At 34.2% G+C, this 60,744-nt stretch overlaps 9 protein-coding genes, 1 long non-coding RNA gene and 1 pseudogene across 16 annotated transcripts; 7 read left to right on the plus strand and 4 right to left on the minus strand.

Moving 5' to 3' along the window:
- Nucleotides 1–4: 4 nt before the first annotated feature.
- On the plus strand, nucleotides 5–2,718 carry LOC7462242 (nuclear speckle RNA-binding protein A). Of its 3 annotated transcripts, XM_024602868.2 has the most exons (6): nucleotides 50–390; nucleotides 684–805; nucleotides 902–1,310; nucleotides 1,567–1,628; nucleotides 1,957–2,038; nucleotides 2,276–2,718. In XM_024602868.2, exons 1-6 carry the CDS (start codon nucleotides 348–350, stop codon nucleotides 2,395–2,397), a joined length of 840 nt encoding a protein of 279 aa, XP_024458636.1. In that variant the 5' UTR covers nucleotides 50–347; the 3' UTR covers nucleotides 2,398–2,718. The 3 variants fall into 3 exon arrangements, with proteins under 3 accessions (XP_052310029.1, XP_052310027.1, XP_024458636.1); XM_052454069.1 differs by lacking the exon at nucleotides 2,276–2,718 and having other exon boundaries at nucleotides 5–390; nucleotides 917–1,310; nucleotides 1,567–2,034; XM_052454067.1 differs by lacking the exon at nucleotides 2,276–2,718 and having other exon boundaries at nucleotides 25–390; nucleotides 1,567–2,038.
- A 6,066-nt stretch (nucleotides 2,719–8,784) lies between these two features.
- Nucleotides 8,785–14,154, minus strand: LOC7462243 (geranylgeranyl transferase type-2 subunit alpha 1). Its single transcript, XM_002309451.4, has 9 exons — nucleotides 13,923–14,154; nucleotides 12,424–12,548; nucleotides 12,168–12,330; nucleotides 11,923–12,083; nucleotides 11,738–11,842; nucleotides 10,522–11,316; nucleotides 10,261–10,435; nucleotides 9,687–9,873; nucleotides 8,785–9,358 (listed from the first exon to the last, which is right to left on the minus strand). Exons 2-9 carry the CDS (start codon nucleotides 12,537–12,539, stop codon nucleotides 8,970–8,972), a joined length of 2,091 nt encoding a protein of 696 aa, XP_002309487.1. The 5' UTR covers nucleotides 12,540–12,548; nucleotides 13,923–14,154; the 3' UTR covers nucleotides 8,785–8,969.
- Nucleotides 14,155–15,760: 1,606 nt separating this feature from the next.
- On the minus strand, nucleotides 15,761–17,908 carry LOC7462244 (protein ALP1-like). The gene has a single exon (XM_002309452.4). The coding sequence runs from the start codon at nucleotides 17,638–17,640 to the stop codon at nucleotides 16,060–16,062; it is 1,581 nt and encodes a 526-aa protein (XP_002309488.2). The 5' UTR covers nucleotides 17,641–17,908; the 3' UTR covers nucleotides 15,761–16,059.
- Nucleotides 17,909–20,684: 2,776 nt separating this feature from the next.
- Nucleotides 20,685–21,863, minus strand: LOC112328056 (uncharacterized). The gene is made up of 2 exons (XR_008059540.1): nucleotides 21,644–21,863; nucleotides 20,685–21,260 (listed from the first exon to the last, which is right to left on the minus strand). It is a non-coding gene; the product is annotated as an uncharacterized LOC112328056 (long non-coding RNA).
- Nucleotides 21,864–22,429: 566 nt separating this feature from the next.
- Nucleotides 22,430–25,630, minus strand: LOC7462245 (peptidyl-prolyl cis-trans isomerase CYP57-like; annotated as a pseudogene).
- Nucleotides 25,631–26,266: 636 nt separating this feature from the next.
- Nucleotides 26,267–26,984, plus strand: LOC112327952 (uncharacterized). Its single transcript, XM_024603596.2, has 2 exons — nucleotides 26,267–26,471; nucleotides 26,611–26,984. Exons 1-2 carry the CDS (start codon nucleotides 26,421–26,423, stop codon nucleotides 26,740–26,742), a joined length of 183 nt encoding a protein of 60 aa, XP_024459364.1. The 5' UTR covers nucleotides 26,267–26,420; the 3' UTR covers nucleotides 26,743–26,984.
- Nucleotides 26,985–29,103: 2,119 nt separating this feature from the next.
- LOC112327999 (uncharacterized) lies at nucleotides 29,104–29,805 on the plus strand. The gene is made up of 4 exons (XM_024603767.1): nucleotides 29,104–29,278; nucleotides 29,368–29,450; nucleotides 29,557–29,678; nucleotides 29,745–29,805. Exons 1-4 carry the CDS (start codon nucleotides 29,104–29,106, stop codon nucleotides 29,803–29,805), a joined length of 441 nt encoding a protein of 146 aa, XP_024459535.1.
- On the plus strand, nucleotides 29,332–33,230 carry LOC7470681 (U-box domain-containing protein 52). Its single transcript, XM_052454070.1, has 8 exons — nucleotides 29,332–29,450; nucleotides 29,557–29,678; nucleotides 29,776–29,985; nucleotides 30,212–30,506; nucleotides 30,649–30,750; nucleotides 30,993–31,421; nucleotides 31,607–32,398; nucleotides 32,715–33,230. The coding sequence occupies exons 3-8, from the start codon at nucleotides 29,810–29,812 to the stop codon at nucleotides 32,790–32,792; spliced, it is 1,872 nt and encodes a 623-aa protein (XP_052310030.1). The 5' UTR covers nucleotides 29,332–29,450; nucleotides 29,557–29,678; nucleotides 29,776–29,809; the 3' UTR covers nucleotides 32,793–33,230.
- A 1,251-nt stretch (nucleotides 33,231–34,481) lies between these two features.
- LOC18100646 (pollen-specific leucine-rich repeat extensin-like protein 3) lies at nucleotides 34,482–35,027 on the plus strand. The gene has a single exon (XM_006381944.2). The coding sequence runs from the start codon at nucleotides 34,482–34,484 to the stop codon at nucleotides 35,025–35,027; it is 546 nt and encodes a 181-aa protein (XP_006382006.1).
- Nucleotides 35,028–40,262: 5,235 nt separating this feature from the next.
- LOC7470682 (conserved oligomeric Golgi complex subunit 8) lies at nucleotides 40,263–45,518 on the plus strand. Of its 2 annotated transcripts, none has more exons than XM_024604529.2 (12): nucleotides 40,263–40,777; nucleotides 40,857–41,009; nucleotides 41,599–41,769; nucleotides 42,439–42,516; nucleotides 42,614–42,707; nucleotides 42,840–42,914; nucleotides 43,098–43,394; nucleotides 43,726–43,793; nucleotides 43,880–43,934; nucleotides 44,102–44,240; nucleotides 44,632–44,816; nucleotides 44,899–45,518. In XM_024604529.2, exons 2-12 carry the CDS (start codon nucleotides 40,951–40,953, stop codon nucleotides 45,205–45,207), a joined length of 1,530 nt encoding a protein of 509 aa, XP_024460297.1. In that variant the 5' UTR covers nucleotides 40,263–40,777; nucleotides 40,857–40,950; the 3' UTR covers nucleotides 45,208–45,518. The 2 variants fall into 2 exon arrangements, with proteins under 2 accessions (XP_024460297.1, XP_024460296.1); XM_024604528.2 differs by having other exon boundaries at nucleotides 40,264–40,777; nucleotides 41,621–41,769.
- A 4,167-nt stretch (nucleotides 45,519–49,685) lies between these two features.
- On the plus strand, nucleotides 49,686–54,241 carry LOC7470683 (uncharacterized). Of its 4 annotated transcripts, XM_002308508.4 has the most exons (13): nucleotides 49,686–49,812; nucleotides 49,930–50,026; nucleotides 50,124–50,185; nucleotides 50,400–50,450; nucleotides 50,548–50,574; nucleotides 50,658–50,762; nucleotides 51,636–51,743; nucleotides 51,919–51,990; nucleotides 52,079–52,129; nucleotides 52,440–52,502; nucleotides 52,597–52,721; nucleotides 52,877–53,087; nucleotides 53,303–54,241. In XM_002308508.4, the coding sequence occupies exons 2-13, from the start codon at nucleotides 49,939–49,941 to the stop codon at nucleotides 54,011–54,013; spliced, it is 1,674 nt and encodes a 557-aa protein (XP_002308544.4). In that variant the 5' UTR covers nucleotides 49,686–49,812; nucleotides 49,930–49,938; the 3' UTR covers nucleotides 54,014–54,241. The 4 variants fall into 4 exon arrangements, with proteins under 4 accessions (XP_002308544.4, XP_052310031.1, XP_024458366.2 ...); XM_052454071.1 differs by lacking the exon at nucleotides 52,079–52,129; XM_024602598.2 differs by lacking the exon at nucleotides 51,636–51,743.
- Nucleotides 54,242–60,744: the final 6,503 nt, after the last annotated feature.

The raw sequence follows: 60,744 nt of genomic DNA on the forward strand, positions 1-60,744 counted from the left end.
AGGCCCGAGCAGGAAACTAATTTATTTGTCATACTCATAGTATTGTGTTGGGATTCTATTTGCTTTCGCATAATTTAAAATATAAATACTTTACTTTTACTCTATAAAAACTGAATATTATTTTGATGACAATCAAAGAAAAAATTATTAGTAAACTTGTTTGCAGATAAATCAATCAATTTTTCTGGCTTTATCAAATTCCTATTCCATAAAAATATAAAAGCAGTATTTATTTGATTATGTAATTACATATTCAACCCGGGAGGTCCATGGATGTTTTTCAGGAGCTGGTCTAAGCTAGAGCAGAAAGGATCACCATTATAACAGAAACCTCGAATCCATTAGTAATGGCGGAACCGTACAACATGTACGATGCTCTTCAAGACAGAGGTGCTTAATTTCCTTCTTTCTCTTAACTCCTAGCCCTAAATTTAATTTCCTGCTATAAAATCCTAAAGTGCCCCAAACCCTAAAGTATTAATGTATTGCTTAGAATCATAAATTTGAGCAATGAATATGGATTTTTGCAACCTTAATTGAACTAATCAGTGCTTGTGTTCTTTTTAGGATACTATCACTTTGTTAAAGCTCTTGTGTTTCTTAGTGGGTACTTATGTTTTGTTGTTAGCAATTGTTTTTTTTAACAAGACATATGCTTGTGGTTTTGGTCTGTGCTATTTCAGGGTCTGTTTCAAGGCTTTCTTTTCCAGGTTATGTATCAACTGAAGCACCACCATTGGCATCTCATAGTTTTCCGGTTTCTACTGAATTTCCGGGTGCTTCTTCGGATTTTCTACAAAGAGATGTAAGATTTACTTGATGGTGACTTTATTCTGAGAAAGAAATCTTTATTACTTAATATTTATTTTCGATGCTGTAAGTTTATAGTTTTTGGCTGTAGATAAATCCATTGCAGCTGGGATCATATGGTTTGAATGGTTATTCTGGTGTTGGGTTTCGTCCTGAACCTGTTATTGGTGGAGTAATGCCAGGAGCTAGTGGGAAGGGGTATTCCTCTCCTCTAGAAGATCCGAGTTTATTAGCCCAAAGAGGGGATGCTTCAATGCATGCTATTGGTGGAGCAATTCCAGGATCTACCGGAAAGGGGTACCCATCTCCACTAGAAGATCCAAGTTTATTAAGCCAAAGAGGGGATGCTTCAGTCCGTGTTACTGCAGCGATTCCTGACATGATAAATGACAGGCCTGGTTCATTGAGAAGTGCAGATGGTCCTCCAGTGCCAAAAGGGGAATCAAACATTCTTTTTGTTGATGGACTCCCTACTGATTGTACCAGAAGAGAAGTTGGCCGTATCCTTATTGGATATTATCCAGGTGCATGTAGCACATTTTTCATAGGAAATATCTATAACATATGAATGCATAACATAATTTCTGGTTTACCTGTTTGCTGTCATCTTTGAGCAACGGTTTCAAATTTTCTCCAGAGGAAGGACAGCTACTGGCTAACGTTATGCAGAAGTAGCAGGAAATGTGTCTGCAAATCTATTGGTTACACTGCTATGTTATGTGATTTCAATGTTTTGTCCTTGATTTATATTCAAAGATCTCTTTCGTCCATTTATCGGCTACAAGGAAATCAGAGTTGTTCACAAGGAGGCCAGGAAAGTAAGCTTGTTGCTGCAATACTTGTGTGTTAAAGATTTATCATTGCCGAGCTTAAAGTACGAGCTGTCTTGTGTGGTGCCATTTTCCTTTAATCCCAGTTTCAATGTATTTAAAGTTTACAAACAGAAAGATGCTTACAAATTTCCATCAGTGTTGGAGACTGGTATAATCAAGCAATTTAGTCTATACGTTTCATGCTGGTGGTCCTGTCTAGGAAGCATTTAGTCCCCCACCTTATATAATGCTATTGCCTTTGAATGGCTTATCCTTTTCTTTGGTTTATGTTTCTATATTTGGTGATCTTTTTTCTACTTTAAGTAAATTGCAGAGTGGAGATAGGGCTACTGTCTTGTGCTTTGTGGAATTCACTGATGCAAATTGTGCTGCGACTGCCATGGAAGCTCTTCAAGGTAAAGTGCACAAAGAATAAACATTACTTGGTTTTATCAGTTTACTTTATGATTCGGTTTTCAATTGAAACATTAAAGCAACCTTTTATACAAATTTATGTCATGTATCGTTTAACATAATACTTTATCGCAATAAACTGATTGGAAACTATGAAAAGCATGAAATGTTCAATCAATTAAAAGTTAAGCAGGGAAACTTTCATTTAATCAGGCAGTGTAATGTGGATGTTCCTGCAGGTTACAAGTTTGATGATAAGAAACCTGACTCTCCAACCTTGAAAATCCAATTTGCTCGCTTTCCTTTCCGACCTCCATCTGATCGTGATGGGAAACGGATTGGGACCCACGCTAGCTGTTAGCTCATGGCTGGAATGAAGTTAAACTATTGCCTTGGATTTGTTAGGGTTCAGAGAGACACGTCTCTGCATTCTGGATTACATGGGTGAACCGCTAGCACTGCCAATTCACTTCTATAGATCAGAGGAGTCTAGGAAATGGCTTGTTTCTCACATTGGCGCTGTGGGTCGTTTACATGTTATTAATGTTTGAAGCCCCACCCTTGTGATGTTATGGAAATTTTATTGTGTATTTTTGCGCAACGAGTTTCTTGACCGATACAATTATTTGACGTAAAAGTCATATTCAAGTATAATACTATAATCTGATGTTCTAATTATAAAGGGCAAGCTACCTTCTTGATCCAAGGATTTAACCATGAAAATTATAATCTTGATTACATTTTACATTATTTTGGTGATCTGTGGTCAGATGTTTTGCGAAGCAATGGTAATCAAGCAAACCTCAACCTCTTGCTGTCCGGTTGGAGTAAGTTCAAGCTAGAGTTAGTCTAACCCCTCACTGGGAATACGCTGCCAGAAAATCCTCCTCTGGTACCCTAGACCATGGGCCATGTTCAATGCTGGCATGAGCCCATTGCATGTTCTCTACTCTGGAGTTGTTTTATTATTATTAACAATTAACAAAAAAAAAAAAAAACTAATAGGCAGGGTGATTTTACTGGGGAACACTGTGCACACATACACTGTAATCACTGTGGAGTGGATTACAACAGTATTCCTTTGATTCTCTTCTAGGCGTTTCTGTGTGTGTTGGTTGGGGTGGCTTAGGGTGTTTGGTTTTGGCTTGGGTTCTGCTGTTGCTGTCCATTGGAGTGGTTTCCTGGCTTGTGGATGTGGATGTGGCGCGCCTGGGAGATAACTTTCACTGGTTTTTTGTTTTCGAGTGTCATGTATTTCATGTTGACCGGGCTCTTGCAAAGTTTGTTGATTGGCTTTTGTGGGGCTGCTGGCCTGCATATTGCCATCATTGTGCATTAAATGCAGACAGCTTGGCACGGTGTTTAGTCATTCCTGGGCATTGGGAGAGCTGCTCTTCTTTGGGTGGGATTGACATTCCTTTTGCAAGTTGTACCTGGATCCTTCCTGGTTGGTGCTTTTCTCTCTATTTTATTGTTGCTCAGTTTCAGTGGAACTAGATTGCCTTTTGTTTCTTTTCATGTTTTGTTCCCGTGTTTTTATTCACCCGACAGCCTTTTTTTTTCCACTCCTGTCATTCGGCCTCCTGATTTATTTTCTTTTTAGCCAGCGTTTTCATATTTCTGCCCCAGGACTTTATTGTGCACGTTAAATTTGGCTATATAAACTATTTTTCCTTGGATTTTTTTCTCGGGTGAACCTCTATCTTTGTCTCAGGTTTTCGTTCTTCTTTTCGTTTTCTATTTTTCTTATTTTGATTGCCTTAGTTGTTGGTGTGGGTTTTGATTATGTTGTTTGCGTTTTCTGGTCACCTTTTCTCTACTTTGTGCCTCTAATCATTCTCATCTTTTCTTCTATTTGCTGGACTGTGCAGGCTTTTCTGGGGTTCTTGGTTTGTTTCTGTGGTGTCTGTGAGAGAGTTCTCCAGCTGTGGTTTGCTCTCAGCTTGATTGGTTTCTTCACCAGGTTTGTTTTCTTTCTTTCTTTGGTTGCCATCTTGTGTTTGCTTTTTTTCCTCTTTGAATCTGTATTCTTGCTGAAATGCTAAATTGCTTAACTGTGTAAAATGGAGGTACAAAACAGATTACCGGAACTGCTAAACTGCAGGGAAGAAAAGCCTGCTCTTTTTGAGTTGGAATTAACAAAAGGCTCACTGGATATGTGTGTGCTGAATCAGTGTGTTCTGGATTCTATATTCTGCGTAACAATCAAAGCTGCCAGGTTATATGAAATATTGTGCTGTGTGCATTCAAATATAAAGTTGATTCTTTAGCAAAGTTAGACCACCAAAGATTAAGGAAATGATCTTTTTATGTTTAGGCTTTACATTAACTATGTGATGTTGAAATTTGTGGTTCGACGGAAGATGCTTATTTTCTTTGGAATATTTAATGGATCAGGTCTTTTTTAGTTGTTCTTTTTAATCTGTCTAAGTTTGGATGGAGCAATTGATGATCCGCATGCATCCATCCATGATGAAAAACTATAGTTTATCCTTTTTCCCTTCTCCTTTTGCAGATGTTACTTTCCTTTTATCCCTTTTTCCTATTTGGAATGAACAAAGTGCTATTGATTAGTTACAGCAAGCAATGATAACCTGTTCCTTTGATTTCCATTCAAAGAAATAAAAAAAAAAGTGGTGTGGAGGAGTATAGTGAAGCTGGTCTGCAGAAGTTTGGCAGTAACATCACAGTAGAGGATATAATGAACATGCTGTGTTTTTTCAGCCTGAGTTGGTTCAGTGGTTAATGGTTTTGCATCTGGTTTTGTGGCTTTCATGGGTGCAAGTCCAGTAATTCTGGAATCCAATTTTCTTTTCCTTTCATTATAAGAGCCAGTTCTTCTTCTTATTTCATTATCTTTGCTCTTGAACACCCATCAGCCCATTTCTTTGCTCACTGTGCTTCATTATCAGTTATCAGCTTCAATGACATATTAACATTTAAACAGTGGCATACACTTTCTAATTGGGTGCTGGATGAGCTTCTTAGTCATTTAAATTTCTAACTAACAATTTAACAATCTACGTTTTCAGCAATTGCTGCTGTTTTCCATCTGTGCTTGGGAGCCTTCAGATCAGTGGTAAATCGATGTGGCATCGTTGTCACAAACGTATCTGATGATGACTCGAATGAGGGGCTGGACAGCACCCCTGTTGATGCATAGACACGTCTCACAGTGGCTTCAACAAGCATAACAGCTGATGCATCGAGCTCTAGCGCTCCCCCTCCATTGAGCCAATAACCCCAGCAATCCTCGGTCCACCTCATGCTAATCCAGAATCTTCTTTGCAGAAGCAGCAAAAGTCCTCACAGCTCCAGGGCAACCTCCAACTCATCTGCCTGCCACAAACAAGAAGGCTTCAGTTTGACGATACAGTGGTAGAAGACCTCGCGTCAGTTACTCAATATTAAGTTAGAATATCAGTAAGTTTTGTTATTACCTGCTTTTCACTGAGTAAGGAGACAACATACACAGCGATATACATCTTCCTAACAATCGTTAAACAATGCCTTGTATCCTCTTTAATCTTCACAATATTTTTTTTGTGCTTGGACCACAGAAACTAACAGTATCTTTATCAATCTCTGAGTTTTTTAAAACAGTCTTACCAAAATTGAAGGAGCCATCTCTGCAGAACATGTTGAAGTAGAGGGAAGCCCTCCTCTGTTAACCCATGATGACTTAGAAACACCACCCAAGAAAATGTGATCCTCAAAGGTACCTTCACTCACCAAAATAAAATGTTTCCCTTTCATTGGTTTTTGACAAATGCAATTGTTTGCTTCAACACTAAACATCTTTGTCATTCCTGCCCTTTATACCAAAATCAAACATTCAATGCCTATGTAGTTTCTTTTCGACAACTTTGTCTTTTTTTCATCGCACTTTTCTGCATCAACCTTTACTGCACCTTTTGAATCATTTAATAACAGAAGAACATCTACTTTACACTGTCACAAACAATCAAATGAATTAATAATACCGTTGCAACCTATGCAGTCACTCTCCATGCACACTGACATATCATTTTTTTGACAATCATTGCAACCTCAATTGCTTGCTTGCACGTGCTTCATCTGATCTTTCTTTTACACATATGCAGGCTTGTTCTTTTACAATGTCCAAAAAATCTTTTCTTTATGTTCAATCATCATCATGCAAAGTTTTTTCACTTTCTTCGTCTGCTTCCATTTATGGCAACAGTTTTTGAATGAATCCAACATTGTCACTTCCTTTTCCATGCATTTTAGTCTACTTGCTTTCACGCCCTTCTTAGTGGATGATAATTGCAAACAAAACTGCGGGAAAAATAAAATAAAATTAAGAACACTGTCGTAAGCCTTCCCAACTTTGTTGCCAAAAAAATTCCAAGACAATTTTGCAATTTTCTAGGATTTGGACAGTAAACCCCCCAAAACATTCCCTCCATTTGAGGCTTAAAATTGCAATGTGTTCGTTTGGGTTTTTCAAGTACATCATGCCTATTGATCATAGGCATACTTTTAGTAAAGTGGCACAAGGCGAATAAAAGACAGATACTTTTAGTTGAAGAATAAGGGTGTGATCCCTTCAAAACTATGAGATTGGGGATGGAGAAGAAAAGTGTTACATTCATGCTTTGCAGCAACAAGGTGGAAAGAGAAACCCAGGTGTGGTTGTTGGTGTCAAATCCAATTTAGTTAAACTAGAGAGACATGGAAAGCAGGGAAGTGAAGGAAAGGCTGCTCCAAATCAACAATAATGGTTTTGTTTTGGTAGCAATAGACTGATAGAAACCTTCACAGATTACTGCAGGTACAATAAACGCATTGATTAATATGTGAAACGGTTTTGATCACTCTTTCGCTGTCAAAGCAGAGGATGGCCATTTCCAGCAATTAATATTTCAGTTTACGGGTTCCAAGATTGTGCACCTGCTTCTTTGCATCCCTTTACGTTTCATCTGCCTTCCCTACAATTAATATTGTCGTTGAAGAAAGAATTTTTCCTAGAACTGCAATGATTTGTGACTGCATGAAATTAGCTCTGCACATGCTGGTGTTAACTCTATTGGATCATTCTTTCTATTTCGGTTCGTTTTGCTCTCTCTTTGCATGATTCTGCATCCAATTACCACCCATTTGTTTCTAACGACTCTAATCTTCTTCATTGTATTTAACTTGATTGCTAACATCTCCATTTGACTGCAACAGGACTCGCTGTGAGGATGCTCCACCACCTTTTTGCGAGGGCTCAAGTCAGCTTATAATTTTTTTGACGTTGCTTCCACATGGTAGCTGCTTAACAGCATCAACATTTCCATCTCCAATCAACAACTGAGTCTTCAGAGCACACAACTCCCTAGTTCGGCATATGCCTTCGTGCTTTTTGTTAGCAGAGAAAATGCTTACTCAAACTAACACTCTTTTCATGTAAATTTTGGAACTGCAATCTGTTCGTTTCCATAAAACTAACGTTTCGCTTGCCATTCCACCGGTTTTATATTTGATCTTCGTTGCTTTGTTTTCCCTTGACAATTCCTCTCCGAAAACAAACTCGGTTAACAAGTGAAAAGACTGCTCGCAGCAACTTGCCTAGTAGCTGTTCTAATAATTGTGATCATTCATTAGGGTAAGCTATAGCAATATTCTAGTTTGAGCTGCAAATGAATGAAATCTTTCAATTACAAGGACCTTGTTTGAAAATTCTCAAAAAAAAAAAAAAAAAAAAAAAACAGAGAGATAGAGAGAACCATGGGTGGTGTGGCATGAAAAGCTCCTGCGAACTAAAATACTTAAAATTTAAAAAGTTATTAGTCACAAGTTGACTTGAACTAGAGAAGGGTGAGCATTTCCAAGCTAGTAATTACAATATTCATTCATTAAAAAAAAGGGTAAACTTGGCTACCTCGGACCCCTCTACTTACAACTGCCTGCCAATGGAAAGTTCATTGCTATTCTTGCAACCTAAGAGGTTGAATCCCACCTGTCACTACGTCATTAATCTTAAAATAAATTGTAGTCATCGCTTGTAAATACATGGTGTCATGTAATCTCATAACATTTCTTCCCTAATCCCTGCGGCCAATCCAAGCAAGGAGGAGGATTTTGGCTCACATTAAAGGAATGATAAAATGGAGCGCAAAAATAAGATTAATTAGCCCCCAAAGTCTGTCCATTTCCACTCTATTGGATTCTTCAAGGATATGTCAATCAGGTTATCAAATCAGAAAACTAGAATAATGCTGCTGTTACCAATTTCTTAGGTGATCACCGGAATATTTACATAACGTAGTTGTTCCTGCCTGCTATAAAACCAGGGGGTAGATCTTTTTGATGTCCCATGTGTATGATAGACAATTGCCGAGACGTGATTTTTGCAAATACACACGGAGCAGTGAAGAAAATCTCAGAAGGAATCCAATCATTATCGCAAGAAAAAAGTAGAATCCACCCACCCACTTACACGAACATTTTTTTCAATATTTTACATTAATACTAGCAACTAGTTAAAATACAAAACAAGGCTATTCTCTTCCTCCAAATCCAAATATATTTCATGATCTTCCTCTAATTGGAAAGATAATTATAGTCTATTGGTGCAATATGTTATTTTGGGTTGCATTTACTCGAGCAATCTCATCTATATCTGACAATTCATTGTAACGTTGTATAGTAGATTTCAGCTACATTTGACTTGCCATCACAAGTTTCTGATCACACTTTTTTTGCTGCATGCCATATCTCGAGTTCTCCAAAAAGATGAATGTTTGAAGCAAAAATAGAATTTTTTTCCTGAGATTAAGCTAGTCATTACACACACCATATGCCAAATTCAAATCAGCCAAAGCACGACTTGGATATTTAATACATGAACAAGGAGCTTAAATACTCAGCACCACGAGTATGGCATACCTCATGATTTGGAGCAGTGAAAATCACTATAAATCAAAATCAGTTCAATTGTACACCATCCAGCCACTTGAGTGCAGGCAGGACCTTAGCCAGAAATGCCGTAAATTTCTCATCAGCAATTGCATTCCCTGCTATGTCTATTTGAGTCAACTTCAAGCCTCTCAAAATAAAAAAGGCTTCCCAATAGCTCACCAAACTCACACCATCAGTCACAGTTTCACTGCCATCCCATTCACTCCCGACTGAGTGACACAAAGGAGAAGAGCACAGATATCTTGTTGTATCAATAGAGTGTGAGCCTATCTCATTGTATGAAAGATCTAACACTTTCATTGACTTCAAATGTCTCAGAGGCTCAAGAGAAGTAAAACTACCAAATTTATTCTTACTCAAATTCAAGTGTGAGAGAAGTTGCATGGCCTCCAAACCTGCCACAAGTTCCAAAAATCAAAGAATAAATTTATTTTCAATCAAGAAAATGAGGTGGCCTTTTAAGCACTAGAATGAATCAGGCAAACTGAGAAGAGTCAACTGAAACTTCAAACTATTTAATAAATTCACATGTAAAGTGCAAATACCGGTAACTAAGTGCAATAAATTAAATGACAATATATTGGTTGTTTCTTAAGCACCACATAGATAGAAAGATAAAAATTGATAAGAATGCAAGCAGCTCAGATAGGTGAATCAGTTAATGACCTCTCTCATTATAAAAAGTATATATATATATATATATATATATATATATTTTTTTACCTTCAATTGATTGGAGCTCATTGTGGCTGAGGTCTAGCATTTGGACCCACAATAATTTCTCAAAAGACCCCAATCGTGATAATGATAATCCATTGAGCCTTAGGCAAATGGGATTGCTACTGCTTGATGAAGTTAAGTTCCTATAGCGAAAGCAATAACTCAGTAAAGACTCCCTACCAGAAATCACCTGCAGAATCATGGGTAAAATAGAATGATTAATTAAAACTCAAAACTGTTTTATCATAACCAGATCCCTGTGGATTACAATTAAAAAACAAAATTCAATAAACTTAGCTCTTTCATAAATTTTTTAAAAGATAAGCTTGTATCTCTAATAGAACACCAATGACGTTCAGCAAGTAATTTTATCTCACTCTTGTAACTAACCATTCATTCAGCTAATCTAACAGCAAGACCAAATACACAGGGTGACTTAAAAATATCACTTTCTCACACTATGTACATTTAAAATATTTAGTGAAACATTATTTAAAATATTTAGTGATACATTATGTACATTTCAAAACTGAAGCCATGGTTCATGTGCATTACTCCTTCAAAGAGGAAGATTCACCTTTTCTAATAAAACCAAGCTGTGTTCATCCTTGTAGAATCGAGAATGCGGTGGATCCAACTTCATTAATTCACTATAAAGTCTAAGAACTTCTTCAGAATGGACTGGTTTGTCAGAAGACATCAACGCATCACGAGCAGTCAACAGTCTTGCAAGTGTCAGTTTTCCAATTTTACTACAAAAAATAGAAGCTAATAATTAGGCTTAGCAATATAAGCTTTTCCAAGCACAGTAGTTACCCATCGAAAAAAGCAGGCTTACCAGTCCAACAATTCACGAAAGTTGCTTATCTCTTCATCTATAATTTTTGCTTGCCATGAGGAATGTGTTGGCTCACGTTCATTCTTAATACTTAGGTGGTCAAGGGGGAGAACTGAATTTGACTCCAGAGAATCTGATTCATAAATATGAAAATTTTCATCTCTCCATGATATTTTCTCTGAACCTAATCCTTCCACTGGTTCTGTTTTGGCAGGTAGTACATGCACCGTAAATGAAAAATGAGAAGGATGGCTATAGTGAAAACCACTGGAAGAAATGATTCCTTGAGAATGTCCAAGGGTAACCTCCATGGTATAAGCTCCTAAAGAATCAAGCTCCACCTCAGGGAACTTCAATTGTCCAACCCAAACTTGGGTAGTTCTAGAGTTATTTGATAAAATAGGTTTCCAAATTACATCCATATTCACGTTTAACCCAGATGAAACTGTAACTGTTGATGCATTTACACCCTCAACAGCTTGATTGAAGTAAAGAATGAGTGGAAGCGATCCAGAATCAAATTGGTTGGTGTTGAATGGAGAAGAAGAACCTAGATCTAGGTACCTATCTCCGGATAGAGTGATCTCAGAACCATGAGCAGGCCATGAAGAAGCTAGCAGAGGAGACTCAGCTTTAACAGTTTGATCAAGTAGCCAAAGATGATAAAACCAACCACTCTGATCATCTTCATCTGTAAAAACCGCTTCGCGAACCAATTCATACTCCCTGATCAAGACCTCATCTTTCCGTGAAAATGCTTGAACCTTTTTCTTCATCAAGTTAGACACAAGCACACTGCAAAACTCTCCCATTAAGCTAATAACACTTACAAAATTTCCCATATAAAAAAAGACACATCAAATTGTAAGCACACAATCAAACCAACAAGAACAAGGATGTAATGTTGTATATATACCTAGTAAAAAACATCGGCATAGAGCATGGTTTAAGAACAATGGCAAGAAAATTTGAACAATGACATCTCTATATGTTCCACGAACAGTTACTTCAATGGACTAGAAAACAAACTCCTCAAAATACTATTCTTTTTATTTGGCAAGGACTGAATTTCAGTGTTTATTTCATATAAGCAATACAAATAAACATGTTAAAATGCCCTGCATTCATAAATAATTGGTATGCAATTCCAGTTTTAACATCTGATGCAATTTCATAATACTTGCAGCTTTTGAAAAAAAAATACTAATTAGAATACCTTCGATTGTGCCAGGCAGAATAATTACTAAAATTCTTATCAATAAAATCCTGTGTGTGATTCAGTTCATCTTCATCAGATCTATTCAATAATGCCGCTACGAATCTGGGAAAAAAAAGAAAAAAACTTCAAATAGCATATAACTCAATAAAGAAAATTATAAAACCTAAAAGTCAGGTCTTCACCTGCGGTAATTCCAGGCATGAAAATTCCGAGGATCTACATTTTGAAGCTTGTCCAAAAGCCTCAACTCATTTTCTGTAGAAGAATGCCCTTTATTTAGCACCCATTTACGATGATACCATGCACCGTATGACTTGAAATTTTGCCTCAACGCATTCTCTACCTAAAAATATGTAATTATAATCTTTAACTTTAATTGAATAGAAAATGAAAAATCAATCTGAGGTTTAAGAGAGAGAAAAATGACCACTCGAAGTTCTTGATCAAGAATTGAGTTAACAGAGTCAGGATCCAAGTTGGACTCAAAAAGACTGTGTTGAACAGCATGTTTTCTATAGTTCCAAGCAGTGTAACATTCTGGATTGATCTCTAAAAGTTTAGAGCTTAGCTCTAATGCTTCCTTCGTATAACTGTGTACAGAAAAAGAAAAGGAGACAGTAAAAGGGTTACTTAATAGGGTTTTTCAACTTAAGACAAGAGTGAAGAACAAAAAAGGAGAATACATTTTTTGGTGGTGATTTAAAAGGAATTGAGATTGGAGGATTCTTAGTTTCTCGGCTTTGGCAGTGGAGGCAGCTAAATCTTCAGGTTTTGGGGCTTTGCGAGGCCGACCGTGCATTTTCCTTGTCTACATAAGATCACACAAATAGGAATATTGAACATGGGAAAAAAAGTGAAATCAAAATATGATAAGCAAGAAACATACATTGTACAATCTAGGCAAACAACCATAACAAAGAGGTATTCAAAACACAAATTAAAGCATAAGAACACAACTTGATTGTTGAAAAGCAAATAGACAAAGCTTAGCCTTAAACCAGGTCTCCAATGAAGTTGCCATGTTGCGGCTGGGGAAATTTCAATGAACTAAAATGGTAGCCTCAAAACTCGATGACACAAACATCAAAGTTAAACAAATAGAATAAAAATATGACATGAACTCGTCCAAAATGTCACCATCAGCCATCACCCTCAAGGATTTATTTGACTAGGTACTATGCACGCATACAATTTTAGCTAAAGACATAAAAACAAATGCATGCCGACAAAGTAACAAGCGAACCTGGAAAGAAACAAAAAACGAGTAGAGTATGACAAACAAGTGCGAATAAATTTGGAATAATTTTTGAAATTTCAAACCAAGACAAGCAAAGCTCAAACTTAGATTTCTGAAAAGTTTTATGCAAATGAGAAACCATAGCATGAAATCTCAAACAAACACAACGACAAACTAAATATCAAATTGTTTCATACAACAGCACACATCGCACTCAAATGGAATAGGCATATTCATCACAACATTACACCGATAGACCAAACCATTAGACCTCGAATAAGCCATCATATAAATCCACAAATTTGAGGCATCGATCAACAACTTATTTAAGCTCAAGATTCACCCAGAAGCATCATACTCTTAGGTAGCCACTCAATGGCGTGACCCAGCACTTCAATTATTACACAACACACATAAACATGTAGATATCATGTAAATACAACATAGACTTAGGCAAGTAGTCGAAATTGCCAGCGGGAAGCTGCTAGGACATCGGTGGCATGTGGCCTGAAAATGGGTGGATAGGGGACTTCGGAATGTCATCCACCCGTTTATCTAGTATTCATCTATCAGGAGATGCATCCCATATCACAAAAAGATGAACATGGAGAGTCTACTCCGTCATTTCCAACTTTTTTCTTTTAGTCGACGATAAGGGTATTCTCGAATCAGTTTGTGTGTCAATTAAAACTACTTTTTCCCGGCAATCTTAAAAGCACACTCCTCCCATCGACCTAGTTCATTTAAATGAACTCAATAAATTCTTCTAAGTGCTAGCCTCAAAGTATTGATTTAGAAAAATAAAGAAATTGAGCAAACCTCCTTAACCATCAAACTATTATCAATAAATTTGAGATAAATGGAACAAAGTACGGAAAGAGAATAAGAAACATTCAAGACAAAAGACTGTCGGACACAATTCATATCAGAAGTCAAATTACATACCTCCGAATTGAAGATTAACAAGAAAATGAAGGATATGACCCCTGCCTAGCTAGCTAGCTGTGCCTGAGGATTTCGATTGAAGAAAGTGGGTGCTATTGCAACTCCATTGAAGAAGCTTAGATCTTCTCCAAACTGGACAAAAGATAGAAGATTTCGATCTACTGAGCCACTCTCTCTTTCTCAACAACTAAAAGAAAAGGAAAAAAGAGTTTTTAATTTTAGTGAGACGGGGAAAGATTTGTGCTTTTATTTAGGGGAGGGAAAGAAATATAATAATAAATTGCTCGTAAATATTCAATTAAAATAAAAGATTAATTTTACAAATTAAAAAAAACTTTTAACATGTTTTTATTATATTTATTATTTTATTAGCTTTCATCACACATAAAATAAAAATATATTTTTAAAAATATATATAAAATTAAAAAATATATATTTTTTCTGTATTTCAAATCAAATCAAACTGGTTAATTTTTTTAATAAAATTTTATTTTAATCATCATTGTTTTTTATTAGAAAAGTGTAATCCTAATTAAAAACAATATCATTAAAAAATTACTATAATAATATCAGTTCATTTATAATACTATAATATTATCAATTCATTTATAAATAATCATGTATTATCATGATATATGAAATTTTAACAATAATTTACTTATTAATATTTCAATATTAAATGAGAATTTATATATATATATATATATATATATATATATATATATTCTAATTCGTTTTATTTTTTTATAAAATTAAGAATCCATGATAAAAAGAAATATTGTTTTTTTGTTAAAAAAATATATTATTAAAATAAGAAGAAATTATGCTAGAATGGAGTTTAAATTATTTATTTTCTAACAATTATTTTTATTATTGTATAATTAAATAAAAATCAAAGAGCTTCTCAATAAATAAAATCTAACATCTGAATATGCATTTTCATCTCAATATTATAATTAATATTTAATTTTAATAAAAAAATTATTATTATTTATTAATATATATATATATATAATATTATTAATTTATTTTATTTAACACACAAATCAATTGTTTAGTTTATAATTAATTTTTTTTAATGGACCCAGCCAACTAAAAAAATTCATTACCCACTTCTAAATTAGATTTGGGCTTTCTTCAAATTCATCATAAAAGGGCTCTCAATCTCAAATAAAGAAAACGCATCAATGTGCCAGGGTCATAACACAATTTTTGGCCGCTGTCTCCATTCTTCTATTTTTCAAAACATTAATTAATTTTTTTATTATTATTAACGTGGGTATTCAGGTCAGCTTGCGTGCATCTTGACTAATCTCATGAGCCTTGAATTTAACGACTATGTAAACCTCCAGTTACCCTGAGGTTTGTGAAACTTAAACTGGTGACTTCTAGGGAGCAAACCTAGAGCCTGACCAGTTGAGTTGCACTTCTCAGGGTTTAATTAAATTTTATTTTTTAACATTAAAAGTAGAGGTGGGTTTACTTTTTTCATAATCTAATTTTGACTCTTTATTTTTGTGAAAGAATTAGTAAAAAATAAAAAATACATCTTTTTAGTAATTTTATTTTCTAAAAACCGACATCAATTTTTTTTAAATAATTAAAAATAAAAAAAATTAAAATAATAAATTTAAAAGAAAATACATAATAAAGGTAACATTTCATAATTTTTTTTTTGTCGTTCTTCCCTTAAGTAAAATGAACTTTATGCTCGAATTTCTGCTTAAATCTCTTAAACCAATACATATTTTTAGAATTTCTAGTTTTTTTAATTAATAGACGGTGATTTTCAATCTTCAACAGTAAACTTTTGACTCCCGATACAACATCCACCGAGATGCGAAAATGTTAAAAAATTTCATTCATATTTTTAATTTCAATACAAGTATGGAAACTAAGTTACATAATGTCCCTTTGATCTAATCTTTTTTCTGTGTAGAAATTAAACCTACAAAAGGGGTTGGGATCATCGGCTAAATTTGTGAAAGCAAGGCAGTTCCACAACCTGAGATGGATAACAAGCTGCAATGGTGTTGCTGCTGCTGCTGCTGTAGTTGTTCTACAGTACAACTACAACATAACACAGACAAAAAAATAAAATAATTACAGCATGCAGGAGCAAAATGCACCTCTTTGGCTATAAAAATCTGGTGCCCGCATGGCAATGATGTAGAAGATTATGAGCAATAGCATCCCTAGCTTTCATTGAAGTTGCCGATCTCAAAGCAACCTCAGGAACCATCTCATCATCAACAAGTTCCACCCTCAGCTCTGGATCAATTTCCTCATTTTGCATCTCACAAATATTATGCAGCACACAGCATGCCCCAAGCACCACTGGCAAGTCCTGCAGTTTCACCTCTGTTCTTTTCTGCAAGCAACTCCACCTCCCTTTCAACCTCGCAAAGGCATCCTTTGCAACCAATTGAATCTCCCCAATCTTCTCATTGAAGGCATGCTGAGTCCATGTCAAATTCTGCTGTGCATAAGGCACCAAAACCCAATCCATTAATGGGTACCCTGAAGTCCCAACAATCCAAACATCCTTCAAGAGGCCTCCATTAGCCCTTTGAAATAAAGCAGACTTCTCCAACACCTGATCATCAGGCATCGAACCAGGCCAGCCAATACACACATCAGTAAATATCCCTTTTGGATCAACAACACCTTGAACAGTAATTGAATAGGATGTCTTCTGATTCCTCTCTGTATGCCTCTTATTAAAATATGCGGCAACGCTAATCTTTGGAGCTATAATAGGTATATGAGTAGTATACATAGACCCCACAGCATTGGGTATCCCAGAAATGGATTCAAATTCATTTTTTATCTTCCTCAAACCATCCTCATCGGGCCACTGCAAATACTTGGGCATTAAAACACTCCTTATAGCTGAACATACTTCAAGAACTAATTTATGGCAAGTAGAAATACCCAAACCAAACCTCTTGGATACAAGTCTAAGTGGTTCGCCAGTAGCCAATCTCCAAATACAAACAGCAACTCTTTGCCTAACAGGAATAGCATTACGCAAAGTAGTATCTTCTTTAGCTATAACTGAATTTAACTCCTCACAGATCATATCAAAAGTAGACTTACTCATTCGAAAAGCCTTCTTGAATTCTTCCTCTGGATAATCTGGTCTATTACAATCATCCCACCATTCTTTATCTCTATCTTTCACCCATAACCGTCTTTGTTGACCACCGCCACCGTGCTTTGTATCTTTAATTCCTTCCCTGGCAGCCACGCCATTAGAGACGGTTGAAACAGCCAAAGCACCAGCTATTGCCCTTGAATTCTTGCGCTTTCTTCTTTCTGTTTCTTGAACTTCGACGTGGTAATCTTGGAATTTGTCGTAGTATTCAACCATCGTTTTAATCCTTTTATTGTGGTTAGCCTCTAATAATACCTTCTCTTCGTTTGAAGCCTTGCTCTGCTCTTCTTGATCACTCTTTTCTTGTTGTTCTAGCAATATCAATGATGTGATGATACCCTTCAAGTTTTTCTTCTTCTTCTCTCTGCCATCTTGCTCAAAAGAATCGTTGCCATCGCTATCATTTCCTTGCCTGTCCTCCTTTCTTTGCCTTTTCTTGGAGTTGCTGAACATGCTATCGGGTTCATTCATTTGGCGGAGTGAGGATGGAAGAAAGGTGAACATGAGGGGGGAGTTTCGAGCGAGGTTGTTGGTTTGGTAAAGAAGGGAGTTTTCATACATATAAAAAAGGAAAAGAGTTGAAACAAAAGACAGAGAAACTGGACAGTCTTCGACTGCTGGCTTTCAAAAAATGTGTGGACAAAGTGTGAACACACTGACAATACTAGGTTTAGATCCCTTTCACTTGCATGATTATGATTGAAATTTACATGCCCTGACCGGGCAAGGCTATATAGCTGTGTTTAACTGTTAATCATAGCCTCCCACTTTAGATATTTGCAAGACGCCTAATAAATGACTACTGGTTTTCATCAAATGGAACAAGAATTCTTTAAAATTTAATCCTTTTGACCACCCATAAAACTATATTAGGGCTTCTCCTTCTTCCTCGTTTAATATAGTTTTTCGGGCGTTAAAACCCTAATTTTATATATATAAAAAAAGGGATAAAAATAACCAAATGAATCTAGATTAGGTCATTTATAATACAAACCCACTTTGTCTTAGTCTTTAGACCCATATTTTTCTTTTCTTTTAAGGGCTACATGATGATCTCACCAACAGATTATTCAACTTCATAGCAGCACCCATTCATTCCCATTGTTTATTAACGAGTTATTTGTCAAAATAATGATGGTGTTGTGAATAGAAGGAATAAAGCGTGCTTGTGAGACGGTAAAACCCCGGTAAAGCCATGAATTGTGCGCCCTAGATCTTTCAAGAGATTATAATAGCTAACAAAAAAACGTGGGCTAGGTGTGGACACAGCTTTGGGAAGGCGCTACACGTTAGACTTTGTGGCATGTTGGGGGCGGGGGTGGTGCGCGCCTGTGACTTCAGGTTTCACACGGTTTCTTGTGGATTCCGGCTGCTTTACTGGAATGTTGCTGATGTGGCTGGTCCTTATCAATCTGCTTTTACAGAGAGCCATTCTTTAAAAATAAAAAAAAAATAGTAGAGAATAGTTTAATTAATCGGTTTTATATTTACTTATCAAATATTATTAGTTTGAGTGATACAAATCTAATTAATTTCAAGATTTTAAAAAATTAATTAAGGTATGTGTAAATTAATCCAAACATTTGAGATTAAAAAAAAAATTGTATTTCAGACAGTGGTTGGTGGTGGACCAATTAAATTTGAATTTGTGTGCAAGCAGCAGCAACTCCAAATGGATGGGGGCTTTCTTTGAAGAGGGCCAGGGTAGATGAATGACAGGGACATAGGCGAATACAAATTTGTCTAAGTACTTTGGTGAATTCTTGACCACGATGTCTAGATGCCCTTAAAGCCAAGGTGCTTGTGTAGCCCTCGGAGGGATTTTCTTCTCTCCTTTGCCACGGTTAAAACACCTTATTTGTGGAAACAAAACCAGATATCAAAAGCAACGGCAGAAGAAAACATAAAAAGGAAAAGAACTTGGTAGAATCTTGAGTACTTCACCCGGAAGTAAGAAAACAGAGACCACTAGGTAGGTATATATCATACTCCAGAGGAGGAGAAAAAAAAAACCCGTAAAAAATCTATTGTTATTTTATATGAACACTGCTCAACTAATAGTAAAAGCTTATCAAGATAGTTCAAAAAACATTACGAAAGGCTCCATGACGACACCAAAAAAGACTATATGTAACGTTATATCAATGAACCAGAAAACAAACTATACAAAATATCATGAGATAAATATCTCTTACTTATATTTAATCACTTAACTTAATTTAATTGAAAAACTAAAATCCTATTGAAAAAGCTAAATTTAACCTAAAACGATAAATAAAAAGATCCGAGATAACTTGAATCATTACCAAGATTAATGAAAAATCATACAGAAAGCAAATAAAAAAAATAACAGAGTCAAATCTCCAATTAAATAAATGTGGAGAGATGAAACTAAAAAATATTAGCTTAAAAAAGAAAAACAAACAAACAAACCCAAGTGAATTTTCTAAACCCTAGTTAATCTTCCAAACTCACAATCTGTGAAATACTAAACCCAGACTCAATCAAGATGCTCAATCTCCAACAAATTCAATGTTGAAACATGAAATAAAAAAAAATCAATTTAAATAAATTGCTAAGGCAAAAAATAGCAATTAAAATAATGAAGATTAAATTGGTAGGAAAAAAAAAGTTAAGGAGAATGAAATTGTAAAAATAACTTTTTAAAAGCATCTCGAATAAAACAAATAACATTTAAAAGAACTAGTACTAAATTTGAAAGATAAAAAAAATTAAAGAGAAATGAAAGTGAAAAAAAATTAATTTCTTAAATCATCTCAAATAAAACAAATAGTACTTAGGAACCAAATGTAAAGAAATAACAAATTGAAGGGCTTCTTTTACATAAGGTTAGTACAAAAATCAAGGAGAAGAGAAGGGGAAAAAAAAGATTGCACGTGCCAAACTAGAGATCCATTTGGAATACGCACTGCACCAAAACGGAGAGGAAACCGAGATGATTTGAACACCGTATTGAAAGCCACCTTTTAACAACCTCACGACGTCTCACACGACACCCAAAAAGTGTATAGACAACTCACACACCAACAAGTTTTTTTTTAATAATATTTATATTAAGTCAATTGCCAAAAATCCTCTCAACCAACTTGTTAATTATATATATAAAAAAAAAAACAATACGAGAAGACACCAAGGCCCTTGGATATAAGTTATAATTTTTTTGTTTTTTAATATCAAATGAGTTATTTTAAAATGAAATAGATGATAAAGCCCGTAGCTCTGGATTTAGAATTTTCTGCTTATTAAATAATTTCACTGTATCAAAAATATATAAAAACCTCACCCCTTTCAATTCATAAATGACTTTTTGATGACTATTCTATCCAACGGAGGACTCTGTGATTTGTGAAAAAATGACAAAAACACTGAAACACGGATCCAATCTAGTGTTTTGTGTTTTGATCCACCGTGAAAACTTGATATCTTATAGTTTATTTTTAATTTAATAAAAGACAATAAAGAAATCCAAAAATCAAGCATCTGAAAATGGAATGGCTTTGGATCTCTCACCAAGAAGTCATTTCTAGTGAGCTGTAAGAATCATGCTTGGGATGGATGAGACGATGAAATAAAAACAAATAGAATGAGGCTTTGAACAGTCCTATAAGCTACGCGGATTTCATAAATTATTCCAGCCTGTCCATGTGAAGAACGGGAAATAAGTCATCACCCACAACATAATAATCAATTTAGTATTCAAGAGTCTCCTATGTGTTCGATGCTAATTGCTAATTCCTAACAAAATAAAAACGGTGGCAAAGGCGGAGACCAAGTCAGGATTCTTGAGATTTGAAAATGGATATAATATTTTCGTGACCATGGAAGCACTAGATAAAACATGCTTGGCCAATTCTACGTTACACGCTATTTTTGACCAGGCCACTAGCAATGTGCTGACAGTTGGGGGAGGAATACAGAGGACGGTGTCATTTTTTCTTGTAGTAAAGCTGCCATGTTCGAGACGAGAAAGTTAACACCAGCTGATCGCCTTTTGCTGTTTCACCAAAATTACACTAAGTTGAATGGCTATATGAAATTGATTTGAGAGACTTCCTAGAGAGTTACCAGGTCCAACTTCCAACGAGATTCCAGTACATGTTTACGTGGTGGTCGCCAGTTTGAATCTGATGGAATGAGCAATATCGATTTTGGCCGGTCCTCTACAGATGAAAATTTAAACTCGAGGTCAGGTCTAACAAAGTGATATGTTGAACAACAACATGATGTGCATTTCGCTATTCAACAAGTCTAAACTAGAAAGACTTTGCATTCCTGTTCCCAGAGGTAAAACAGATGATGCCTCGTCCACTATCATTCCAACGTCAAACATTTGAAAAGTTCATGGGTTTTATTAGTGGGGTTGGTTCGTATCAAAAAACATTGCATCAATTGACCAAATCACTGATTGTTCATACAAGTAATTGTTTTCAAATCCAATCTAATTATCACATATTTCACAGATGTACAGCAGTTAGTGCTGTTACCTCTAAGGTGTAAGTTAAAAAAAGAGAGGCGAGAAACAGCAATTAAGAAGACTAATTACCGAAGATTATAGCACGAGGTGGCTTCTTTGAAGCATTGTTTCCAGGTAAAGAAGTTGGCCCATCCAGTGAACCTAGACTTCTGAGAACAAATGTAGGTCAACAATGCACCTCCAGCAACCAGCTTCCATAATTTACTGCGACTCTGGTCAGCATCAGTGAATTATCTGTTGTCAACTATAAGCAAAGACGGGAGGCAAGTTAACCAACTCGTTAATCACATCATGCCTGAGAAAACGATAAGCTTGCATATTTCATAGATGAGTCTAAGCAAGGGGTTTGCCAGCCCATTCCCGTTCTCGTCTCTTTTGCTTGGCTCGCATCTGGTTAAATTTCTCTTTCCCCTTCTCCAGAAGAGGGTCATGCACAACAGTCATTTGATCCTCTTTGCGAGACATACCATCCTGTTACAATCATAATAAAGAACTTCCTTACGTGTTGTGAATAAATTGATAAGGTTTTTAAAAAGAAGAGCGGTTCTATTTCAATAATTACTAACATGATCATGGTTTTTGCCTTCGAATATAAACCTACATGTTGCATGTGCTGAGGACTTCAAGGTTCTTGTTTACAGAAGATACAAATATCAACTATTTAATGTTTTTAGGATGATTTGCACTGTTTTGTAACTCAACTAGTAGGTCTAAGAATACATTGACAGGAATTTTGTCATCTTTAATTTCACTCTGGGTATTTTTACCAATTTGAAAACATAAAATAATATCAGGTCATGTGGTTTCCATAACTGTTCAAAGAAATGAATAGAATTCACACTGAAGCTTACCTTGCCACGTTCAGGTGCAAATGTTAGCCGGATAGTGCCCCAGTCAGACAAATCCTCATTATCAGCAACTCCAGATTCGCTGTTTGAGGCATCTGCCTTCGTAGAGAGGGCCTTTCTAAGCTTTTCAAGTTTAGCTTAAACCAAATAAACCAGAAGAAAAGGATTAAAATAAGCAACTACACTGTACATCTAGAAGAAAAAACAGGTCAACTTGTACAAGTACACAAACAGAAGATAAAAGTGAAACAAATAATTGTAGAAAGTTTTTGCTTCATCCTTCAACGCATCCTTGTTTTGACTAATCGGTCATCATCGTTTATTTGATGGCTCCTTTCCCTTTTGAAATCTAGACAAAAGAAATATATTGTTTTGAAACAAAGAAAATAGACATGTTAATGTTGTGAAAATTCATCAAATGAAAATGTACTGTAAAGTGTCACGGTACCATTTTGCTTTAGCTTAGGTGGAAGATCACCAAGCTCCTTTCCCTTTTGAATTATTTGCTGGCGCATTCCTGAATAAAAAAGGGCATCATCTTCATCGTCATCATCACTGTTAGAAAAAACAGCTGCTGAATCTCTCCTTGGTGCTTCTTTCTTTGAGCCTGGAGCTTCTTTCACAGATAAAGTGCCTTTCTTTGAGCTTAGAGCTTCTTTCACAGATAATTGAACATCCCTCGTTGTTTCACCTTCAGAAGAGTTCTGCATTGATTCAAACACATCCCAAATGAAAAATAATAGACCACTCTCACATGTATAGTGCATAAATTTAACTGCTAACTTGTGAGGATATCATTCTAAAGTAGAACTATTAGAATCACAACAGTGTTATTACAAATCAATAAGGGTGAGATGAACTAATGAAAAAAACAGACCATCCTTACATGTATAGTGCATAAATTTAACTGCTAACTTGTGAGGATATCATTCTAAAGTAGAACTATTAGAATCACAACAGTGAACTCAGAACCTACAAATTTTAAAATGTCTGACTTGCAGGAGAGCTTTGCAACTGAAAACTTGGAAAATTTGACACTTGAGGACTAGACAGCTCCACCTTAATCCAACAAAAACCAGAGCATAAATAATGGTTCAAAATCCAAATTATGCAGTATTGCCAACGCACCGCACATTTTTGTAATAAACTTAAACATAACTATAATTTTTGCAAAAAAATGCAGTATTTAAAGATATTTGAACACTAAATCACTGCTACAACACTAAATCACAGCTATATCTAAGTGTTCAATAGCTGAATGCCACTAGCATGTGCTTTTTCCCTATGCCCTTTTGTCTAGATTTTTAGTTGTTGTAGTATTTCTGATTTTCTTCCCTTTAATCAGACTGTAACTTTATTTGATCATAAACAGCATAACAGTAAGAATGACAAAATTACCAATTCTTTACTTGGATTTTCTTCTTTTAGGAGATGAGGATCATTTAGCACATCATGACTACTCTTGGTCTTTTGCTTAGTGGCTGCCAACTGCTTCTCCTCTTCTTCAGCTTCTCTCCAAAAGAAAGCAAGTTCAGCTTTCTGCATTAAGCAAAGCCTTAACATGGTAACAGGGACAACAATAAATGTCTTTGCATTCTCAAATTATGACATTCTGTCAGGTTTGGGGAACTTACTTCTCTGCCTTTTTCTTTGAATCTTTATTTTCAGTTTCAGGTTCGATTGAGGACTTGGAAGGTACCTTTGGAATGATATCTTCAAAAGGGTTCCACAGTACCTAAATAAGGATTTCAATATATATTGTGACCACGGATTATTGAGAGTATGAAGATTCAAAGTTGATACAAATGCAAAAGTATATTATATTGACATGTCATGTACCAGATGCAGTAAGAACAAGATGAATAGGCACAATATACCAGCAATATATCATACACCTAAAAGACCATACTACACACATGTTTTTACATAATCGTCTATCTCAATTGCCAAAACTATTGAACCTTTAACAGCTCCAGAAATTGCTATGCATTTATAATAAAAGATACCCATTTCACAGCACAAACAAGCCTACCTCAACTGATGTCATTCTTGGAGGTGGATCTAATGGCTGATCATCATCCTTACTAGTTTCAGCCTCGCCAAGTGACAGAAGATTAAATACTGAATCCCCAGTAATCTGAAAATGAAAAATATCAGTTCCAAACACTCAATATAGCCCAAAGAATTTCAAATCAAAAAAGCAAAACCTACATTACCTTTCCGGAAATAGTATTCTTCTTATCAAGCCAATCACACCTTTCCAACGTGATAAAAAATTGACTCCCGTTTGAATGTGGCCTACCCGCATTTGCACATGCAACTAAGAACTAACCCTCTATAGTTAAATCTCAGACGTGAAGTACTCATCCGCAAACACAGTTCGATATATACTTTCACCACCTACAAATATCAACAAGCATCAATATTCCAATTAACAATATCACAACAATAAAATCACTTAAAGACAATGATTCCTTCTAATATTACAAAAAAAAAAAAAAACAACATTTAACCAAGGGAAAAAAATCCACTTAAATTGTTAAATGAAGGGACAAACTTTAAACAAAATTTTAATTTCTTATCCAAAAATTAGCCAAAAAAAGTCACCAGCATGTAAATATATCCCAATTTAACCAAATAACTGATAATTACACTTTAGTCGCATTAACAAACACATAAAATCATCAATCTATACTAAACTACAAGAAACCCTGAAAACCCTTTGACAAGCCCTATATTAATAAAAAAATTGCAGCTATCAAATTAAACAGAAGAGAAATTACAGAATCACCTACCTGTGCCAGCGCCAGTAGGGTCACCGCCTTGAACAAGAAAGATTTTAATAATACGATGAAAGATGTTATTATCATAGTAACCTTCGAGGCAGAGCCGAACGAAGTTTCTAACAGCTTTTGGTGCTTCTTTAGGCCAGAGCTTGATGTCTAAAGGACCGTAGGTTGTGTTTAGTATTACTTTGCCTTTTGTTGGTGGCTCCGACACGTAAATTGATGGCATTATTCTGTGCTAACCAGGATCAGGGGCAGTGAGTGTGGGTGAGGTTTAGGAGTTTTTAATGAGCGATAGGTGTTTGTGTTTTTGCCTCCGTGAATTGGTTCCCTTCGAGTGTGTATTAATTTTGAGCTGGCATCAAAGACGTGTTAGTGAAAAACGTTTTCGGAGAAATTTGTCGGCTTAACTATGCTCTTTTGATTAATTTAGTATCCCTACTGTTAAATTTGATGAATTAAGTCCCTTTACAGTTATTCTTATTTACAATCAGACCTGCAATTGAGTTTGATGTGGGGAGGATGATATTAGTTATTTTTTAAAATAGTTTTTTTAAAATATATTAAAATAATATATTTTTTAAAATAATTATTTTAATATTAATATGATCTAAAAATATAAAAAATTAATTTAAAAAAAAAATCAATTTGTTTTTGTTATATTTGGTAAATTAGACAATGAATATCCCTGTCCACTGTCAAGTCAATTTTTCGTGAATTTTGACTTTTACAAACAAAGAATAATAAATGTCCAATATCTATTACTTCTAATTTCAGAAAAAAGAAAAATTGATTATAAAACAATATTTTAAAATAAATTCTGCTAATATTTAATTTATTTACAGTTAGAAATTTTCTTTCCATTTTTTTTATTACACGGAATTTCTTTTAATTTATTTTAAAATGTCAAAAAAAATGATTAAAAAATTAACAAAAAATTGTATAATCATGAGATTTTGTGTTTTATGAATATATTATGGATGGATATTCATTTATTTTTTTTAAATGTGATTTTAAGTGAGTCTAGAGAGAGAGAAAAAAATCAATATCGGGTTGGGGTAACCAGCCTTGACCTGTCCGGGTTGGGAGATAGGGCCGGATGGTGTATATGGATATTCCGGGTCGAGGACAGGTGGAGCAAACTCCGCTCCGACCCGAGCCATTGCTATCATCCCTAGTACTCAGCAATTTGGTGGCTTTTTGCAGCTAAGGATGGGAGGCCGAGGAGTTATTGGTGATAAATGGTCCTCAAGGATTCTTTGGGCTTATGCTAGCTATAGGAAGAGCAATCAGTGTATTTTCTTGATCCAACTCCTGATTTATTGCTAAGTTTTTTCTTTACTGGCTCGAATGGTTGCATCGCAAGCTTTGTTTTTCCTCAAGGTTATCTTCTTTCTGATAGCCTCTGGTTATTTCTTTTCTAGGCCTGTATATGGTTGTTGTTGAAAGACAATTACAAAACAGGGAACGAATGATGGCTGAAGGTTTGAAGAATACTGTTGCAGAAGTAGGCACCGGTACTGACAATGTTTAAATGCGTGACAATAATTAAATGCCGATAAAAGCAGTATTTTCTTTTGAAGAGCTCTCTCGATATGCTAACTTGAGTCAACTGTTCATGTAAGAGATTAGAGATCTCCTCTTGTTTTGTTTTGGCATTTGGAGCTTGAGGGTTTTTCTCTCATGACAATTCATCTACTTCTGATAGATGTTAGTGTTTCATCTATCGGAGTGAACAGTTCATACTGAGGAATATAAAAGAATAGCCTTCAAATTTTGCTGTAATCTAAAATCTTTTGATTTGCCTCGTCAATTTGGAAATGCTACGCTGTTGATGTATAACCATTCAGGTGATATGTCTTCTGTTTTGCTTACACAGCCGAAGTAAAGAGTCAAATATTGTCCTGGCAATCTTGCCCGAGGCATCTCGCTAGATCTTCTGGCAAACGGTATCTATCTTCAGAAAAGGATTGCCAGCATCCTTTCCTTTCTGCCCTTTTGCTTCGGAAATGGTTCTTTTCTGAAGGACAGAAGACTTCGATGTCTAATCAAAATGCTGACCAGGGATTTATACGAGTCGAACTCCCAGTTTCTGAATATGATCAGTGTTTTACTATAACTGTATGCCTTGTTAGGCATGTCTCATCTGAATCTGCCCCCGTCGTTCTAAACCGAAGCCTGCCATTTACGTCTCTGTATGTTTCATCTCGTAATAACACCACTATAAATGCTTAGCTTTGAAACTCTTTGTCAAAGGCACAAGTTTTTCCAACTTTATTAAGATCCAGGAGATAAAGTCGAAATCAGTTAAGACTAGAGAAGAAGATTTGGAAAAACAAGATCAAACATCTTATATGAACCACTACAGTACTGTTACTATATGGAACCCTAGGTTTCAATGCTATTGCAGCCGTAATGACCTATCATGTCTGTTGGGTTATATAGGTTTGGTGTTGCTGCTACAATAAGTAAATTATCGCACAGGCATCATCCGGATAGCAAGAACAAACCAATGCAGACATTTTCTTCATTTATCACACCACCAATGCCAATTTAATTTCTCTCTTAAGCTTTCAGTGTATAAAGCCATGCCTTGATTTGCTGCTAATGCATAACGAGATAAAACAAAACAAATGGTGGCTATGCTTGAGCTTCAGTTTTGCTTAGTACTCACAGGTTCCTTTTGCCCACTGATCATGACCACAAACATGAAGGCCAACGCCAATAAAGTGCTGGTGTTACTGGGACTGGAATCGGAAAAGGTTTGAGTTTGGCAGTGGTTTGCGGATCAAGTAGGTGTCGTCGGTATTGGATTTGGGTAAAGTTCTAGTGGACATGCATGGCAATGGACTCGGGTCAGAATCTGGTGGGTATGGAGTCAGGCGAGACTTGAGTCATCTTTGTGGTTTATGATCTACTTTTAACCCTATAAACTTTTTGATGTTCAATTTTTTGATTTTTTTTTTTAACTATTATATTCTATTATTTTCCTTCGTCATACTATTTTTTATATTTTTATATTAATTTAATGTGAGAATATCAAAAATAAATTTTAAAAAATATAAAAAATATTATTTTAATATATTTTTAAATAAAAAATACTTTAAAAAACAATCGTTATCTTAATATCGATATCTATATATATTTTGATCTTTTTAAAATAAAAAATATATTATTTTGATATATTTCTGAGTGAAAAATATTTTAAAAAATAATTATTACCACACTCTCAAACACTTTCAGAGTAAAGCGAGACTCACGAGTCCATCTTTGTGGTTTGTTCTACTTTTAACCATATAAAATTTTGTAAGTTCAATTTTTTGAAATTATCTTTTCTTTTTTACTATTATATTCTATTATTTTTCTTTATTTTATTATTTTTTATTTAAAAAATATTTTAAAAAACAACCATTATCTTCAAAATTATATCTATATATATATATACTTTTCTTAATTAAGTATTATCTAGCCAGCAAAAAAAAATAAATAAGAGAAGGGTTGTTTGTCCCTGTAGGTTTGGTTTGACTAGTAAGTCAAATTTCCAAGATATCCAAACAAAGTATTTACTATTCAAAGCATAAAGAGGATTATCACAAGCAAAGTCTCAACATATATCGTTGTATAAACAAGTACAGAGAGAATGTCCTGGCCAAATTTGCCTAAAATAAGCGATGGAGGGAGGGAGGGAGACGCACAAGAGTTGGAAAGGAATGAAAAGAAGTCAAGCATTAGTTTCTTTCTACCTTTTTTTCTCTCTCTGTCTTTTTTTTCCCCTATAGCCAGACTTAACCTGTGGTGGTTTTGGAGATCCTGACGCCAATTTTTGTAGCATCGAAAACTTGAATTTAATTATCCATATATCTTATTCGAGGGGCATCATCAGCAATATTCCTAAATGCCTTCCAATGCCACAGCTGATGACAATGGTGATTCACTCTTCAATGCCACTGCTGTAGCAATTGACAAAGACAAGAACAGCCAGCATGCTTTTCGTTGGGCTGTTGATAATTTCGCAAGAAATAACCCGGTTATTGTCCTAATTCATGTCAAGCACAAAAACCATCAATATAGTAGGTACCCTCTTCTCTTTTCTCATTCTATAAATGAGTTGAGGTAATTTTGTCTGATTGTTTTGTTTTATCTGTTGAGATTCATTCAGAAGTTGCTGATGGTCAGGCTGACGAGGCTGAGGAGGTGCAGCAGCTTTTCACTTCCTCCCGTGGATATTGTGCCCGTAAAGGGGTAAGCAAAGCTGATGCCATGCATGTAGAATCTGGCCTTATAACGTTATATTATTATAGCTGCATTAAAATTAATGGGATTCGTATATATATATTGCCAAATTCAGGTTCGTTTAAAGCAGGTAGCACTAGATCACATTGATGTTGCCCAGGCGGTTGCGGACTACATCAACAGCAGTTTAATTGGAAATATTGTTCTGGGTGCATCAGGAAGAAATGTTCTTACAAGGTCTCTCTCTCAAAAAATAGTACTGAACTAGGAAAATCTTTGGTTTACAGAAATTACAATGTACAGTTCTAAGCTATCTCATGTTATGGGTGCACAGGAAATTCAAAAACCAAGATGTGCCAACTAGCTTAATGAAAATTGCCCCGGATTTTTGTTCTGTTTATGTAATCACTAAAGGAAAGATCCTCTCTTCCAAAAAAGCACAACGAATGCCTCCTTCTAGTGCACCGCAAAAGACACCATCTATGCCAGCAGTTTCATCTCGAAGTCAGCAGGATAATGCTGAACTAGATTCAGATGGAGTTAGGTAGGAGTTTTTTTCTGCACATTTCACTCCTTATTAATGGAAAAGATCCACTGATAGATAAGCAGAGGCTTAACCATCAAAATCTAATACTGCATTGTGTGTGAAGATGCGTTCCTTAGTATACATGATTGAAAAGGAAGCATGCATGTTTATTTTGATAGTCTATCTAGAATGCTCTCTTAATCATATGCCTTGTTTAATGTTACTTTTTTTCTTCTTAAACCAGAGCACAGACAAGGAAGAGAGAGTGTAGAAGTACAGAACCAGGTGGATTTCCTTCGGACAAGGTCCATGATCTCATTAGAGAACCACAACATGAGGGAGGAAGAAAGCCCATTTCTAATTTCTCAATGGAAAGCACTGACCCTCCCTTCTCTGCCGGAAGACTCTCAACTTTCCGTTATTCTACATCTGATGCATCTCAAAATACAGGGACATTCGCGTTGGCAATCATGGACAGCTCGGCCCAAGGTTTAGATAAGTCTATTGCTTCAGCCTCCTCTCTGAACGAGTCAAACGCAGTAAGTGCAAAGTGTTCTTCAGTCAACACCAGTAGGTTTCTTTAGGTTGAACGTTTTGTAAATTGTATTCATACAATAAGAATTACTGCATTGTAAAAAATGGATATTGATAACCGTAGCATTTTTGGATTATGCTTTGCAGGACTTCTTAGAAGCTGAGATGAGAAGACTGAGGCTTGAGCTGAAGCAGACCATGGCAATGTACAGCACAGCTTGCAAAGAAGCACTTTCAGCCAAAAAAAAGGTAGTTTTATACCATCATCGAATGCATCAAAAATTTGAAAGAACATTGCTGTCATTGAACTCAATCCTGCATTTGAACGCATTGCAGTTTCCATACTCAGTTGGCTGCTGATACCCAGAAGAAACTTAATTGATAGGTTATAAAGAAAATGTTATGAGACGCCACAGCTTAAAGCACCATTAACAAATGTTATGTTTTTTAAATTGGTTAAAAAGGTTTAAAGCTAAATGTTCTTGATCCAGGCTACTGAACTTAATCAATGGAAGGTTGACGAGGTTCGTAAGTTTGAGGAAACCAAGCTCGCAGGAGAGGCAGCTCTTGCCATGGCAGAGCTGGAGAAGGCCAAGTGCAGAGTTGCCATTGAAGCAGCTGAGAAATCACAGAAACTAGCAGAGATGGAAGCTCGGAAAAGAAAGCAGGCGGAGATGAAAGCTGAGCGAGAGACAGGGGAGAAGAATCGTGCTTTGAATGCTTTGGCACACAATGATGTACGGTACAGAAGATACACTATTGAAGAGATTGAAGAAGCCACGGATAAATTCTCACCATCAAATAAAATTGGTGAAGGAGGATATGGACCTGTGTATAAAGGCAAACTTGATCATACCCCGGTTGCCATCAAGGCTTTAAGACCTGGAGCTGCTCAAGGGAAGAAGCAGTTCCAACAGGAGGTAAGGTAGCAAAATAATCTTCTCAGGATTACAAGTGTGATTGTCTGCACAATCTAATTGAGTCATTCATCTTTAAATAGTGCGCATGTTTTTCCTCTAAATCATTAAATATTGGTCAGAAGCCTAATTATTTTTGGAGTTGTTTAAATTCATGACTGATTTAGCATTCTCGGTAATGTGAGTAGGTTGAGGTTCTCAGCACCATTAGACACCCACACATGGTCCTTCTTCTTGGTGCCTGCCCTGAGTATGGAGTCTTGATATATGAATGCATGGACAACGGAAGCTTGGAAGACAGGCTGCTTCAAAAAGACAACACCCCTCCAATTCCATGGAGCACACGATTCAAAATAGCTGCTGAGATTGCCACAGCCCTTCTTTTCCTCCACCAAACAAAGCCAGAGCCCCTTGTCCACCGGGACCTTAAGCCAGCAAATATTCTTTTAGACCGTAACTATGTGAGCAAAATTAGTGATGTTGGCCTTGCTCGTTTAGTCCCTCCTTCTATAGCTGATAGTGTCACACAATACCACATGACCTCAGCTGCAGGTACATTTTGTTATATAGATCCCGAGTATCAACAAACAGGAATGTTAACTACAAGATCAGACATTTACTCAATGGGAATAATGTTACTCCAAATCATCACGGCCAAGCCTCCGATGGGTCTTGCACATCAGGTGGGGAGGGCCATTGAAAGAGGAGGATTTTCGGACATGCTTGACCACACAGTATCGGACTGGCCTGTGGAAGAGGCGTTAAGATTTGCTATACTGGCATTGAAGTGTGCTGAACTAAGGAAGAGAGACAGGCCAAGTCTTGCCACAGTTATAGTGCCAGAACTTAACCGGTTGAGAGACTTTGGAATGAACTCAGAACAGCAGCAGAGCCGTGGAGTAAGCAGCAGAGGTCGTAGTTGCAGTCCTCTTCCACAACCTACGTCACCTTTACAGGCAAGGATGTCGAATGCAACTCAGGTTGGTCAATATTGACTCATCATATAGACACCAAGATTCAACTTGTTTAAACTCGGTTGTTTGGTATTAAGGTGCTGGGATGGAAGATATAGAGCTGCAAAATTTGTAGGAATCAGGAGGACAAAATAAGGGACCTTTTGATGCTAAACAAAACTACAGGTCATGACACTTGAGAAGTTCGATTTGATCACCCCAAAATTACCTAATCAACTACAAGGATTCTTTTCACTGTTCATTCTCCATATTGGGCCATAGCATGCGTTGGTTTCTGAATGCATCTATTTTCTAATGTGCTGTTTTGATGCTAATTAACCAGGAGAAAGCACGTACGTCCTGTAGAGGGAGAACTGAACAAGGTTCTAATCAGGGAGAGGCCGACGGCCAAGAAAGTTAAGGCCCAACCTACAAGAACCAACACCAGAAAACTACTTGCTGATAGAAAAGAACGAAGTGTTCATAAACCAAAGAGACATGGAAATTCAAGGATGTTTGTAATGTGAGTTCTGATATTTTTGTAAGAAAACAAGATGAAACAAAGAGGCATCTATCAGAAATGATGGGAAACAAGAACCGTGAATCTTCACTCTCTTGCGAATGTGGCTTCTGTATTCCATTACTTCTGTTCTTCCAGCACAATAGACAGTTATTTTGTTATCTTCTAATACTAGGCGGAGGTTGAAAGCACCTTTGAGACAGTGAATAGAGAAACAAAAAGGCTAAAAGGTCAAAGGAAATTTTATCTTTCCTCTAACTTGGATATCAGTTTTCTGTAATCACTGCCGATAATTTTTCTTTGTTTTTTCTTTTTTTTTTTCAAAACTACGACTGAGACATTAACTGGAAAATAGGGTTCCTTTTAGTAATATTGAACACAAGCACAAAGGAGTATGATTACCGCATCCTCATCTGAACTTTGTAAGATCAAGAAGACTGAACAAAGCCACAAAAGAACATAAAGAACCATCTCATAATTAATAGAGCAAAAGGTTGTTAATTAGCATAGAAAATATGTCCATGATGGTGGGGATGGTCCACATAATCAATTTTGTCCCTAGGACGGAAGTATTCAAGATGGGACAGCACCAATTAATTCATAATTAACGTTGGTGCTACATGGGAGATGGAAGTCACTAGAACATGGAGTGGGAGAGAAGATTCAGAAGCCCTATCCTGAAAGAAAAGAACAAATAAAGAAGAAAGGCATAAAAAGTGATAAAGTGAAGAGAGAATTAGTGCCCTCAAAACTGGATTATGATCAGAGAAAGGTATAGGAGAAAGTACGAATGGGATTGTCAAACAAGTTTTGCTTAGGATTCCTTCTCCCACGAGAATGAAAGAATACAAAAATACAAGCTCCAAGCTCCAAAGAGATGATAAAGTAATGATCACAGTGCTTTAGCTTGATACTTAATTATCATGCCAAAATACTGCATTATAAAATAATGCAGGAACAGTTATGCTCAGCTAAATCTTTGAATTAAGAGCTTTTAGCTAAGTGGGAAACAATGTTGCAATGTCAAATGAAAAGTCTTGATGATTTCATCATGTCTGAGCCATGTAGGTCCAACAATGCGTGTTCTGTCTATTCGCATATGCATCCATTTCAGACCAAAAGAAGAAAAATTTGTACCTTCAATGATCTTGAAACTAGTTAAAGCTCTCTGTACAGCACTCTGATATATTCTGAAGGCATCAAATTCGGGCACTTGACTTTAAGGTCCCTTCAATTAAGGGCAAGTTTGGCTCCATTTACTCCATTCTGGTTTATTAAATTATTACCCCATTCATTGGTGAATCCAGCCCTCTGCAGACCGAAGATTAATAAAGGTGTAGAAGTGAGGGCGTCTCCTTTACAGCAATACACCCCTCGACCAATAAAGAATCATCTAAAAAAAATGTTTTTTAAAGGAGCCATAGACACGCTTGTAGAGCTAAAAAGGAGCTTATGTTGGCTGCATTTTGGTTCTTTATTAGGTCACAAGGTAGATAAGAACAACAAGTTCGTGAGTCAGGATTGACAAAGCCACTAACATCATAACCTGCAGGTTCCTTGATTCAAGGTTGTCCAATGCAACTACAAGAGATGGGCTATCTCAATGGTCCGCTAACATCTCCAAGAGGAAGATGGTTTACCTTGTTTTTCAAGATAGTGATTGTGTTGGAGATGGTCATGTTTGCTAGAGCAAACTCTGATGCTGATCCAATGGGAGAACCTGCGGCGGGTTTACTTTGCATAAGTGATTGTGTTACATGTCCAGTCATATGTTCACCACCTCCTCCACCACTCCTCGACTATCCATCACCACCATCCCGCCACTCTCCATCTCCTCAACATTCCTACCACTCCCCACCACCGCAGCCGCCGCCACCTACATCACCACCCCCATCACCACCAGCTTATCATTCACCACCGCGGTCCCCACAAGCACCGTCATGGTATCCTATATGGGGCACTCCTCCACCCCCTGTTTATCATTTCAACACTCCTAACGGCCAAGCACCCCCTGCAAAGGGACTGTACCCCTATCCTTACTACTACTACTATTCCTCAAAGGCCTCTTCTTTTTCTCTCCATGCTTCCCATTTCTTTTTATTGGGAGTCATCCATGTTGTCTACTTCCTGTTCTAGTTGCAAAAGGGATGGTGAGAAGTTTGCTAGTAAATTATTTTATAAGGGGAAATTTGAGGGATCCCATGGTGGTAGAATTGTGAAAAACTAATTACTACTAATTATGCTGTTTATTAATTAAATATTTATTTTAAAGTTTGAAGTAATGCTGTTGATTTTGTCAAGAATGATGTTACTCTTTCCTTTCGTTTCTGCATTGCTCAATTCTAATTTTATGATGCAAGAGAAAGCATATATTGCAAGCTAGCATCAATGAAATTTCTTTACCATCAATGAAGCCCTTTTTTCGGTCCAATCCGATAATCCGATAGGTCGATTTAATAATTTAAAATCTAATTTTAATTATATTTTATTTTAAATTAATTTAGATCGAGTCTAATAATTATACTCTAAAATATGAAAAATAAATTTGTTTGATCTAATATATTGCTCCCTTCTTTTTCCCTCCCAACCTCACCAAGCACTTTTATGATTTTGGGCCAACCTTATTAGGTACATCCTTCAATATATTTTTAGTTTTGGTATGCTAGAATCGCTCATCACCGAGGTGTCTATATAATTCTATGCAAAGTAAAGGTGCCTCCTTCCTTGCAAAAAGTTTTTTTTTTTTTGTTAACATGTCATCTCAAAGGGCACGAACAATCATCAACCCATTCACTAGCAAATGACACAATAAGTACTACAATTAATTATGAGCATCAAATTTTTTTTTATCATTATTATTGTTGGGTTCCTAAAATTTATATATACATAATAAAAATAATATTTTTTTAAAAAAATAGAAGTCTCAAAATCTCATAAGATAGATCTAGAGTTATTTAAGAGTTTATACAAAGATTACCTAGATATCAAATGTTATTTTTAGCTCTGAATAATTACTTTAAAGATTGAGTTGTTGCAAACCATAAGTCGTCCCAAGTATCGGGTCTCTAATGGTAATTTACACGAACAACTAATGAGAAATCTCTTAAACCCTTTTAAGAGAGAGGAATTGTTTTGTCTTTGAGTAATATCTTTTTTTTTTCAAGTCTTATGTATAGAACTATACATACAAAATAAGAGGTATAACCATTCTATTTATAAAGAAACCTAAAAATCCTATAAATAAATAAAAAATACCAATTGACCCCCTGAATGATATCACATATATTATTTCATAATAATTTTAAAAATTTATTCATTCTTACTTGATTTTTCTAGGTCTAGAATTGTAATTCTTTATATAAATTATATTATATTCTTCAATTTCTAAAACTTATTTACAATCAAGATATACTTGATTAACCATCCCATTTTAATTTCTAACAAATAGTTTATATGTATATGACACATTAGGTTTTCTAATAAGTTAGTCCAAATATAAATTAAAAATTCTAAATAAAATAGGATTAAATTAATTAAATTAATTAATTTATTATCTGAATTGATTGATTTATATTTGAAAATCAAGTACAATACCTAGCAATTTGTCATGATTCTCAAATATTAGAAAAGTCATAAGTTGTTTGATTTAACATTTCAATTAATGATTAATTTCTCAGTGTAATTATTATCTCTTCATCAATAATATTCTGATTTAAACATTATAGCATGAAGTATGTTTACTCTATCAAATCATGTTTGTTTTCAACATCATAGTCATTGATTCTTTAAATAAAATTTGAAACTATTTTCATATCTCATTCTACCTTGCGCAAAGATTTACAATAAATACTATTTGAGAACATATGAAATATTTTTTTCTAATTCACCTGGGATGATGAATCCTCTCTTGATCACTTATATACTTTCATGTAATTCATGTTATACTCAATATCTACTTGTTTGTTGCTCTTAGTTAGGATAACGTATAACATGATCGGGATATAATATTTTTTTTATATAAGATAACTTAGTGATCTCAAGTATAAAGATTACTTACATAACTGTCATGTGAACCTTTCTATAGACACAAGTGATTTCTCCATATGAAATTCTTATACAGGTCAATTTAGTGTGTATGTCATCTGATAATCATCTATATATTAGTTCTAGATATTCCTTATACATCAATTTATGAGAACTATTGCTTCTTTTTATTAAAGAAAAAAAATAATATGTACCAGTCTCAACAACTCTAATTAATATCCAGTCTTAATAAATAATTAACCAGGAACAATGCTTTAATGCAATAAAAATCTCATAATTATAACAACTTTATAATTTTCTTTGCAAAGTATTTTTGTCCCTAGAACTTTATCTTTACTATAGATTCATATGCCTTTATTAATAATTAAATATGTTTTAATAAATAAAATTAATGTCACGTGTAACCAACTAATTAACTACATAACATATATATTGATAGTTACAACAACCATCAACTCACCATGAGAACTTCACGCACCACAAGACACTTACAACACCACTTTCCATGAAATAAGTTGGTGTGATTGAGATTTATAAATATTTTAGGTCACCATATAAGTTAATAGAAGTGACAACATGACATAAAAAAAAAGTCTTCACAATAGGACTCTATACACAAATCATAGCATACAACACAAAGCCATATTATTACTCTTATGCTCTTGCTCATCTATTATACTTTTTATATTTTTGAAACCTATTTTTTGCAAAAAAGCTATGAAAATTCACTCATCAACCTATAAGATAAAAAATCAAGCCTAACCGGTTCGAGCCCTGTGGTTGCTAATATGATAACCACTGGAAGCTTTAACTTCAGGGCTTGTGGGATTAGTCGAGGTGCGCGCAAACTGGCCTGAACACCCACATTAATTTTTTTTTAAAAAAAACAAGCCTAACCACTCCACCAACCTAAAATTATAATCATGAAAAGCTAATTCTAACCCTAAGTTTTCACAAAATTTAATGTAATATATTTCTGTGATACCTCAAGATTTGCCTTGATGGTAAGGCTGTGGCCTCTTCTGCCTTCGGGAAATTATTCTCCACTTTCCAAAGTCTCCATTTGCGGATGATCTCTATAACAAAAAAAAAAAAAAAAAAAAACCCAAAGACAGAGCATTCTTGGATATAGATGGTCTTTTCATTTAAGATATTAACAACTAATTAATCGAAATTTGGACTTTAGAAATTCACTCTAGGGTAAATTTCAATTTGTATTTAAGGTTTATATGTTATCTTAACCCCACTTAAAACTTTTTATTTAAATTAATTAGCTTTCAAACAATTTGTTTCAATTACGTCCATATCTTCACTGCTAATGTCTGGAATATTAATGTATACGAGCTTTGGCCTGAAAATTGTTCGGTCTAGTTGTCAAAAATCCCTGGAGGATCGAGGTTGATCTTGGATTGCATGCTCTCAAAGATGGATTGGTGAAGCAGAATCTCTATAGGGTTTTTTTCGTTTTTTTTGCCATGATTTTTTTTTTTTGTATATAATAATTAATACGCATGGACCAGACGTTATAATGCTGTTATTTTATTTTGTTAAACTATATCACATGAAATTAAAATTAAAAATCTTGTATTTTAAACTAAATAAACTGAAATTCTTTTAATAATCTAATTCAAGTAATTAAATTGTAAATATAAATTAATGTTATTATATAGTTATATAAGGAAAGAAAACAGGGAAATGTCTAAATTAGTGCTTATTGTCAACTAGTTTGATTCCTCACACTATTCTATGAGATAAAACATTTTTTTCTCAATGCAAAAAGGATGTTGGCATTGTTTATGTTTTTTTAGCATTAATTTTTTTTAAAAACTAAAAAGTTTATATGTACATTCAATAAAATAAATTAAAAATTATATGTACCGATAAATAATAACAATTGTATTAATTACAATAAAAAATTGAGTCGGAAAGTTGATATAAAAATGTTATTTTCTAGGAAAAAAATTGAATATTTGTTTTGGTTTGAAATTGAATCCCATGAATTTTAATCGCTTTGAATAGATAAAATTAAAATTTATTTTGTCAAATTGAACATTAACTCGATGGTCGAAACTTATTATTAACATTGCAAGAATATCATATAAAGTAAACTAAAATAAAATATCAAATTCAGTTTTAAGTCAATTTAATTTAAAATGATTAAATTGAAAGTGAAAAAAGTCAAGTGATAAAAAATATTAAAGAAAAAAAAATTATGGATAACAATTACAACCCATCTTAGATTGTGTTTTTCTCTTATATTGAATTTTATTTTTTAAAAAAATATTTTTTTCATCTTGCATTGCCTTATATGTTCATAATTTTAAATATTATTTTATGGTTTATTGAACATCAATTTTGCAAAATCACCCTCAACTGTTAAAGAGGATTAAAATAATACAATAAAAAAAAGAACAAAAATAAAAAAAGGTTTGAGATATGTTAAATGAAAACAAAATGACCCAATATTTATAAAAAAAAACTTGAATGGAAAAAAATACAATAAAAAAGGACTTGAAAATAAAAAAAGGACTTGAATAAAAAAAAAGTTAAGGTAATTCATGTTCATATAACCAACATTTTTTTTACCTTAACTGTTTTATTGATTTTTTTCTAATTATAATATTATAAAAAAAGTTAAATAACACGGGGATTTCACTATAGCTCTAGACATAGATTACTGTGGATTGCGACAGTGAAATTGCATGGATATGTTGTGTAATTAAGAGGATCATGAGGGCATTTTAGTATTTTTCATGTTATATTTTTTTTATTTTTAATTGAAAAGTTGTTGCCTCGTGTTTCACATGTCCTAGTGAGTGGGCGGCGCCTGCGCCATTAAAAAGGGACGTGAGACACTTCACAGAGGCCAAATCTAATCATTCATCGTATATCATTAGATACGCAGCCATACCCTTTTCCACATGGTGCAGCGTGTATAAACATATCATAATTGGATTACTGTCGATAATCGATTGTTTGTATTTTTTCTTACTTTTCTCTTTCCTAACAACTAAAATACATAATTGTCATTTTTTTATTTGTTATTTGCTTGGGTCTAGCAATCACCAGACCTAGACGCCATGGATCTGACACCCACCAGACTCAAGTGTCATGAATCTAGCATGACTGCGAGATCTAAGGTGTCTGGGTCTGGCATGATTATTGACTGCCATACTCCAGATTTAAAGTGCTTGAATTTGATATAATTGTTAGAATGAAATCGCTTAAAATATTTTTTATATTTTTAATATTTTTTTATATTTTAAAAATTAATTAATATTAACCCACTCTGAAATGCTTTATAATATACTAGTAATGTAGCTTATGTCTGAGAAGACAAAAGAGAAAAAAACTTAAATTTAGCCTTCATAATCTTTTCTAACAAGAAATTTCTTTTCTTTTCCTTCTGTTTTTTAATGTTTGAATGACAAGACGAGGATAGGTGCTTGCTGATTCCAACGGACAGAATACAATCACAACGACCCAGTGCCGAGACGTTGCCCAGCAAAATTAGCCAGCCCCGTCACCGGTCACCGGAACCCACAAAACAAAACCATCTCCCTTCCTTTCCTTCCTTCCAGATCCAGACAAACGAACTCAATTAAACAAATTAACATTTCGATATGCTCTTCTCCGGTCAATTTTAATTCAACAGATCTACAATCTCCTCTATAACGAAGTCCAAAACCCTAAGTAATCCATCTTCATCCAAAATTATGGAGATAACAGAAAACGGACAAGACATGTCATCGGCGGTTACGAGTCTCCTCCCTCTCGCCTCCGTTTCTCAACAACCTTACGTATCTGAGCTTCTCTCATTCACTCTCGATCGCCTCCACAAAGTACGTTACACTTATTTTTTTTGAAATTATTATTATTATAGAGAAAGCTAACTGAATCTGTTATTGGTGGTTGAAAAAGGAGCCGGAGTTACTTCGGGTAGATGCGGAGAGAATACAGAGGCAAATGCAGGAGGTAGCGGTGGTGAATTACCGTGCCTTTATTGCAGCGGCTGATGCTTTGCTTGCTATTCGACAACAAGTTTCTTCTATTGATAACCACCTTGAATCTCTGGTACTTCTCTTGATTTTAGTTAATTGATTGATGCATTGCAATTGTAAAATCCGAAGTGATCAGCGATTAATTTGTGATTTGGAAGGAATTAAACATTATAAATACATGATTTGATTAGTACTACTTCACGGATCAATAAATAATTTGCTGGTTCTAAATGCATGTGTGATAATGAGAAGAGAGAGGTGTTAAGAGTATTTTCGTTGCCAGTCAATAGTGAAGCATTTTTTACTCGGCACGAGAACGCTAGCTTATTCTGAATTTATTTTGAGAAAGTTCTAAAATTTGATTGCAATGCCAAGGAGGATTCATTCGGTATCAGGAAGGTTGGACAGTTTCTTTTAAACTGTGAAAGAGTTAACTGGATGTGTTTCTTTTAAACTGTGAAAGAGTTAACTGGATGTGGTACCTTGGTATTACTGGAGTTTTTTACAAATTAAGAGTAAGGTTTATGTATGATTCTAGAAAATTCTTTTTTCGTTATAGGTATTTAATATGAAGTAATTACTGAATATTGTCACAGTAACCTTTATATATGTATTTTTCAAGTGCTTTTAAGAATATGGATTCTTTATAAATCGATGTTTAGTTTGTTTGTTTTTTCATGGCAGATAACTGAGATCCCAAAGCTGACATCTGGTTGCACCGAGTTCATTGAATCTGCAGAAGAGATTTTGGAGAAGAGGAAGATGAACCAAACATTGCTAGCAAACCATAGTACATTGCTTGATTTGCTTGAAATCCCTCAACTTATGGACACGTATGTGTTTTACACATTCAATAAGGTCACGCGTTATAGTTTAATCAATGTCTAACATGGTAGATATGTTGTTTCTCAAGCTTCTACTGTAGACTAACCCTTCATGCATTTCTTGATTGGTAGTGTTGATTGGCCATCATATTCATTTTAAACTATGTGCAGTGATCCAAGTGTACAAATTAAGTTGGGAACTAAGAAACTGTTCTAACTTACCCGATTTACCATTTAATTAAACAATGTAATTGATGATCATGGTAAGTTTAGACACTTCTTAGAAGGTGAATTTTGCTTGCCCTTTGGAAGACTGAGATAGGAAGAAGAATTTGTTTCACGAATTTGTTTCACCTAGATGGAGAGGAACTTGGAGGATATGGTCCTCATTTTTATTTTTATTTTTGTTATTCTTTGGGTGTTTTCAATGGAATATGTTACTATTGCTTTCTAAGAATTTTGTGCAGTTGTGTGCTTGTGTGGTATGGATACTTTTCTTTGGAAGGAAAATTTAAAGAATTCTTAACAAATTGATATTTTATCCTGAAAAGTGTATTAAAGATTATTAAAAACTAGATAGGACCTGGCAGTTGATTGGGGACCTGATATGAAAATGGCTGATGATTTTCTAATTGTAGTATGGCACTGAAAACTTCAACAATTCTCGTTATTTTGCAGGTGTGTAAGGAATGGAAATTATGATGAAGCCCTTGACTTGGAAGCATTTGTTTGCAAACTGTCAACCATGCACCCCAAGTGAGTGATGTCCATGTCATTTCCTTGCCAAATGATATTATTTTTTCCATTTCTTTTGTGAAAGAAAGCTTACTTGGAATCTGTTTATCTCTGAAAGATTGCCTGTTATTCAAGCACTGGCTGCAGAAGTTAGGCAGACCACCCAATCTCTTCTTTCTCAGCTTCTTCAGAAACTTCGCTCTAATATTCAGGTATTATGCAGCAGTCAAATAAAATGCAAATATTCAGGCTTATGAGATGTTGAACAAAATGCAACTTCATTGTTATATGCTAAGGATTGGATTTTAATTACACAATTTTTTGGTTGTGCCATAAAACTGCAGCTGCCTGAATGCCTCCGAATTATTGGATATTTACGTCGCATAGGGGTATTTAGTGAGTACGAAATGCGTTTGCAGGTAAACTCACAAATTTCTTTTGTGTACAGTACTGATTTGGTATTCTAGGGTTATGCTAAATACAATTCTTTTTAACATTTCCAGTTTAATAGGCTACTGGATTAGATACCATGTAAGTTGATTGTGTGCTTTCTTTAGTATAGATAATATGCTTGCACCTGACAAGATTATTTTTTTTCCCAGTTTCTGAGATGTCGCGAGGCATGGCTTACTGGTATTCTTGAGGATCTGGACCAACGGAATGCTTATGAGTACTTGAAAGGGATGATAAATTGCCATAGAACACATCTTTTCGATGTTGTTAACCAATATCGAGCAATATTTGCTGATGATACCTCAGGGAGTGAAGAAAATTATGATGGTGGACTTCTTTTTAGTTGGGCTATGCATCAGATTACCTCACACCTTAAAACACTTAAAATCATGCTCCCAAAGATAACCGAGGGTGGGTCTCTGTCAAATATTCTCGACTCATGCATGGTAAGAATCTTGCATTGATATTGGATAAGTGCATTTGTTGTAGAATTCCTTCGAGCCTTTGCTGCAAAAATTTATGTGTGCGTGTCTCTTTGATAATTTAAACTTTCTGGTAGACTGTCATCATTCTCCTAGCTTTTTTTGGGTCACGTATACAAGTCTCCTTTTCTATTTTTTCTTACGAAAGATTGAATGAAAACATGTGTTTCCCTATTTTCTAGCTCACAAGAGCGCATTATCAGCCCTTGTTATAGAAGCAAATTGTATTTAGTTGGGGTCTTGACACTTTCTGCATGCAGAATTTGATAATGTATTACTTTTTTTTTGTTGACAGTATTGTGCAGTGGGACTTAATTGGGTTGGGCTGGATTTTAGGGGCTTGCTTCCACCTCTTTTTGAGGAGTAAGGATACATCTTTTGTTTTATGTTATTTATTTATTTTCTCTCATGTTTTCCCTTTGCAAAAGTTGATTTTGGTTATGTTGCAGGGCAGTTCTTAATTTATTCTCTAAGAATATGAATACAGCAGTTGAGAATTTTCAGGTACATGGCAAGTGTGCTGAAGTTTGGGTGTTCTTTCTTACAGTGGCTTGAGTTTTTTTCCTCATGTTTCTTCTGAATTGGTTATTAAGAACTTCATAGTCTGGTAGTTTTATTTTCCTTCAAGCTTCTTATTGCCTGGTATTCGTAACTTGATGTCTTTACTCCAGCTAGTTTTGGATTCACATCGCTGGGTTCCATTACCAGCAGTTGGTTTTCCATCATATAGCATTGGTGAAGAACAACAAGAGGATGTGACCCCACCATCTTATCTTATGGAACATCCACCTCTTGCAGTGTTCATTAATGGTAAGTTTGAGATGCACTCCTAAACATACATTCTCCTCTTTTGTGAATTTCAGTTTTGTAGCTGATTACCTTTATAGTGCAATACAGTTATTTTATAAAAGCTGAATTATTCAGAATTCATATTAGATATTTGAGTTTCAAATACAATCTTGTTGATAAATGATACATGATATTCTGAAAGATAGATGGACCTGCACAATGACAACAATGATGCATTCAGAGACTAAATCATTGACTTTTGTCTGTGTTAACTGAGATTGAGTGTGTTCTCAGGGAAGAGTAGACTGAATTCCAGGAATACATGTATAGTTGCTGAAAAAAATAGAGCTTTGGTGTTTCAGAGCATTGCTTGTTCTTTGGCACTGACTGCTGTGTCTTTCTGATGGGTTAGGTGTATCTGCTGCAATGAATGAGCTACGTCCTTGTGCCCCAGTAAGTTTGAAGCATGTGCTTGCTCAAGAACTGATTAAGGGATTGCAGGCTGTTTCCGATTCTCTATTGAGATATAATGCAACTCGGATGCTCAGAGACAATGAATCTGGACTTTTTCTCTCACTTTGCCGGTCATTCATAGAGGTGTCATTGAGTTAAACTGGGTTGATTTGATGCTCATTGAATGGAATTTACAACCTCGCATTCTTACAAACCCCTTTTGCAGGTTGCTTACCCACATTGTGCCACATGCTTTGGTCGCTGTTACCCAGGTGGAGCTGCTCTTATTATGGATGCGAAGAACTTGTATGATGGAGTTGGCCGTTTGCTGGCAACTTCTTCTAGAGAGCTGCAAAGACCTGCCAATAACACAGAGGGAAAGAAGATAACAGAAAATGGGGACCAGCTTGTGGTGGAAAATGGGGTTACTCCAGAGGTAGAACCATCAGGGGTTGCTATTGCCGATGAAAAGGATCAGATAAGCCCAACTGTACAAATTGATGAAAAGCAAGGTGATTCTGTAGCATCTGTGTGAGAAATCCAACCCTGTCATACATGCAGGAAAAGAAGAACAAACAGCCGGTAAACGCCCATCACTAGTATGCGTTTCTTCATTCGTTTTATCTTCTGAATTGTATCTTGCCATTTGTTATATCATGTCAAGTGATGATTATTATGATTTTTGAAATATTAGTTGTATGATTACGAGAGGAAGGATTGTTTCATGAAGGTGGGCACAATAAAGCAAAATGTTTATAGGCCTAAATGTTGTAACATTTATAGCAAGGCACATTTTATGCCCCCTCTTTTTAGGCGAAAACCAGTAAAAAGGGACAAGTTTTGATACTTTTTTTTTTTAAGGAAATATTTTGATTCATGGTGTGCAGATTTTAGCCACCTTTCACAATCAAGGTGGCGTAACCCTTAATCAGATTGATTAAATGGCCTGAATGTTAGCAAAGTATCTGCCCAGATTATAGCCCTCACACAGCCTTCTTTGCCTCTCCATGGCCTGCTGCTTGCCTTTTCTCATCTGCAGGTTAGGAAGCTGTAATAAATAATGTACGTCCGTAAAACAGAACAAGTGCTGCACATGAAGATGCAAAGGAAAATTGAAACTATTGCATTGAAAAAAAGAGTACTGGAGAGTCAGATATGATGGGGTGGGTGGGTGTTAGATGGGTCACAATATAATAAACCATCCAACTTTGCAAAAATGGTTGTTCTCTAATTAACTGGAATAAACATACTAGGGATAACTGAAAGCACAGAGTGTAGAGAAACCTCTTGAATTCTCTATCGCGATATTTTAATCTCATAGCTGATTAATTAGCGGTGGCAAGATATGTTTTTTATGAAGTTTATTAATTAATCCTACCAGCTTTACTTCATCTGCTCTCTATTTTATTTTTCTCCCACGAGTCTATTCACGTTTGACTGATCCAAAAAAACAGCCGATGTCCTGTTCTTTCTATGATCGATGTTGGATTTTTTTTTAATATAAAAAAACATTCAGATATTGATAATTTGTTTTTTTTTTATAAAAAAATATAAATTTTAAATAATTGATTTGATATAACTCAGTTAATTTAGCGGTGTTGCAGGAAACAGGTTTTTTAAAATGGTGAAATTAGAGGGGGGAAAGAAATTGCCATAACCAAAAATCCTAATTAGTTTTTTAAATGTATTAATAATATGAAAGTAATTAACTTTACTATATATGACATTTTTTTTGCTCTTGTTTGTGTTCACTGGAATAATACCTTATCGATTCTTAATGGTTTTGGTTGGAGGTTGTAGAGCACTTATGTTAAAATTTAACTATTTTTGATGGTTAGTTGTTGGGTATTATTAAATAATTATGGCTGAATAAAATCATAGAACAAGATGTGCCCGTCATAGGTGGGTGCGATTAAGTTTTTATTTTAAATGCAAGTAATACAAGAAGACGAATATCTTATAGTCAAAGATATTTTAGTATTTAAGAATAAAATAGTAAACTTACTCATTACTCATTTTTCTTGTGAATTCTTAATAATAGACCAAACAAAACACATTGTTAATAATTTTCACTTTTAATCAAGCACAAATATTATACTTTTAGCAATTACATTTAATCACATTGTTATGTTGTGTTTAATATTGTGGTATAGGGTGTTTTTTAAAATGTTTTTTTGCATGAAAATATATTAAAAAAAATTTAATTTTTTTTTATATCAACACATCAAAACCGTAAAAAAAAAAACACTAAAAAGCATAAACTCAATGTCTTTTCAAGTAAAATGCACTTTAAAATTCACCAAAAAAAAAATATCACACTCTGAAATTCTAGATAATTAGCCCTTTGTTATGTTGTGGGTTGGACCAAAAACATTTTAAACGTAATAAAGAATTTTCAAGCAATGAAAACTTTTTGATAATGTCATTAAATCTTACAAAGTGGGTCGGGTCAGCCTTGAATCCTTATGACTCTTGTCATTGCCTAACATGAGCTTTAAATCAAACTATCTGGGAGTTACCTTAAATGAATCATTTGACTTGGCATGTTCAAAAATAACTCAGATAAGTGGTAAAAACATGGTTTAACTTCTTTAAATTTTTTTTCAAAATGATATCTTTTTAAAAAAAAATATTGGGATAATAATATATTGAATCGACTTGAGTCAACTAGTTGAACCCGAAACCTAGGTCATACACTCTATTGGGTTTAATAATTTTTTTATGTAAAACTTTTTTTATTTAATTATATGATAAAAAAACAAATGTTCAAAAAAATCAAGCATCAACCCAAAAACCTATACATTTATTTGAGACTGCGATAACATTATAGAAAGCAACTCAAAACAAATTATAAAACTTAATTCTCAACATATTTTTTTTAATTGAGAAACAAAAAGATGCTATTTATACTTTATAAAAAAAAATATATGGACTGATAAATAAAAAAATAGTTGTTAACAATAATTAAATATTAAAACGTGAAGTTAATCTTTATAGTATAAATAAAAGATAAATATACATGCAAATATTTTACACTGACTGTCCTTTTTATTTTAAATGTTTTCATTCATTTTATCTCATCAACTAATTGTTGTTGCTAATAACAAATAATTTTTGTTTTTATATAAAAGCTTTATACAAATACAACTAATTCATATAAAATATAAAAGGAATAAAATTTAAGACAAATCAATTCAATCTTTTTGAAATATCATGCAACTAAAAAATATAAAAAATAAACCACTATTTAAAAAGTAACGCCAATTCAATTAAAACAATCAATGGAAAGAAATAAAAAAAAAAGTCCAAACACATTTTTTTCTCCTGTGTCAAAAAGGGATGATATGTTGTTCATTCATGTTTTTTTTATGAAGCATACAACTTGTAGCCTACTAGGTTGCCACCTAGAATCTGGGCATCATTGTTGTGGCAAAGAAACAAAGAAATCAAGAATGGTTGGTCTAAAATTTATTTTTAAATTAGTTTCCTCTAAAACTCCTCAAAATCACTATAAAAATCTTTATAAACCCTCTACAAACCCCTTAAAATCAAAATCACTAAAAAAATCAACTAAGTTTTCTTTAGGTAATTTTTCTCTCTCCTTCAGCTATGGGCTTATTTTTTTGCTGAAACCCTTTTTATTTTATGGGTCCATTTGGTTTAGTATTTTCGGAGCACATGGGCTAATATTAAAGATTTGGATCTTTAATTAGATTTGAGTTTAAATATTTATTTTGTGTTTATTGTACATGCTTGGGTTTAAAGTGTGGGTTAATGGTTTGATTTATTCCATTTATTTGATTTGATTCTTGACTTGATGGTGGATCAATTATGGATTGCATATCTTTTATTATTATTAAATGAGATGAATGATGAATAAATAGTCTATTATGAGTGGATGTTTTGATTAAAATGGTCATATTTTTTACAGCCTTATTTTTGTGTTTTTTTTAAGAAAAAAACCAATAATATTCCCGGTATTTTAATATAAAAATATTAAGGATTATAAACTTATACATAAGACATATTTCCAATATTATAAAAAAACAAATGCAAAAAATATATTTTGACTCTAAAATAGTTAAGTTTAACTCGTAAAGTCATGATCCACTCTACCGGGTTGATCTGCTTTAACCAAAAAACAAACTAACAGTTACAAAAACATAATAGTGTCTTAATAACAGCCAGACAAATAGCTTACTGTAGATAGAGCGTACTAGAGGTGACATTATCCTCCCTATACATAATCAATCCCCTTATATTGATTTTGAAAACCAGTTAGAGTTTTTAGTGATTAAAATATTATGGGGCAACTCCAAGATTTTTTAACAAGAGAAAATACAAGAATTCTTTACACTTTTCACGCACCCAAATCTAGGTCCGAGAGGATGATAGTTGCGACGTCATATACGTGCAACATAAATATAAAAAAAATCTAAACAAAATCTTACTTACCTTTTCAGGCATGTTTACAGCAAAAACAACCACCACTAAATTTTCATTATTGAATGGAACTCGTTGATATAAAAAACAACAAATCTCCTTGAAGAAAAGTGATAATTTACCAACTTTCGTTTTGCTTTACCCTTTTTAGATAATTTTCTCTATCTTTTTTTAAACTCAAAAATTGAAGATTTTGTTTTAAGATTGACCATGAAATTTTTTTTATATTTTGATCCTCTTTTGTTGAATTAATTTTTAATAAACTGATCCTTAATTTGATACTAAAAGATTGCAATTGAAAAAAAATTTGAGGATGAAAATGAAGTTTTTTACCTACGTGGGTTGCTTCAATGTTTCACCTATATATTTTAGAATATTTTGTAATGTAATTGTAATTGACGTCTGAAATGGGCAGAATTATTCTTTTCCATGCTAGGGGTTTTAGTGTACAGATGCGACATTAACAAATTACAAGTAAATTGGTAAAGGGATGACATTGAAAAAAGAAACAATAGTACAAGGACGAATATCTCGAGTCACGTTTAAACCAGGGGGGAAAATGAAGTTTTACTTTTACTAAAACCCCTCTGCTGGGGCTCAGAAAACAAAACCCTAATTTCAGAACTCTCTCCCTCTCCATTGCCATCTCTCACTCAATTTATTCCTTGCTCCACATCTCATTTTTTCAGTAGTAAAGGTACAATTTTATTCATTTACTCTATTTTATCTTTTCGTGTTTGATTGAATGAAAAGCTGCACTTTATGCTTAACTTTTCCTTGATTTGTGATTAAAGTGTTTGAATTTTCTGTGAAGGGTTGTGCAATGGAATCCAATGTGGAACAGCAAAGCCCATCTCAGAAATTTCAAATATACTCTACTGCTAACACTGGTGTCACTCCCTTCTGGAGAGGTCTCTCTATATTTCTTTTTCTCAAAAAGACAAAATTTCTTACATAAAAATTCGTTGGTTATTTTAATTTAACTCTGTATGTTTTGTTTCTGGGCAGAAAAGTATGAAAGGGATGCTAAGAAGTATTGGGATGTTTTTTACAAGCGACACCAAGACAAAGTAAGCAAGCATCTTTAGTCATTTTGATATTTTCTGCTGGGATAATTCAACTTCTTAATTCGTTTTTAAAGTATTATGCTTGAAGGGACTTGGTGCGATTTTGAGTTATTTTTATCTTATGTAAGAAAGTTTTGAACTTGTTATGGTTTGTGAATTGCACTAGTGGTCTAATTTACTTTCGGTATTATGGATATTGATTATCATTGTTCTTCAGTTTTTTAAGGACCGTCATTACTTGGACAAGGAATGGGGTCAATATTTTGCAGTAAGTTGAAAAAAGATAGCTTTTTTGTTTGTCATGATGGTTGGCTGAATTTTGTAATCATGTGAAATTATTGACATTATTGATTTGGGATTTGTAGGGCGAAGAAAGAAGAGTTGTTCTTGAGGTAAACAGAAAAAATCCTTCTCTGCACAATGACTTTTCTAATCTATACTATTTTGGTTATTGATAGCTCCTGCTGATAAACAGGTTGGCTGTGGAGCTGGGAACACCATTTTTCCTCTTGTTGCTACCTACCCTAATATTTTTGTCCATGCATGTGATTTCTCACCGCGTGCTGTTAACTTAGTTAAGGTCTGATCTCTTACCCTTTACTAGCTGATTTATTGCAATGATGTATGATTGAACATATTCAAGAATTTTACTATTTCATTTTGTTTTATTTTTCTGTAAGAAGTAACTGTATTAATCAGAACATACATTGGATCTGGCACTTATGTTTTATGAAGGTAAAGTTTTAGAAATGATAGTGTGGTTAAAAGTTGTTACTCTAAAATTTTAAATTTCTGCATTATTGACACTGTTCTCTTGATGAATCGAGATTGGACATTATATGCTCAGGTAGCTGCAATAGTATTTATCTAAGAAATTCTTCTGCTCCTAATTCTGGCATCGAGCATCACAATTGCAGTTGTCTTGACCCATGTCCATTAAATATGTAACCAATATTGACTCATATATCCTAATTCTTCTCGCATAAGCCCCCACCCTCTCTCTGAATATAGTGAAGCACCATTTTTGTTTTCATATATGTCTCCACTATGAAGAAAATATGATAGATTGCATTACAGTTGACTTTTGTATAATCTGGTATGATTGCATACATTGCAAGGGTCAAGGAAGCATTGATTTATAAAGTTCTTCAAGATCACACATTTCTTTCTTTGAGATTAATAGTTGTTGTTTTGATTTTGACAATATGTTTTATCTTCGTCAATATTCTGTGTGCTGAACTTAGAATTGTGCCTTTAGTTTATAAATTGATGAAATAGTGGCATGATCTTAGTGGGCATTATGTTCTATTTTGATCACATATGAAGCTTGGCAAATTTTACCTTGAACTCATAATTTCTGTTTCTGCATTTATTTTTTACTGTCTGCTTATAATCCATATTTTTTTAGCATAAGTAGGTCTAGTGGTGAATAGATCTCTATTGCTTGTTGCAGACTCATAAAGACTACTTAGAGAGATGTGTTGGTGCATTCGTATGCGATCTGACTGTTGATGACTTGAGCAAAGAGATTTCTCCATCTTCAGTTGATATCGTGACAATGGTATTTGAATGCAAATTATTATGTACAATATTTACAAAATAACAGGATGTCACTTTGTTCAAGTTCATGATTAGTAACTGCTATCCCGAGTCTCTCATTGAGAAACTTTATCGTGTTTAAATTGTACTTCTCAAGTTTCTTTCTCCTTCATTCAACTTTCTGACTTTTTAAGTAGATATTTGTGTTATCTGCAGTGTCCCCTGAGAAGATGCCTCTAGTCCTGCAAAACATTAAAAAAGTAATGAAGGTAAATTTTTGTAGCTGTAAGTTTCAACTTATTATCTAATCAGATAAATTGATTAATTATGATGAAACTCACTTTTTTCCTTCTTCAGCCTAATGGTTATGTGCTGCTTCGTGACTATGCTGTAGGGGACCTTGCTCAGGTTGATCTGCACTCTTCTTTTTCTTTTGGACTTATATTCTATTTGATTAGCAGGTCTTTATAGTTCTTTTTTTTACACCACAGCCGCACTTGGCATTTATGGGGCTGAGTTTCAGTGCTGTTGCCCTTCTTTATTCTCAGTTGATTTATTTAACGAGCTAGATAAAATATTTCCCTCATGGTTTTTGTCTTGGTGCATCTATACCTATTAATGTGGGTCGTATGTGTGTAAACATGAGTCTTTCTCTACCTAGTTGCTTCAGTGGTTGTTGGCCTTATTCATAATTATCTTCTCTCATGATGGTCAACAGGAAAGATTAACTAGCAAGGATCAACAGATTAGTGAAAACTTTTATGTCAGGGGTGATGGCACTGTAAGTTTCAAAATGTGTGCATCCATTATTCTTAGCATTCCACTAATCTAGTTTGGAAATTAGCTATAATTTTATTCCTCTGGCTTCTTTTCAGCGTGCTTTCTATTTTTCAAATGAATTCTTGACAAGTTTGTTTAAAGATAATGGATTTGATGTTGAAGAACTTGGTTTGTGCTGCAAGCAAGTTGAGAATCGGTCACGTGAAATAGTGATGAATAGGTAAATGATGAATATCATGGAGAAGAAAACAGAACTCCTGGAAAGTCAAAGTCATTGTTTTTATATATATATATATATATATATAAATTATGTGGAACTTTTCCTTCTAGTTTTCTTCTTTTAATACCATCTCGTGCAATTTTGCCTGATTTCAGGCGTTGGATCCAAGCTGTATTCCGATTTTCAGACAGCTCAAACTATTCTGTTAGCAAAGAATCTGCAATCAAGGAAGCCCTCTGTCAAGAAAATGTAAAGTCTAATGTCAAGGAAAGCACATCACAGTGCCCTTCAAACAATTTTGAGATCGATATGTCTGAGGGTGTGGCATCTGAAATGTTTGGAATTTCTCCTTCCAATGATAATGAGGTATGCTCCACCTATTTCCTTTTGTTTCTTGTTCTGTCCAATTGCTGATAGATTTTGGTGTAAGAATCTCTGATCTTTGCTTCACGAGAGTTATTCTTTTCTCAACTAAGCACGATGCATGTGAAGCATAAGTGTATATATGCCATTTAGAAAAAGGATATAACTTCACAGACATTAATGTATTTTTTTGTTTTTTGTTTTTTTTTTTTCAAAAGGTGATTCACGTTGACCTCAGGGACCAGAATTTCAAGATTAATGTTCTGTCAAAAGAGTATCAGCATACTTGTAAATCAACAGGATTGATGCTCTGGGAATCAGCTCGTATGATGGCTATGGTGCTAGCAGTAAATCCAACTATTGTTGAGGGGAGAAAGGTGTTAGAGTTGGGGTGTGGCTGTGGGGGTATATGCTCAATGGTTTCAGCCAAATCAGCTGACCTTGTAGTGGCTACTGATGGGGACACAAAAGCACTTGAACTGTTGTCCCAGAATGTTGCTTCTAACCTTAGACAGCCATCCCTTGCAAAGCTAATTATGAAGAGATTGGTGTGGGGAAATACAGAACATATAGAAGCCATCAAGGATCTCAATCCTGGAGGCTTTGAAGTCATAATTGGCACAGATGTTACATACATTCCTGAAGCTATTCTGCCCTTGTTTGCCACTGCAAAGGAATTAATTTCATGTGACAGAAATGGTGGAGACCAGGAACCAGCTCTAATTCTCTGCCATATCTTTCGCCGAGTCGATGAACCATCGTTACTTTCAGCTGCATCTCAATATGGTTTTAAGTTGGTTGACAAATGGCCATTAGGAATTCCATCTAATCCATCTCAAAGCATTGTAGGCTCTTGGTTCCCAGAGAATGGTCGTGAGGAGTACATCCCAAATGCAGCATTGAACATCATGTACTTCCACTTGCAGTGAAGCCTTGCTGTGCTACCATTTTACCTCTCTTTTTTTTCCTCATTACATCGGTCTGATTTATAGCTTGAGTTGTTAAATCCATATTTTATTGTAGCATGATCGTGCACTTTAACCTTTCATTTTTCTCAAACCGTTATGATTTGCTGTGCTTGTACAAGATCCAAATCAATTAGCAAAGTAACTCAGAATAATTGTCACACTGATATAAAAGGATCCTTGGTTTTTTTATATTTTTGGATTGAACGGAAAGCCATTGTCAGTTACCCCCACAGAGCAAGGCAATGGCTTGTTACCTACAAGTGGAAAGACATTTAGATCCTGACGCCCAGAAGAGGGTTTTGTCATTTGCACCTGGCAGTGATATTTTTAATCGTCAGGGAAGATTATTCGTCCACATTGTGTTAAACTTGATCCTTCCTAATCCCCCATTCTTGTCCTCGAGAAAAATATGAATTCAAATCATTTGTGATTGAAAAATCATCCATCCTCTGTCACTGAAGGAATTAAGATTATTAGGTGGTCTTGTTTTTATATTTTCAGAAAAGATTCGCCGGTATCTTCCTCCCTGACTGAAAGCAATCATATAGTGTTACCATTGTTGGATTAAACAAGATGATCTTCTATTAATAAATCTGTTAGTTTTGATTACAGTAAGAGTAGTGCAGGAGTAGAGAGCTGTACAAATTTAATTAGAGACCAATATAATTAAATAGGATTTACATTTATGGTATCAAAAATAATTAAAATAATAACTAAATTATAAATCAAATAAAATGAGTCCCTTTTCATTTTCACTCAAAAAAATTCATTTTTATCCAAAACATCTTCATTTATGCATTTTCTTATCCTTTTAGTTTTAGATCCTAAACTTCATTTTTTTACATTTTAGTCCTTTAATTTTAAAAGAGGTGAGAGAAAGTCACTGAAAACATAAAAAGAAAGAAAGAGGTCAGTTGGCCATATTTTTTTTTAAAAAAACCTGATTTTGGTATCAACATGTGCTTTTTTTCAAGAGGCATGAAATTGAGGTGTTTTTGAATTTTATCTTTAAAAAAAAGATTAGGGTTTGAGATTTTTTTATTCTATTAAAGGTTTTTTAACTGATTAAAAGATGTTTTAAAGTTGAGAATGAGTTTAATGAAGTTTTTAAGATGTTTCTTGGGTGCTGTTTTAAGATAAAAAGGTTAAATAATATATTTTTGTGTCCTAAAACCTTAAACTCCAACTTTTTGGCCACTTCTAGTGATTAGGATTTCAACTAGTAAATGATATATTGTATGTTTTATTTTATTTAAAAAAAATAGGGAGAGTGATGTTTTGTTTGCCTACTTAAAGAAAATAAAATAAACAGGCATGCTGGCCTAGCCTTCTACGCTCATCTAGGTTTTTTATTTACAGGGCTAGATGTGAAAAACATCATTTAAATGTTTAAGGCCAAAAGTCTTCATCTATGCATCTTTGGTCCTTTTGATTTTAGACTTTTATATTTAGGCTCTAAACCTATTTTTTCTTTAATATTTAAGGCCCTGAGTTTTGAAGAGAAGAAAGGAAGTCATCAAAAAAAAAAAAAAAAGGAGAGAAAAAGTGGTTAGTTAGTTCTATTTTGACAACAACAAAAAAAAAGTTGAAGTTTGTGTCAATGAATCTCTCTTGACAAGAAAAATTTCATTGAAGTCTTTTTGAACTTTTATCTCATAAAACAAATTGAATCGGGTTCAAGAATTTCTTTTATATCCAATTTAATTTTAGTTTTTTGATTGATTTTAAGGTGGTTTAAGATTGAAAATGAGTTTATTGAGGTGTCTAGAGTACTTCTTTAGTATTTAATTTCAAGTGAAAAAAATAATTGAAAATGAATTTTTTGAATTTAAAAACTTGAATATAACACCTTGTATATTTATTGATTAAAAAAAAATACACGGTATTAGTTTTCAAATTGTTTCTTACCCGAAATAGCACGTAAATAGCTTTTTTGTTAGCACCTAGGGTGTGTTTAGTATTGCAGTAGCTGTTGTGATTGTGGTTTGAAAAAAGGTTATTTTATAAAAAGTACTTTTAGTTGAGGTTGGTTTGGAAAAATATATGTTTGGTTAAAATTGTGGTTGAAATTGAGGTTGAACAAAAAGTAGTTTAATGTGTTTGGTTAAAAAAATGCTTTTCAAATTGAGGTTATAAAATAATTAAAAAAAATATATATATATATATTGATGGTTTTTAATTTAAATATTGTAGATTTAACTACTGTTATTACACCATGAAATAAATAATATTGATATCAAATATTTTTTATTATTTCATTAAACTATGTGCAATTTCATCACGTACGAAATCTATCCAACAAGGACTATATTTTTCATGGTTTCTTAAGCGCGCAACAACAAAAACCGAATTTTTTATTACGTCATCAAGCGATCTCCTTCTAATTTTTCGAATAAAACATAATTAAAAATAAAAATAAAAACTGAATTTTTTTTAATTGGGTCGGACCCGGCAAGAACATAATTGGAATTGCGATCAAATTCCGCAAATGCTACGTCATCATGCAATATCCTTCTAATTTATGTAGTGTTATTAAATAATATTAAATACTAGTTTTTCGAGTAAAACACAATTTAAAAAAAAATTTACCGAGTCGGACACGGTCCAATCAATAGTTGAAACACTGTTTACGTGAACAGTGCCAAGTGAATCAACACTGTTCACTTCAAGAGTGAACAGTTAATTCACCTGGTCACTAGATGCGGCCGCGTGAGAAGCAGCTAAGAGCTGCTTCTCACGAACCAACAGTTTTAACAGGCCCCACATATATATTAATTTGCGTTTTATTATTACCAAACTTATTGTTTACGCGATTTGCTTGAAAAGCAGCTGCAACTGTGTAAACAAATTGCCTCACCTTTTAATTAAGGCCCTTAGCTACCACGTTTCCTGCCAATGCTGCTCCTTTTCTCTCCTCAATCATCGATCCCTCTTCTTGATATCCGAGAACCAAACCGTAATATAAATGAAGTTTGGAAAATATTGAATAAAATTAGGGATTGAAATGGACATTATTCATAACCTATTGAGATAAAATTGAATGGCATTCCATTGGTGATAAAATATATTACAAGACTTTTCAATCCCATGCTGTGTTAAACCAGCAATATACACTGCAATCTAGGGAATTATCATGCTATCATTTTCACCCATTTTCTCCTCATTGATGCGTGCATGCTACTATTTAATTACCAACAGCAGCTGTTGCGCTGTCCACTGATCGCTGTTCTATTCCCTAGCTAGCTAGCTAGCTGAAGGCGGCTACCTATCTCCTTTGTTTAAGCTGCAGCCTGGCAGCCATGAATATTGTAGATTTTTAGCTCTCTTATTACTTCTTGAAAAACTCTTCTGCAGTTCTATTTATTTAACCTGCAGCAATTTGATTTCTTGCAGCATGCATTTTCAAGTGAAGTGAAGAGAAGAAACGGAGAATTCACTATTATGCTGGTCACCCGTATAAACTGTATATGACTGCACATGAACAATGTCGTGAAATTGACACGCAGATTCACTGAAAAAGAATTAATGATCTTGTATAAATATTTTATCCCACAACGATCATAGTTCGTACTGTATTTTTGCTATAACTCTAATTATTTTTTTCTATCATGGAAGGAAATATATGATTATATTTTGCTTAAAGTAATTCCTTGCTATTGTGGTGTTTGGATGATGTTCCAATAAAAAAAGAAAGATAAAATGAAACGATGAAGAGAGAACAAAGATGGAGTTATGTTTGGTAATAATATTGGAAACAAAACCTTGTTTGGTTGACTAGGAATAAGACAATACAAAATACAAAAAAAGTATATTTTATATTTGTATTGTTTTGTTTTTATATAATATGTATATTTAATTTACTCATTTAATTATATTTTAACGATAATACTATTTTCCCTTTAATAATATGAAAAAAACAACATTGATTTCATAAAAATCTAGTTTATTTGTTTTTGTTTTTTGACCGTAAGAAAAATATTAAAGTCATAGAGAATTATTTGATATTATTATTCAACTCAATAGGTTAATCTTGAAATCTTCCAATTCAACTTCTTGCTTAACTCAAGTTTAAAATTAAACTTGGTAAGAGTTGATCTAACATAATTTCATTGACTTGACCGATCCAAAGACAATCCAATTAATCATTAAAAAATGATGAAATTGACAACAACAAAATCTTCTGACTCAACTTCTTGCTTAGCAAGGGTTTAAAATTAAATAACATAAGAGTTGCCTTAACATGACTCTGTCGACTTAGTAAGAGTGTGTTTGGTATTGCGGTAGCTGTTGTGGTTGTGGTTTAAAAAAAGTTATTTTATAAAAAGTACTTTTAATTGAGGTTGGTTTGAAAAAATAGGTGTTTGGTTAAAACTGTGGTTGAAATTGAGGTTGAATAAAAAGTAATTTAATGTGTTTGGTTAATAATGCTTTTGAAATTAAAGTTATAAAATAAATTTAAAAAATATATATTAAAATTAATGATTTTTAATTTAAATATTGTAGATTTAACTATTACTATTACTTCATGAAATAAATAATATTTTATATAAAATATTTTTTATTATGCCATTAAACCATCTACAATTCCATTACGTACAAAATTCATTCGACAAGAACTATAGTTTCTATAATTTTTTGAGCGTGCAATAAAATTAGATAAAATATTATCAGGAATAAAATTAATTTGATATTACAGTGCGAGTGAATTTAATTCGTTCGATACTAGTTTTTCGAGAAAAAAAATATTATGTACATGACAATGCAAAACTAGTTTTTTTAAAAATAAATATATAAAAACTATACACACTAAAAAAAAAAAAAAAGTCACTCGAACAGTGCAAGTGAATTGCACTGTTCCCGTGAACAGTGCAATTCACTTGCACTGTTTACGTGCACAGTGCAATGAATTGCACTGTGCACGTGAAGACAAAAGTTAAAAAAGCAGCCAAGAGCTGCTTCGCCAATTTCACGTTCAAAACGTGAATTGACATGGACCCCACCGGTCATTAAATAACGTTTTGGATATTACCAAACAACATGTTTGTTGTGGTTGCTTCAAACGCAGAAGCAACCACGCAAACAAACGGCCTCTAAGTCTAAAAATAACTTAACCAGCTAGTAAAAAAAATATAATGATTCATTATGCAATCTTGCTTTGTGATCTTAGTAAGCCTATCCCAATATTCCATAAACTCCTATCACATTTTGCTCAAACCTGCTACTCTATGAAAAATTAAGTAATATATACTATTCCAGTTGGTTTACACGTTATTAAAGATTAAATTATTGCGAGCATCCTAAACGAGCCAAAATATTCCAAAAAACAAACAAAAAAACACCTTTTTTCCCCATAGATTCCAGTATTATTTCATGCAAGTAAAAACCATCTAAAGATGGGTAAAATCCATTCTTGTCCTAACCAAGTCACCACCAATAACCATGCACTGCCATATCATCTCGCATTAAAAAAAGATATGCTCTGCAGTCTCAATCTCTTTTTTACAAAAAAAAGGCAACTCAAATCATTTCCTTGTAGCATATCTCATAGGTGGAGAAAAGTTTTTGTAGTTAGTTTATTCATAATGATAAGCTAGAGATTAAACCCGACCTTTTATGAACCTTTTTTACTTGGTAAATGAGTTTTTTACATCAGCAAGATGCTTAAAGGTATTAATTTGGCATATGTCACTTAATACCAAAAACAAAATTACCAAAGCTCTTCTCCGACTATAGGCTGATCAAAATGATTCATGGGATTTATAAAATTGTGTTAAAGATCCTCTCTAACAAACTCTGGTATGTTATCCAAGACTTAATTAGTGACAACCAGACATCATTAATTTTAGAATGACAGATTGTTGATGGTTTCTTGATATATAGCTAATGAGATGGTTCATAACTTGAAGATTGATGGTAAAACATGTTTGGTTTTTATAGTAGACTTCCATAAAGCATTTGACACCATTTTATAGGATTTATTTAGATGAAATTATGGGGTATATGGGGTTCAGTAATAAATGGAGAAGAGTTTTTTTTTTAATGAATGTCTCTCTACCTCATACCTCATAATTGCCTATTTTGATTAATGGATCTCCGTCAAAGGAATTCAAAGTTAGTTGTGGAATTCGACAGGGTGATCCTTTATCACCTCTGTTATTCGACACAGCTGTAAAAGGACTTTCAGTTCTTTTTCAAAGGGTTCAATTACTGGACTTTTCAATGGTATTCAGATGTGAAATAGAGAATGTATCACTCATTTGTAGTGGCACTCTTGTGTTTATGCCGGTCAGTTTACAATCACTGCAAGCAGTTAAGCAGATTCTTAGATGGTTTGAATTGTGTTCTGAATTAAAGATCAACTTTCATAAAAGTTTGGTAGTTGGAATCAACCTTGATGAACCTCACATTACAGGTATAGATCATTCTGCTATTGGTAAACATGATTCAATATGGAAGGGTAAGATGCTTAGCATGACAGGAAGGATATGCATGATAAAGAGTGTACTTGCTTTATTACCTCTTAATTTTATGTTCATTTCCTTAATGTCTAAGGGTGTTTACAACATTTTAACGGCAATCCAACGACGATCTCTTTCGGCTGGCGTTGCACAACAAATGAAGATTTGTAAGGTTCAATGGAAGGCTGTGATTAAAGAAAAACAAAAGGAGGATTGAGTATTGGCTCTTTATTG

This window comes from Populus trichocarpa, chromosome 6, assembly GCF_000002775.5.
Source record: "Populus trichocarpa isolate Nisqually-1 chromosome 6, P.trichocarpa_v4.1, whole genome shotgun sequence".
In the NCBI taxonomy this organism is placed as follows: domain Eukaryota; kingdom Viridiplantae; phylum Streptophyta; class Magnoliopsida; order Malpighiales; family Salicaceae; genus Populus; species Populus trichocarpa.

Excerpts from the sequence above, each read along its gene's own strand:
- LOC7462242 (XM_052454067.1), top strand. The coding sequence starts at position 348 with ATGGCGGAACCGTACAACATGTACGATGCTCTTCAAGACAGAG. Across the intron at positions 806-901 it reads CGGATTTTCTACAAAGAGAT|ATAAATCCATTGCAGCTGGG; the intron begins GTAAGATTTACT and ends TTTTGGCTGTAG. Across the intron at positions 1,311-1,566 it reads TACCAGAAGAGAAGTTGGCC|ATCTCTTTCGTCCATTTATC; the intron begins GTATCCTTATTG and ends TTATATTCAAAG.
- LOC7462243 (XM_002309451.4), bottom strand. The coding sequence starts at position 12,539 with ATGCACGGTCGGCCTCGCAAAGCCCCAAAACCTGAAGATTTAGCTGCC. Across the intron at positions 12,331-12,423 it reads TTAAATCACCACCAAAAAAT|TTATACGAAGGAAGCATTAG; the intron begins GTATTCTCCTTT and ends TTCTGTACACAG. Across the intron at positions 10,436-10,521 it reads TTTCGTGAATTGTTGGACTG|TAAAATTGGAAAACTGACAC; the intron begins GTAAGCCTGCTT and ends TATTTTTTGTAG.
- LOC7462244 (XM_002309452.4), bottom strand. The coding sequence starts at position 17,640 with ATGTATGAAAACTCCCTTCTTTACCAAACCAACAACCTCGCTCGAAAC.
- LOC112327952 (XM_024603596.2), top strand. The coding sequence starts at position 26,421 with ATGGGAGGCCGAGGAGTTATTGGTGATAAATGGTCCTCAAGGATTCTT. Across the intron at positions 26,472-26,610 it reads GGTCCTCAAGGATTCTTTGG|CCTCTGGTTATTTCTTTTCT; the intron begins GCTTATGCTAGC and ends TCTTTCTGATAG.
- LOC112327999 (XM_024603767.1), top strand. The coding sequence starts at position 29,104 with ATGCCTTCCAATGCCACAGCTGATGACAATGGTGATTCACTCTTCAAT. Across the intron at positions 29,279-29,367 it reads GCACAAAAACCATCAATATA|AAGTTGCTGATGGTCAGGCT; the intron begins GTAGGTACCCTC and ends AGATTCATTCAG. Across the intron at positions 29,451-29,556 it reads GATATTGTGCCCGTAAAGGG|GTTCGTTTAAAGCAGGTAGC; the intron begins GTAAGCAAAGCT and ends TGCCAAATTCAG.
- LOC7470681 (XM_052454070.1), top strand. The coding sequence starts at position 29,810 with ATGAAAATTGCCCCGGATTTTTGTTCTGTTTATGTAATCACTAAAGGA. Across the intron at positions 29,986-30,211 it reads CTAGATTCAGATGGAGTTAG|AGCACAGACAAGGAAGAGAG; the intron begins GTAGGAGTTTTT and ends TTCTTAAACCAG. Across the intron at positions 32,399-32,714 it reads GGATGTCGAATGCAACTCAG|GAGAAAGCACGTACGTCCTG; the intron begins GTTGGTCAATAT and ends CTAATTAACCAG.
- LOC18100646 (XM_006381944.2), top strand. The coding sequence starts at position 34,482 with ATGGGCTATCTCAATGGTCCGCTAACATCTCCAAGAGGAAGATGGTTT.
- LOC7470682 (XM_024604528.2), top strand. The coding sequence starts at position 40,652 with ATGGAGATAACAGAAAACGGACAAGACATGTCATCGGCGGTTACGAGT. Across the intron at positions 40,778-40,856 it reads CTCTCGATCGCCTCCACAAA|GAGCCGGAGTTACTTCGGGT; the intron begins GTACGTTACACT and ends TGGTTGAAAAAG. Across the intron at positions 42,517-42,613 it reads CTGTCAACCATGCACCCCAA|ATTGCCTGTTATTCAAGCAC; the intron begins GTGAGTGATGTC and ends TATCTCTGAAAG.
- LOC7470683 (XM_002308508.4), top strand. The coding sequence starts at position 49,939 with ATGGAATCCAATGTGGAACAGCAAAGCCCATCTCAGAAATTTCAAATA. Across the intron at positions 52,130-52,439 it reads CTGTAGGGGACCTTGCTCAG|GAAAGATTAACTAGCAAGGA; the intron begins GTTGATCTGCAC and ends GATGGTCAACAG. Across the intron at positions 52,722-52,876 it reads CGTGAAATAGTGATGAATAG|GCGTTGGATCCAAGCTGTAT; the intron begins GTAAATGATGAA and ends GCCTGATTTCAG.